The 70,619-nt window shown below is 44.9% G+C and overlaps 3 protein-coding genes across 4 annotated transcripts; 1 reads left to right on the top strand and 2 right to left on the bottom strand.

Annotated features, from left to right (window-relative positions):
• Window positions 1-12,541: 12,541 nt before the first annotated feature.
• RAB4A (RAB4A, member RAS oncogene family) lies at window positions 12,542-35,689 on the top strand. Of its 2 annotated transcripts, none has more exons than XM_058802908.1 (8): window positions 12,542-12,671; window positions 20,516-20,596; window positions 21,750-21,864; window positions 23,017-23,079; window positions 24,331-24,485; window positions 25,370-25,465; window positions 27,031-27,191; window positions 28,967-35,689. In XM_058802908.1, exons 1-7 carry the CDS (start codon window positions 12,641-12,643, stop codon window positions 27,144-27,146), a joined length of 657 nt encoding a protein of 218 aa, XP_058658891.1. In that variant the 5' UTR covers window positions 12,542-12,640; the 3' UTR covers window positions 27,147-27,191; window positions 28,967-35,689. The 2 variants fall into 2 exon arrangements, with proteins under 2 accessions (XP_058658891.1, XP_058658890.1); XM_058802907.1 differs by having other exon boundaries at window positions 28,475-35,689.
• Window positions 31,384-45,133, bottom strand: CCSAP (centriole, cilia and spindle associated protein). Its single transcript, XM_058802906.1, has 3 exons — window positions 44,812-45,133; window positions 37,230-37,513; window positions 31,384-35,438 (listed from the first exon to the last, which is right to left on the bottom strand). The coding sequence occupies exons 1-3, from the start codon at window positions 45,116-45,118 to the stop codon at window positions 35,265-35,267; spliced, it is 765 nt and encodes a 254-aa protein (XP_058658889.1). The 5' UTR covers window positions 45,119-45,133; the 3' UTR covers window positions 31,384-35,264.
• Window positions 45,134-65,805: 20,672 nt separating this feature from the next.
• ACTA1 (actin alpha 1, skeletal muscle) lies at window positions 65,806-68,155 on the bottom strand. Its single transcript, XM_058802738.1, has 7 exons — window positions 68,053-68,155; window positions 67,821-67,963; window positions 67,335-67,659; window positions 67,035-67,196; window positions 66,632-66,823; window positions 66,338-66,519; window positions 65,806-66,222 (listed from the first exon to the last, which is right to left on the bottom strand). The coding sequence occupies exons 2-7, from the start codon at window positions 67,947-67,949 to the stop codon at window positions 66,079-66,081; spliced, it is 1,134 nt and encodes a 377-aa protein (XP_058658721.1). The 5' UTR covers window positions 67,950-67,963; window positions 68,053-68,155; the 3' UTR covers window positions 65,806-66,078.
• Between the last annotated feature and the right edge of the window lie 2,464 nt (window positions 68,156-70,619).

Below are 70,619 nucleotides of genomic sequence, written 5' to 3'. Positions count from 1 at the left end.
CTGCCTTGTTCAGTGGTTGCTGTGAAGATCAAAGTCACCAAGGGGGAAAAAAAGAATCTAGACTTTGGAATGTACATGTTCAGCATGAGCTGGGGCAAGGGAGGGGCTTCCTACATTTTGCCAAATACAAAGAACATGTATTAAGAGCCTATACATTGTGAAATACTTGAAAAAGCCTGAAACAGGAAAAAGATCCTCATTATTGGAAAACCTGAGGGGCAGGTTTTCTTTTAACCCTACAAAAGGTTTGAGGCAAAACCACCAGGACATCCAGTAGGTGCTCTTTGAACAAAACTCTCATTTTAGATTTGTTTTGAGTTATACAATCCAACTATTTTAAAGTATTTTTAGATAGGAGATCCTAAATTTGTTGTATAAATTTCTGTTTAAGAAGAACCTTTCCTGAAAATTATTCAGCAAAGTTTTATGTGTAAAATACTTCAGCCACAAAAGACAAAGTTGTAATGGATTCAGTTTATAATACACCATCTGAATAATGAAAGGGGATTAGAATAATTATTCAGGCAAATATGAATGGACAGGGAAATAAATCACTTACTTAGTTGGTAATAGCTAAGATAATATAATAAAGTCTTACAACTTAAGAATGAAAGATCGTTTTCTAATTTTATTACCTATTTAAATAATATAAAATAAATTGCATTCACACAGTTTTATTATCTACCATCTTGTTGCAACTCATAATTTAAGAATTATTTGCATTTTGGCAGCCCCTTTACTTTATACAAACATGATTCTTGCTGTTGGGACAAGAATGCACTGTCTGTGACATTCTGGAGTTTCTGCCTGTTCATGACATGCTAATATTTTTGCATAATCATCCATTTATGGTCATTTTGAAAACAGCATATTTAAAAACAAGGACTAATTCAATGCCTCTCTTTTAAGTGAATAGCAGGAAGATACAAGCACTGCTCTCCAGCTTGAATTTTAAATAAATGTACTGGGTTTAGAGGGCAACTGGAAGACAAGCTGTGCAAACCAATAATAAGAAATTATAATCAGAAAAGTTCTGGTCAATAGTGTGTGATATACCCCCCAAAAAAAAACTGGCAAAGAAAAAGACCCAAGTAAAGACACCATTGGCATACTTGTTTAAAATACAACAAACCCCAACAGAAAGGTTCAACAAGTACTATAAGTTTTCACCAATTTCTTTTGTGACCTCTAAGGATATTGTGGCTGCAGAAGTTATGATTTAAACTGGAATATTAACCACAGGTTGAATAGAAATACTTTAATAACAGAAATTAACAGTGACATGCCACTAGAAAATCTGATTACTATTACAGGACCGAAGTTGTTACCAACAGTATCAAACACTGAAGATGTACTAAAATTTAATTCCAAAGAAAGGCTGCCTATCAGTGTTTAATCCTAGTATTAGCCCTGCCATGATTCTTCCAACCCTGAAGGAATATTCTAATTTTCCAGAAATACAGGTTGGCAATATTTAGAATTGAGACATTCATCTAATCTCAGTGAATTTTAATGCAAAGTGTGCAGATATGTTACTCAGAAAAGTCAAAATAAACCATTTTCCTGGCTAAGAAGGAAAATAAATATGTGTTGGTCTTGTAAGTTTACTAGAATTCCTTTTGGTTAGTCACAAAGACAAGATAATATGAAAATGTGGTCATGATTTATATTTTGTGGAAACCATTTGTAGAGCAACAAGACATTAATCACCTTGACTGATGATAATTTGAAAGGGGCAGTGTAAAATCTAGAAAGCAGAGCCTAAACAGCATATTTAGCAGCAGTACACTCTCCTCAATGATGACACTTCTGAACTGCTCAGCACTGCCTGGCTGTGTTGGAATAGCCCAGGAAAGCACCACTTTGCTGATAGCAATAAAGAATATGAAGAACTCTACATTTTAATGAATCCTCAAGATTTCTCTAATAATTTTCCAATGATGAATCAGAAATGAAGCTGGCAAAGGCAAGAGATGTTGGTTGGGTTTTTAATCTGAGGAGGATCCAGTGCAATTTTTGCTAATGTCTCCAACAGAGAATGCTTCAGTATCCTGGCTGTGGACTTTTGTCTGATTTGTGTCTGGAATTTTTAAAGTATATACAAATTGTTTATTCAGATGCAGGACCTTCCCCATCACTATGGACCACAAGCATCCTTTGAGTTATCCTATTAGATCACAACTGGAAGTCCAGACTAAGAACTTAAATCTTGTTAGAAGCCTTTCAATATAATTTTAGCATTGACAGGCTATAGGCAAATCTCCCAAAATCTCATTTTACAGTATCAGTGACATTTTAACTACTACTAATGAAAATATTCTGAGCCCTTCTGCAGAGGAAAGGTACCCAATGGTGCACAAGATGCAGAAGATGAAAGAAGAACGTAGTATAAAGCATCCCAGCTGTGGAGTTTTCCCCTATGAGAAATAATTCAGGCTTGTACTATGTACCCTTATCCCATCATGCAGACTATCTTCCTATATGTATGCAGCAGAAACCACCTAGGAGATCTGTAGAAAGCGAAGGGAGATGACCCATCCTTTGATCAGCATCGAACTCCGATTTATTGATCCACCAGGCACATTTTATAACAGTGTTAATTAAGCTCATACATATTGCAAAACCCAAGCTCATCATAGGTTACAGATTAAACATTAATCCCTCCTTTTGTTTTCAATACCTGTGGTTTGTTATTGAAACCAAGATTTGTGTTCTCACTCTGATATGAATGGTTCTCAAGGCCTCCATGTATGTCACTTTTGCTTCCCGTAACAGCCAAGGACAGAATGTTTACCTGTTATGAAAAAACGGCCTGAGAACTCTGCTGTTTATAGAAATGTGCCTGAGAACCTTATTATTTACAGAAACAGGCTTGGGAACTGCTGCTTACAACTGCCTTTTACTTTTCCATCAGCTGTATATTTTCATGGCCTTTTTTCCTTCAAGCCATGTCTGAGCAAAATTCTCCAACAGAAATCATCCTAAATAACTTTGCATTGGTCTTTAAGAGAGGGATTGAAACCAGTCTTCTGTCTTAATCAGTGTGAACCTCCTTGATGACAAGATGTTTAAAGACTGCTGTAAAAGACACATTGCAAAATATCGAGTCAGGTATGCTGGATCAATTGTAGCTTTTGCACAACTAACCCTTGTTACTGCTTCAGGAAATAAATCCACTGGTACATTTATAGGATTTCCTTTAAGTTCTACACTGTTTACATTAGCTTTATATTTAAGGACCTTAGACAGACCTAAATCTGATTTCTGGAACTGAGAGAGGGATTGTAAGTCTCAGCAGCAGTAAAATTTAATCCTGAGCTAAAATGTAATGCAAAGTCAGTGATATGCTGAGCATGGGCACCCCCCCATCAGCAAAGTGATGTCAGAAAATTATCCTCTTTGGTCTCCCAGAAGATGCTGTCCTACCTTGCTTCTGTTACATTGAATTGTTTTAATGGAGTTTGTCCATCTAGACACTTTTGAAATCAACACACAGAGCTTTCATGGCCTAATAGACAGAAGCCTGCAAATAGGTATTTGTGTAGCTTTAAAAGATGATGGTGTTCCTATAGACGATCAATTACAATTGGTATTTTCAGGTATGACTAAAATTTTGCTCCATTCCATTTATTTTTCACTTTACTTTCCAGTACAGAAAACCTCTTCTGTTCATTTGCTTATATACAGAAATATCTATATTCTCAGGCAACAATTCATCCACACAGCAATCAAAGAGTTCCATTTGTGCTTTAAACTCCACAAGATTTTCTCCTTTTATGTTTTAAAATCATTGTTTTCCTGTTGCTATGGACTGACAGTGGCATGACCTTCCTTGGAAAGGCCCAAGAGCTTTACTGCAAATGCTACCTGGCCCTTAAAATGGGAAGGCCTGTGAGAGTTTTCAAGCTGCCTCCTGCAGGGCAATCCATGTATCAGGGGAAAGTGTGGTTAGGAATGGAAAGACATTGTTCATATAGATGTGTGGTAGCTCTTTGAGGAGTCACTTGGTCACCTCTGGTTACAGAGGTCAGGTACCAAACATCACATATGGCACAGCAGCAGTGCCTACGAAGAGGATCCAACTGTTCTGGGCTCACTGCTGTCCTGACAGATGGACACATGTACAAGTATCCAAGTAGAAGTAGGCAGGCGTCTGTTTTGGGATGCCTTAATGGGAATGTGCTCTGAATTTCCTTGCCCCTGACTGAACAAAAGCACTATGCCGGATCCCACATGGTGTACAGCTGCAGGAAAGCTACAAGTTCCATTCTGGACTCTGAGTCTTCCATTTATACCTGCTTCCAGGATAATCAGATTCCCAGAGTGATCCAAAGGGACCTTAATACAAAAGAATCAGTCTTAAACACATGACTTTAAGCAGAAGGAGGGACTGAAGAATATACCTGCCCTCATGGCTGAGAAAGGCATTTGCTCTTGTTGTGGTTTGGTCCCAGCCAAACACCAAGCACCACACAGTCACTCATTCATTCCCCAACCAAACTGGGGAGAGAACAGGAAGGGGAAAAGCTGGAAAACTCATGGGTTGAGACAAAGGCAGTTTAATAGGGAAAGCAAAAAGCACAAAAGCACACAAGCAAAACAAAGCAACAAATTAAGTCCCTGTTTCTCATGGGCAGGCAGGTGTTCAGCCATCCCCAGGAGAGCAGGGCCCCAGCACACATAACAGTTACGTGGGGAGGCAAACGCCATCAATCCAAACATCCTCCCACCTTCCTCTTCTTCCCCCCACTTTATATACTAAGCAGGATGTCATATGGTCTGATTATTTGGGGTCACCTACCCTGGACATGAATCCTCCCAGCCTCTCAGGCACCCCCCAACTCCCTCACCAGTAATGCAGTACAAAAAGTAGAAAACTTGGCCCTGCTCAGCAGTAACAAAAACATCTCGATATTATCAGCCCTGTGTTCAGCACAAATACAAAACACAGCCCCATACCAGCCACTGTGAAAAGAATTAACTGTACCCCAGCAAAAACTAGTACAGCCCTTCTGGGGCACTTGTAACAGCGAGAGTCATTTGTGAGGAGCTGGTGCCTCTGATGTACCCATTTGTAGGCATTGCTGTAGATAAAATGCACTTGAAAGACTACAGGGAACAAAAACATTGAGCTGACTTTGAGAGAGAAACACAGTGAGGGTCAAGTCTCAAGACAGACTTACAAATTCTGTAACATCTGCTGAAAAACATGTCTGCCTCATTTGTCTTCAAACTCTGCTCTAACTGGTGATAGCAGATCTGTGTGGGTTTTGTGTGGCAGTGACAACCTGGAAGCTAAGATCAGAAAACACAATTTATATAAGACATCAATAGCAATATTCAGCCACTAGCACTGTTGGCTAGTGGAAATCCATGCCCATTCATTTCAATCAACATGGTAGAATTTCTTTTTTAAAAAAAAACAAGAAATCAAGGAAGTTTCTTCATAAGCCGCAAGTATTTTCAAGTGTTTCTTTTCATAAAAATGCTGTGGAAAATAATAGCTACAAGGCAAAACTAGCTACAAGGTTATCTACAAGTTAAAGTGAGCCAGGCAGAAGCACAGCTATGAAAAATGGCATTCATTACCAGAGACAGAATTGCGTTTTGGGAATTGAGACTCACTTCCTACACAGATATCATTATATTTAGGCACAAATTTTTCCTCAAGACACTCATGTGTGGTGGTCTTTTTGCAGCACAAGGGAGTTTGTACACCTCATGCACATGGAGCAGCTCAATTACCTCTGTCCTAGCAAATGCATTTATTTTTATGCAAAAATTCTTGTGTACAAAATTCCACTTTAGACCTCTGGCATTCTGAATTTCATGTGTGCCTAAAAAAGAAATAACCCAAAGTCTGATCCAATAAAATGTATCAGTTACTAAGAGATTTTCTTTTGTGGAATGCCTCATAAGCATACTTAGAAAATTCTGATCTTGCAGCTTTTAGAACAGAAACGTTCTGTGGCTTTGGAGAAATTTATCACATATTTAGCAATGAAAGCCTTAACACTGCACTGCAGACTAGTCTTCTCAAACCATCTAGGCACAGATCACATCTCCAGGCTCAGGAAAAACCACAGCAAGATTTTAGCCATAGGGACATCTCCTCACATATGAATGCCTTCTCTTCTCTCTTCTCTTCTCTTCTCTTCTCTTCTCTTCTCTTCTCTTCTCTTCTCTTCTCTTCTCTTCTCTTCTCTTCTCTTCTCTTCTCTTCTCTTCTCTTCTCTTCTCTTCTCTTCTCTTCTCTTCTCTTCTCTTCTCTTCTCTTCTCTTCTCTTCCATCCCTTTTCCAGCAGCTGAGCTCTCCTTACATCCATGACATATGTGCAGTGTGTCACGCTTTGGCCTCTTACATGGGAGTAGGCCTTTCCCAGGATGCATGGCTGCTTTCATGGCTGCACATCACTCCCTTCCAGAGGGAGAGCAGCATCAGGAAAGCATTACATGCAGTTGCAACTTATTTTAACAACACTGAGGCTGAAAAGCACAGAAACTTGTGACCAGAAAACTCTTTTGCTGGTCAGAGGGCTCTCTCCACTGAGCACAGCTTAGTGCTGCCTGTGTGTGTCCCACCAGGTCTCCCTTTAATCACATCTATGCACAGAACAAAACAAATGTATTCCAAGAGTTTCAGTCTGTTTAGGTTGTTTAATGAAAACAGTTTTCACAGGCAAGGATGCCACTACAGGCTGCATGTATCATGAAATGCAACAGATAAGAGAGGAAGACAAGCATATTGAAATTTGGCTTTACTCACCAAACCTGAACAAAAGGTTGTCCATTTTAATTCCAATGGAACAATGAACTGCCAGTAGCAAGCCTAAAACCTGAAAATCATGTAACATCAGCCAAAAGAACACTTTTCCTGGCAGCTGCCAAAACCACGTGCAAGCAGAAGATGCTGAGAGCATGCTGGCAGCAATGGGCCACTGGAGAGACAGAAAGACGGGACAGACAAAGGGCACGGTCTCAGGGAATTCCATGGGTTTTCCCCACCAGTCTGGCGCCCCATCACTGGGCTTTCTCCATCAGCACAAGCAAGGCCTCAAGAAAGGAAGAGGAAACCAAACTCCCTGGGGTAGGGTTTGACAGCTCTACTTTTAGGTGTCTGTGTTAGTTTTTCAAAGCTTGCATCAAAGCATCCCACTTAAAAAGGAGCCAGTGGAGAGAAGGTGATCCACTCTGTCCTCAGACAGACAATGGTGATCCATGGGCTGAAGACCTCTCCAGAGGTGCCTCCCATTCTACACCGATACAGACAGTGCCCAGAAAGCCTTGACTGCTTCCTGGTGCTGCATCCCACGAAACCAAAGAGTCAGAATTGAATCCAGACTGCTACATTGTGTCTTCAAGGATATTCACTTGAGAAAAAGGACCCAAATGAGAGACATTTTCCGTATATATGAGTTCTTCTGAACAGGGAAAGACGATTTGAGCACGAAAGGGAGAACATGAACGTGTTCCTGAGAAACCTGTTAACAAATCTTCTAGCTCAAGTGTATGGTATTAAAAATAACAAAGCCCTCAGCCATTTCCTTTTGCTAAAATTGAACATATGCAGCCAACTACATCATCATTTCACCAACAGAGAAGTTAATTGGTGACACCATAGGGCTAACTTCACAAAACAAGGGTGTCAAATCAATCTGCCTGTATCCTAGACACTGGCAACAATGTATGTACACTAATAACATGTCCCAAATTTCTGTTGTCTTCATTTTCCTGTGCATCCCCTTGACATGCTGAAATAAGTATTTGGGCCCCTTCACTCCATTTCCATGAATCCTGAAAAATTAAATCACTGTTTTTAAAAGCTGTGGCCTATGGTTTGATTTGCTTTATTTATTTTCTTTCCATTCTGTGCATTTCTTTTCTAAATATACCATATCTATGCAGCTTTATGTTAGTAAAATGCCTCCCTGAACACAACACTTAAAGCAGGACTCTGCATGAAAAGGGTAACTTTTCACAATATCAGGCTGCGCAGTGTGCCTCCTACTACCTACACCTACTGGTGGAGAGAGCGTGGTGAAAGAATAAAGCAGATGTTTAGCACACATCATGGCATTCTAGAGCTGTCACCAGCTTTCAGTAGCATAGCTTGTTGTCTTCTTATTTATTCTTGGAAAAGTTCACCATGGGGCAAGATAAAGGAGTTCAATTACAGCTCCAGTGTACCTTTGCAGTCTCCTTCACCAGCTCTCATCACTCTGGCCTAGCAGTGGGGGGATGAGCCCATGATTTTAGAAGCACCCAACCCATAAATTTCCATACATAACTACAATTATATATCATATTTCTCTGGCTGTGATACTTCTAGTGGTGTAACACAGAGTGCATATAAGACTTTATAGGCTGCCCTGGTAACCCCAACAGGGTTACCAGGTATCTGATACACCCCGGTATCAGACTGGTTTGATTGTTCCCTTGTTGTGCCTTGGGACGGCTGTGAGCAGGTGACAGGTTTGGTACAACAGGAGGTCACCCTCTCCCTGGTGAGGGGCTGGAGTAAACACCTTCAGCACTGCTGTGGCAAGTGGGACTGTGTGGTGTTGTGAGGTCCCCAGGATGAGGTGAGAGATGAGAATTTGACTCCAAGTTCTCAGAAGGCTGATTTATTATTTTATCATATCATATCATATCACATCATATACTAAAACTATACTTAAGAAAGAGAAAGGATACATCAGAAGGCTAGAAAGGAATGATAATAGAAGGTCATGACTCCTCAGAGTCCAACATAGTTGGCTGTGACTGGTCATTAAGAAAACACAATTCACATGGAACAAATGAAAGAATCACCTACCACATTCCAAAGAAGCAAAACACAGGAGAAGCAATCAGGTAATTATTTACATTTTTCTCTGAGGCTTCTCAACTTCCCAGAGAAGAAATCCTGGCAAAGGGATTTTTCAGAAAATATCACAGCGACAGGACTGAACCAGTTTACACCTCCTAGGTGCTTGGTCCCTTGAGGATCCTCAGATTCTCCTTGGACCCCTGAGGATCAGGACTTCAGACTACCTACGCACCCTGTGAAGTGTGTTGAGGTCCTTCTAAAAGCAAGGTTCTAATCCAATGAGAAAGACTGCTGCATTTCTTGTCATTTGAAATACATAGATGTCACTTTGTACTTGAAAGAGTGATGCAACATCTGCCTAGTGCTGATTTCAGTGCTAGTAGCTGTTATGTGTGAGCTGGACGTGCTCACATTGACAAAAGTGTTCACAGATCGAGGGCAGTTCCAGTGGGAGCTGAAGATGACGATGTTCAGATGACTCCAGTTGTTTTCAGATGAAGTCAGCAGGCCAAGAGCACTGCGTGCAAGGAGATCATGGCAATCTCAGAGGCTCCTCAGAGTGTCAATCACTCAACTTCAGATTGCATTTGGGCTGCTGGAGTCAGATTCATTGCTGGTTCAGATAGAGCAGCTTCCACATACGCTGGGTTGCTTTCCGTATTCAGCATGCAAGGAACAGGAAAGAGCAGCAGAATACATCATTCCCATTTTACCTGAGCATGCCAGGCTGGACTGCGAGCCACAGCCACAACTGACAGAGACAGCAGCAGCGTCCGGCTGCTGCAGTGCCTTCCACACAGCCTTGCAGTGCCACCTTCAGACCACAGCGAGCCATCCCTGCCACTCCCTCAAGGAAAAGCCCATCCCATCTGCAGCTGTGCTCCCAGACTGCAGCCTGTGGTGACGCTGAGTCAAAAGCACAGCCCAACTTCAGTTACAAACTGAACTTTGCTCCCTCACACAAAAAAGGAAAGGAAAGGCAAAAGAAAACAAAAGGATCTGGCCCCTTGCAGTGCTAGGTCATCAAAAGCTGTGTCCAAACCTGCAAATCCCTGAGTCATTTTATTTTGTTTTGGCAGAGACTTCACAGAATACCCCACCCTGAATCTGGCTCCCATGAGATCTTGTGGGTCCTCTTCCCTTCCTATTTATGGTACACTGGTCAGTAAAAACCAGTAAAAAATGAGATTAGGACTTTTAGGGAAACCTTACATGACCTCCTAAGCAGCAATTTTACAACCACAACCAGTTTTAGGCACAGTAATTGTGGTGAAAGTAATTTGAGGAAGTGTGTGATGTGCGGATCCAATTTGGTATAATAGATCTCTTTTTACATAAGCCAAAATTTTCTAGCAGATGTCGTCAACAGAAATCATGTGAATTAAACATTTGGCTTTGTGGTTTATTTTTTTTTTTTTTCACCTTTGTACTTAAGATAGATACTAACAAGGCCAATTCTAGCTACTTATTGTTTATTACTCAGAAAGAATGGCTTTATTAACATACAGGCCCAACATTCTCAAATTACTGAGGTATCAGCTATATATTTTCGAGCCTAGTGCAGTCTTTATTATTTCTGAATTTTACTATTTGTTCTAATTTATTCTTCAAGACAAAATTTCTAAGCCATCAAATCCTATTCATCTCTCATGTTCTCTTGTCTTTGCTTTAATATTTTCCCAACCTCCACTTTCCTCTTCAATATTAAACTAATAGATTTTATGGAAACCTTTACAATTTTGATGTATTTTATTGATAGATGAATGTAAACTTATCAAGAGTGATTGGAAGCAAAGGAATGTGGTGTTAACACAATGACACATTTATCAAATATAAACTCCATAAAACAAAGTCACCTTGCAAGATACACAGAATAAAAAAACAAGACTAATTTACCCCTTAACCTAAAGTTTATACAGTGCAAGAGGTCTAAATCCCCTTGTTCTTGGATATACCATGATGTATTTTTAGTAATCTAGTAAAATCTGTTTACTTCAGTATCTTTGGGGATTTTTTTGGTTAAGACATTCAGTTTGTTTTTTGGGTTTGGTGGGGGATTTTTTGAGTCATTGGGTTTGCTTTCTAGGGGTGGGGACAGGGGGGTTGAGAAAAATAACCAACATCTATGAGTGATTTGGTGATATTAGACCAAACTTCTTTAAAGTCCAACCTGAGCCTCAGAATGTACCATTTTGGGGGACAGCTTTCAGACACAAAGCTCACATCTGTGACATACTGAGGTCTGTGCAGCTCATGTGAAGGCTCTTCAGCTTTCCACGGCATTTTGGAGAGCAGATGCGCCAGAGAAACATTCACATGTGACATCTTAGGCCTCAATATCCTCTGTGCACCAGGGCTGTGCTGACTTTGGGGACCTGTTTACACAACCTCCAATTACTGTTAATAGTTTGAACTCATTAAGGAGTTGATTCTTCAAAAACTCTGGCTAGTTTCTTTGTCTGTATGTACCCACAACAAGAAGAACAATCAGCAGATTCTCTGAGGGGCTCTTGGTGCTGGCTCAGCACATTTTGTTCTACTGATTGGAGACTGAAACTTCAAAGCTGACCTCTGACCAGCTGAGGACTTGGCAAGGAGGTGGCTGGGATAAGCATAGGCAGTTTTTCCTACAGCTTGGGAGATGAAGGAGAAGTGGAAAGGATGGGAAGCTGTGAGCAAGAAGATAAAAATAGCCAGAAATAACAGAAGAGGAAATAAGAGAAGTGGAATTTTTTAAGGATTGGAAGAAAGGAAAATGTGGAGGATACATTAGTATCCAAGTATTATTTAGGAATGGCATAGATGGAAAGGCTGTTGCGGTGGGAGCTGTATTGCCCTTTGCTGCCAGACTAACCAGGGCTGCCAGGGGAATAAAGACAGTAAAGAGTAATGCAGGCCAGGCACTGCAGGTGCCTAGCCCCTGAAGATTTGAACCAAACTTTGCAACTTTTTGTTGCTGTTATCAGTAGCTAATGCGCAGTTACAATTAAGCAATTGCACTAGGAACATTGTATACTCGGCCAACATTGTATACTTGTCTTCTCTTTTGTTACGAAGAAAAGAGAAGACAATCCCAGGATGAATGGGCTGTCTGTACTCCAGCCAGGAGCGAAGTCAGGACGGAGCAGTGCCTGGGGAAAAGGCAATTCCTGCAGTGGGAGATCGCGACTCACTGACCACCTACCCAAAACCGACCCCAGGCTCGGAAGGAGAGCAGAACTGCGCCTGAGGAATAATTACCGTGAGAAAGGACAGGAATGACGAGCAAATAGGGGTTTGAGAGCTAATTTTTAAAAAAGCTATGTAACTTGTAACCAAGGAACGCTGGTGCCTTTGTTTCTTAAAATGTATAAATAGCGTGACGTTTCGGTGACCGGGGAGCCAGCCTCTCGCGAGTCACCGCCCGGATCCCTGCTTGGCGCCAACTGGAATAAAAGCTGGAGAACGGCGGGAGCAGCGCCTCTCCCTCCGAGGTGTGTGACTCGGTGCTGCGCACGGGTAAGGAGCCCGCGTTGGGGCCGCCGCCATCCCCAGGGCGCTGAGGGAGCGCGTTCCCGACGCCGCCTTCCCCGTGAGGGGAGCGGGCGGGAGCACCCCGGGCACGTGCGCCGTGTTTGGGGGCGGGGCCGCTGCCGCGCCTGCGCGGGGAGGCGAGGTGGGCGCCGGGCACGGGCGCGCCTGCGCGGCGGCGGCAGCGGCGCGAGCGGGGCGGGGCTGGGCGGGGCTGAGCCGGGCCCGGGCGGCGGGGCCTGTTCGGTTCCCTCCGCCGGCAGCGCCGAGCCCGGGCGGGGCGGGCAGCGAGCAGCGGCGGCGGGGGTCACCCCTCCCGGGATGTCGCAGAGTGCCATGTCCGAGACCTACGGTAGGAGCCGGGGGCGGGGTGAGGGGATCCCCCCCTTCTCCGTCTCCCTCTTCCCCTGCGGGGGAGCGGGCCCGGGGCTGGGCAGGCCCCCTGAGGAGCGGGGAAGGAGCCGGTGCGGCGTGAGGGCTCCCCGGGCTCGGGCGGGCCCCTCTGCCCGCCGCTGCCCTGAGCCCCCAGCGCCTGCCCCGCCCGTGGCCGGCCCGGCAGGAGCGCTCGGAGTTTTGCTGCAGGGAGCGGCTTGGGCGCTGCTTGTTGTGGTCCGGGAGTGCAGCGGGAAACTTGCGGTGCCTGTCTGCTGGGAAAAGCTGCCCCTGCTTTACCTGGAGACCGGGGTGCCTCTGCCGTCAAGTTAAGGATTCGGTCCTGCTGTCTTAGACGTGCAGGAGTCAGAAGGAGTTGATTGTGGGAGTGTGTTGGGAGAAGAAGATCAGTGGGTATGCTCGTCTGTCCCTGTGTTGGAATGGGTGTCTGACTGCTGCTGGTAAGAAACATCCGATGGAGTAAGTTGGAGTGCGGGCATTGACAGGGTGTGTCCAGCGCGTCGCTAGGAAGCATCAAAGAGAAGTGGGGAGTCGAAGAGGCAAGCAGAGCTGGTATTGCTGGCTAGGTGGAGGAGATGAGAAGCAACTGAATAGTATTAATTTCTTTTCTTTATAATTTTACTTAAATCTCTGCTTTGAATAGATTTCTTTTCTACCCTTTCCATACCATACAGTTCTGTGATATTTTCCAATATAAAGATGCTGTTGTACAAATAAACATATTTTAAAGCCATGTGGTAGGTTCATATTCCTAGTCCATGAGAGTAGGATCAGAATTGAATCGGAAATAATTGAATAATCAAAGCAAAATTGGACACAATAACTCTGGAAACCGTTTTGGAGGTTGGGGTGTCCATCAGGATTTGGCCAAGTGACCCGATTGTCATTTTATTTTCAATACTGTAGTCATCAGTGCTTGATGTTCTGTCCTACTGGTCAGTGCTTCGGTGTACAGCAAATGCACAGAGCTAAGGGGCAGAAAGAGGCAAGAGTGTGGGGCAGCCCTTGAAGTGCCAACATTAGGATACTCAAACCCTGCTTCTTTTGTCCACCTGTTCTAGAAACAGGTCAAAGTTACATGTAGCAACCAGAGGGCTGTGCTTTGTCCGCCTAGATTTGAGTTTAAACAAGTTCTTCATACTCTGTACTCCTGTGATCTAGAACTGGGATCATTTTGGCCATGCTTTTGGTGGTCTCTACCAAAAGAGTTGGTAGAAAACCAGAGATGACAGCATTTCAGTGGTGCTCCTCCTTTCATGCTGTAATAATGCTAGGTAAGCCACATAGATGATTGGTATCTTAAACCAGAACATTGAAACATTTTTTGCATTATTCCAGTGATCCAGAGTAGGGCACTGGAGCTGTGGATACTTTAATATTATTTTGGTATCTAAGAAAGCAAGCCCTTGAAATGGAAGCTTTGTAGTTGTGGGCTGTTCCTCCTATTTGTTTAATACTTGTTTGATATATTACCTTTTGGAGTTTCTGTGTTTGTCCTGTGCACTCACAGGCTACAAGAAATTCAGAGTTAGAGGGCTTGAGAGCATCAGGCTCTAGAGAACACAGAAGAATAGAAGCTAAGCTATAGCATAAAGTTTAACTAATGGCTCTACAATCTCTGACTGTAACAGTAGTCAGTAACCAATTCTGCAGTGTCCTGCCCACATATGTAGCAGCCCCATTGACAAATCAAAGTTAGCAGTACCATGTGATTAAATTATGGATCTTCTGTGCTTGATGATGTCTCTGGATTTCATGTGCTCACTGTCCTAACAAAGAGTGGTTTGTTGCTGGCCAGCTGTTCCAATGGCCATGGAGGATGGGAGCAGTACAAGGTCAGTTTCCTCCTGGTGGCTGAGGCTGGGGGTCACTGTATCCCCCTCCTGGAATCCCTGTAGCTTCTAAGTCCTTAGCCATTCATTAGATTTTTCTTGTCACCTGAATTAGTATCATTTTACTTATGTAACCTCAAGCTTTTTATCCCATACAGATAGGCTCAGGAAACTAGTTGGTGGTTGGGTTGGTGTTTTGCTTCCCAATGTCATTTTGCTGTCTGCCTTTTATATGACTTTAATTTTGCTGTGAGGTTTGAAAGGGGCCTTATTTTTTAAATATTTTTCTCAATCCATAGGGAATAAAGAGTCTTTCCACTGGCAACTGCTGTTAATTTCATGTCTCCTGGGTTTTTTTCCTCCCTTAGTTTCTTCCTCCATGTCAAATTCTGTCTTCTTTGAAGGTTTTCTGTTCACTCACTTTTCACAACTCATTCTGTCAATTATTGAGTTTCTTGTCTCTTCCTTCTTTTCAAACAAAGTTCTGCAGCTTCTCAGTCTTGACACTAAATTTAGCTTACAATTCATATTTTCACTCCTGCAGATCTATTACATCACTTGGGTATCTTCTGTTCTTAGCTTTCTTATCTGTTCAATAATTTATGTGTTTAATTCTGTGTCTATTCAATTCTTATGTGTTCAATTTATTCCCAAAACCAAACCAAACTTGAATACGAGATATCTCCATGAATTTTGAGATTGGGTTTAGAAAGAACATTTTCCTGCTGCTTTTGAGAGAAAAGGGTCATTCTTTTAGAAGTTTGACATTTAACAGTGGAAACAAATCTCTTATTCATAGGAAAACTCTTAGAACTCAAGTTTTCTGAGATGTAATGGCAGTTGTGTAGATAATTGCAATATAACAACACATGCATGTTTTAGCACACTTCCCAGTGCAAAATATACATATTTTTGTGGTAAAGACAGCCTGACAAAAAGTCACTTATTCTTAATAAATAAATGCAAAGCCACTTTTGGATTTTAAATAGTAGAAGGATGGAAGTTGTACTAGCATTGAATAAATGCAATGTGTAAGATTCAAGTCAAATCTCTTCATTCCTTAGTTCCTTGCATTTTTTCCACCAGCATCTGCAAATCCCAGTCTGGTCACATAAGTTTACCAGTCTTGGTCATATTCAGAGAGTGTATAGTCTTTCCATCCATCTGAAAATAATTCTGTTTGGTCTGGACAATTTGATTTGCCATTTTATCACCATCCCATCCCATGCCATTTACCTGATGGTATTTGCATTTATCACCCTGGTCTTCAGTTTGTTTCAAATCTGATTTTATTCCTTAGAGAACATAGCTCTCACTTGTAAGAAAGCAGAGCTTCCCTCTCTGAAGCATTCTTTTTGCAGATTGGAATAGAGGCAGGTTGATCTGTTCTACCTGTTTATCTGGTTAACTTTCTGCTAGAGAAAGGAGTAAGCAGTGGGAAGAGCTCCTCCTCTCATTTAGAGGCAGCCTGTGCCACTAGGAATGCTTCAGAGCACTCTTTCCTCCTGCCCTGTGCCATGAATGGGAGAGTTTCCAAAGGGTCAGCGTGAGTGAATCAAATCAAAGTTAGCAGTACCATGTGATTCTGCTCTACAGCAAGGAGTTGGGAGGATTTCAACTCTGATTGAGGATACAATATTGGACTCCCCCCTACCCTACTGTATTAGCAGTGTGAAGGAAACAATTTAATCTTCATTGCATGTTGAGGACTGAGCTACAGTATCTCAGAAGCAGTTTGCCTGTTTCTTCTGCGGGAGCAGACCTCAGTCAGAGGAGGAGGTTGGATGTCTGGGGGTGGTTGCCACATCAACCATCTGTTTTTGCTGGTGCTTGAGTCAAAGCCCACAATTGTCTCTCTTCTCCTTTCCCCTCAGCTCACACTGCACCACCACCCCCAAAAGAAAAAAACAAACACAAATGATATTATGTCATTCATGTAGTTTAACAGCTTGTGCTGCTGGTGCATCTTTAGGGTGAAGCCACAATTTTATTCCTTTTTGCCTGTGCTAGAAAATGTTTTATCTCCTGCACGCCCTACCCTGTTTGGGATCAGGTGATGCCTGTAGCTCTTAGTGGGGAGTAAGCTGATTCTTTATAATGCTTTATTTCCTTAAACAGCCATGCTATGCTGCATTTCATCTCCTTATGATTTCTGCGGTGCGTGTTTTGTAACCTTCCTTCCCTTTAGCAGTTCAGTTCAGTTTTGATCCTAAATCTGTTCTGTATAAAGACAATCTTATTTAAAGGCAAAGTGCTTTAACTTTTCTAGACCTTTTCAGTAGCCAGCATGGCAGCAAGCATTTGTAACATCTGAATGATGTTGCTTTTCAGCTTTTCTATGAAGGAGGAACAACAGAACTCAAAAGAAAAGTTTCTCTAGGGTGACAGCGTTGGCAGCTGACTGGAATGCTGGAGCTCTGAGCTGCTTTGTCAATAGGGGAAAAAAAAGGAGATAAAAAAAGGCTATGAAATGAAGTGAACTAACTCCTCTGGGAAGAGGACACCAAAAAGGAAAACACACAGAGCAATTAAGCAGTAATGCAAACACTAGAATGTGAGTTGCATTTGCTGAAATTGCCAAGAATGAATATATAAAGTTTGAGTCCACAGTGATGGTCTAAAAGAAGCTGTCTGCCCAATCTCATTTGATATCTCTGCTTCCAAGCTGTGCTAAATTTTACATACATTTGTACAGCTTAAAGAGAAAACATTTTGTATCCTAAATCATGTGCTAAAATAAGTAATAAAAATGTAGTTGATGTGGTACCAGTTGTCATACAGAATGACATTATAAGAAAGAAGTTGCAGAATAACAAGATTAAAAATGTTCTCCCTGTTCTTACATGATATTACCTTATTTGTTAATAGGCTGGGCTGTGAACTTAAAAGTTTGTTAAATCTTGGTATTTTTAACATTTGGTACTGGCAAAGCCTTTTTCTTGTCCTTCTTTGCAGTTGATTAAATGTGCAGAGTATTCCGTATTTCCTGAACCACGGAAATATGGTTTTTCCAGTGCTCATGGATAAACTGATGACATAAGGCTAAAAGCTTTTTGTTAGTTTGAATAATCTACATAAAATTGGAGTTTAAAAGGGTAAAAGCATGGCTATGTTTGTGAAGGTAGCAGTGTCTTACAGTCTACATGTGTTTGGAAACATTGCTGCCTTTGGTGCAGAAAGGTTTTAAATTTTTTGTTAGGAAGCTGACATTTTCATTTTATGAAGTGGACTAAAACACATTTCTCCTATTTTCATCCTATGGAAAAAGTTAATTGTGACTAGTTTCAAGTTTCATCTTAAAAAGCCCGTTTGCTGTTTTGTCAGATAGAAATTTATTTTTTGTCTACTAAGTAAGCAGGCATTGAACTGGCATCTAAGCAGTTTATTTGTAGGAGAGAGCCTCTTAAATTTGTCTGGCACAGTAGAATCTGGATAGAAATTAGGAGTGCTGCTAAAAGATATTATCAATTTGAAGACATTAATATAAAATCCCCAAATAGCACTGTTGCTTTCAGAACAAAGTATAAAGCACCTCAACTTGAAACACCTGAGGGGAAAATACTCTGCTGTTGTGCTGCTCCTCCAGAGCAGTGACCTGGCTGTCCCAAGGCCTGGGTGGCCTGCAGCCTGTCTGTGCAGAAGGGAGCAGTGTACTCCATTTGCTGCTCACTGTGGGTTTGTGGGCTGCACAAATTCACCTTCCCGAGCCACACCTGACAGCCAGTGCTTGCAGTGACAGTGCAAATTAGTGGGGGAATAGAGTTTTGGTTTTAGCCTTTCCCTGTTTTAGGTTTGCAGTAGCTGTTGTACCACTGTCAATAACATGAGGCTTCTGTTGGAGAAAAAGGAAGATAAACATAAATTTTATAATTGTTTTTAAGGAGAAAATCTGACAAACAGCATTCACCAGATACAAAGTAGAACCAGTTTTGGTAGGATTTCAGATTTATGTTTGGAAAAATGACAGAATCAGAAACAGCTTATTTTAAATGTCTGTGTCTCAGAATATCTTGCATTTTGAGGTACTCTGAAAGTGATAAAACCAGTGAGATTATACACACATAGAATAGTTTAAATATACAAAATGGTGTAAAAGGCAGCTAACCAGTGATATTTGATCCATAAAAATTGAAACTTGGCTTTCTTTGAGATGCATTTTTTCTTAGCCTAACACATTGGGCTATTTATGATACCTACATTTCATGCTAACAGTGAAGACTTGGTAGAGTGAAGGCTTCTCAGCTTCAGTGTGTTTTGCAGTTGAGGTGGCATGAAGGGCCCTTCTTTAAAGGAGTTAACAAAATTTTTGAAGGAAAATCCTTTTTGTAACTTTTTTTTTTAATCCAGAAAGCATGAGCAGCTGGGTGGGGGCGTGACAAATGAAAGGATTTTGGAACAGAAAGTCTTGAGCATGTAAATGGTCATATTTGTGAGCAAGAAACAGCCATCTTCTGAGAAGGGTGAAATTCAGAAACTATTCCGAGCCTGTTACAGCATTTGAAACAAGAGGGACAAAATGTAAAAAAGCACAAATCCTTAGTAAACATTACCTCATTTTAAATATGAATAAAATCCAGAAGACAGGTGAAGACAAAGAACAGTAGACATTTCCAGGACTTACAGCCCTGTCTTTTTAATAGTGGGAATCTTCTTACCCTTTGACAAACTTGCTTGTTCCTTTTACCATTGCTAGGGAGTGTTTGATGTACCATAACAAGTAACTCCTTCATTAAATGGAATGAGCACATAGATCTGTGTGCATCTTGAATTAAATTTTTGAAACTAAGTACTCAAATAAGGTCCTGGTAGAGGATTTTATCAGTTCTTTGAATTACTTAGCATAATTTTTCTTTTTATTCAGCTGTCCCCTGGGCCAATACCCATATAGCCCACTTGAAAGCTTTGAACACTCTTAACAAAATCAATGTTTTTATTTTTGTTGATAATGCAAACTAAGTCATTTTCCTTGCATTCTGTTTCTTAGAGAAACAGTGCAATAAAGAGTAGAAATTCTGCTGCTGGTAGAAAAATAAATAGGGAATCTTGCATGAGCTGTAAAGGTTGCTTGGTGGCAGTATATTAGGGGAAGCAGTTGTAAGCTTTCAAATCAGTTTATCATTTTTGAGAGCTGTAAGACAAGGGAGCTTTCTTCAGTCTTTAGCAAAACTGAAAGCAGATTTGTGGTGGTAGCATTAAAGCATTTTATGTAACTGTTGAAACAATAGAAATGGGCCATAAATCCTGAACATGTGTATTACCAATGAACATTGACATAAATGGCTCATAAATAGGTAACAGAAATACATGTATTTAATTTAACATGTAGAAGAAATGTGAAACTAGGCATCCCAGAATAAAAATTATTTCTTCTCTCTAAATTTTGCAGAGAAATACTGTGGTTGTCTCAGCTGTGCAATGATTAAAATCAAAGTATGAGTATTAAACTGTTAATAGAGAATTCCAAATTAATGTAAATTAAAAACAAAAGAAAACCACACCAAAAAAACCAAAACAAACAAAAAAAACCCACGAAGAAACGCAACAACAACAACAAAAACCAACCACAACCACCCCTCTCTGGAGTTTTATATTTTGAGAAATGATATCATTATATATTTGTGTTGATGATAGTTAATACCTTCCATGCTCTTAAAGCACATTACTGGAATATAAGCCAACCATTTACCTGAACTCAGATTTTAACTGAACTCAGATTCAGCTATTTCTGCTTTGTTTTTGTCTTTCTTGCCTCTCCATAAAGAAGAATTCTTAGTTCTTGCTGTGTAACATCACTACTGCAGACATTGGATAATTCTTCAGATTTATTGCAGTTTTGCTAATTTTGTCATCTATTCCCTTCTCTTTGAAATAACAGCTACAAGAGAATAGCTGGCTGGTGGGTTTGGTCTTGTAACAATAATGTGAGTCCATACTAAAATTTAGTAATTTTTTTTTTTCTTTCAATCTTCAGATTTCCTGTTTAAGTTCTTGGTGATAGGAAATGCTGGAACTGGAAAATCCTGTTTGCTACACCAATTTATTGAAAAAAAATGTAAGTACATATGAAGGACAGTAAGAGTTCTCCACTACCTTGTACCAAAGGTAAAGGCTCTGCCTACCTGAGTACCTGTCATTGGTAGGGAAGCTCCCCTAATTCTCTTATTTGTGTAGGTGAGGATTTTAGTAAAGAATTATGTTCAGAACCATGCTGTAAATCCTTATTGCTCACTGTCTTTAATCTAAAGCCTAATATGGAGCATTACTCTCTGTTATTCTCAAATAAATATAACAAGATGTTGGTGAAAATACAGACTTAGTTTCTGTGAGAGCTGCAAGGTTCCCTGTACATATAGTCGAGACTTGGATCTTTTAGAAAAAATAATGAAAGGAAAACTGAATTGTTTAAGTAGATTTAGAAAGCCTGTAGCATCTTTTGAGATAAATAGTAACTTTGGTTTTTTTGTTAAGGACTGTGGTCTATGACAAATGCTGATAGAGATTCAATAGGGAATGTTATTCAGAGATGAACATAAAAGAAAAATTTCTGTTGGACTGTACGTTTGGTATCAAGATTAAACAAAAATAATATGCATTTAGAAACCTTTGTAAATAAGGTGACTTTGTCTTTTTGAAACAAACAGTAATTCACCTTATCTCTTGAGGAATACTTAAGGATAATGATGTGTAAGCACTAAGGAACATGGCTTGATTCTGAGTGAACTTGAAACAAGCCCTTGCTGCTAGTAAGGGCAGCTGTAAATTGTTGAGATTCTGTGATATCAAGAGCATACATAGAGCAAGTATCTTAACTTTGTGCATTAGAGAAGAATTGACTCTTGCATAGTCATGGTCAAGACTGTGTGCATTCTCATTAATTGTATTTATAAATGGCATCAATGTATTAGAAAACACAGCTGGAAAAAAGTGTACAAAAAGTATCTTGCTACCTATTAAAGTGAACTGGAAATTATTTAAAGCAGGCCTTTTTAGTACTAAGTTTGAATTGACTAAACGGTCAAAAATTGTAAGAACATTCATTTCTGTGTGATGGCAGTGAGCTTATGAGCTGCACTGAATTGGATGGTTCAGGAAGTTTGTAATTTGAAGACTGAGGAGTTTTTGATAACATCTAAATTGTTTTTTGTAAAAACTATTCACTCTAAATATTCTTCAAATAAGTTTTGTTTTCTTTCTTTTTTTCGTAGTCAAAGATGACTCAAATCATACTATAGGAGTGGAATTCGGTTCAAAGATCATAAATGTTGGTGGTAAATATGTCAAATTGCAGATTTGGGATACAGCAGGACAAGAACGGTTCAGGTATGACTTTCAGCCATCATATAAAGTGTTAGTACAATTGCTGCTCTGAGTGGTGGATATTATTTATCTCTGCTTGTAAGCAGAAAAAGTGGAATTGTTTGTCTGCTTTCATATTCACCTTCCAACCTGGACACAGTGACACAGATCCATGGATTTAGGTAGAGCAATGCTGGCCTTGGAGGGTCTGAGTTTCTGCCCTGTCTTTCATTGGGTATTTTCTGTTGAGGTGTATGAGTGGAATAGGTACCTAAAATCTTGCTCACCAGCCAAATTCATAATTAACTGTTTTAACTAAGAGTATGCACTTAACTCCATGTTTAGGAGACCTTCTATTGGTTGGAATAAATAAATGTCAGGAAGCTGTAAGCTGTTCAAAATCTGCATGAAAGCAATTGCACAGTATAATTATATACAGTTTTATTAAAGAAGAAAAAATCAGTCAAATCCATTGGGGTAAATACATTTCTAGAAAGACTGAGATATCTAAAGTTTCTTAGAGAAAAAACAATCAATTTATCAGCTTATAACAATCAGTGTACTTTTAATGCTGTATTTTAAGTGTTCTACATCTGAGGCATAGATAAAACTCAGTAAAAATCTAATGGATTCCTGGGTACATTCACCATCAAATAGGACATCAGTTTTTAAATATATTTTGGGGGAAGGGAGTGTGTGTCTGAAGTCTCTGTTTTGGGAGAGGGGTTGATTAACAAAGGTGAGAATGATGGTAGAAGTGTGAGTTTTGGGCAGCAGTCCAGGTAAATGTGTTCTATCAGACAAGTCCTTTGGATATAGTTGTGACTAAATAAAGCTGGGCTGTGATATATAGTCTTCATTAACAAGGTCTCTTCAGTGTGTTGGCCAGATATCAGCCTCCAGTTCTGTATTATGATGATTTGTGATACTTTCAGCACCACATGGATCATAATGGACTCTGAGAATCCTCATACAGCTATATTTAATCAAAGTGCTTCATCAAAATCCTGGTTGTAATTAGTTTGCTGCTGCACAGCTGATAACATTGTCTAAAAACATGTTTTGTTTTAAATATGTAAATAAGAATTCTATTTCATAATACAGATTGTGTTATATTAACCCAGATTTTAAACAGTGAAGGCACTACAAAAATGTGTATTTGTGATTCTATTTCAGGTCTGTAACGAGGAGTTACTACAGAGGGGCTGCAGGTGCTTTGCTTGTCTATGATATAACCAGGTAAGAAAGCCAGCATCTCCTTTGCTCATAGACTGCCAGATCCAGTTAGTGTACAGTGGTTCCTCCCCAAGTACCTAATGCTCTAAACAAATTGGGCAGGAAGAAAAGAAAGTGTAAGTACTTCTGTTTCAGTGCATATTTCAGTTTTGGAACTTGCTTACAGGAGATACTGTGAATGTCAGATGTGAGCAATCCTAAAGGGTTGCACAAATTTGTGGAGATTGGCCCCCTGGTTGCTGATCTAATGGTGGACCCACATGCAGCCACTGGCTCAGCAAGCCTTGCCACAGGAACAAGAGCAGACTTCAGCCACCCTTAACCAAGGTGGTTCACCCTGTCTTGTGGAAGCTGCTGATCAGTGTGCTGGGATAGAAGGTCATCCTCTGGAGAATCTAGCTCTGCCTACACATTCTTTAACTGTAGGCCAAAAGTCTGTTCATCTCTGCATCTTTCAATGTTTTTATATTATAGGCAGCCAATAAAACTCCTTACCATTACATGTGTTCACATTCTTCCTGCCACCATTGACTGATATTTGTCAGATAAGTTTTGGGTGGTTCACTGGGTTGTTGCTTGTTGTTCTGTGAGTGAAGGGTTCTCTCAGCAGGCTTTGAAATCTGTGTTCTGTGCTTAAGGGCAGCTGGAATCATCTGTCAGTGTTAGTGCTTGAAAGCTTTCTCCCTGACCACTGCTACAATGGCAAGTGGTGTGTGCAGGGTGGCTGCCTGCAGTGTAGGTCCTGACACCAGTGTGAAAGTTCAGGCAAGCACATTACACAAGCCTCGTAAATTCTTACAATCCCACTGGTAATTTAAATATCAGTTGGATTCCAAGTGGAACAGTATCTCATTCTGTTATCCCAAAATGTCATGCACAAAAGGTTAAAACTAGATAAGAGCTTAAAATTTTAGCTTTTCACATTAACACATTTTTACAATTTATAATTGTGTGTTTATAATTGTGGTTATTTTATTATTGCTTGTTTATATATTGTGATTAATTTTACTTTGATTTCTAAAAACTCGAGCTTTTAAGTAGTTTCATGAAGGAATTTGATGTTCTTCCCAGTTCATCACTAGCACACTGATGTTCTTCCCAGTTCATCACTGGCACACTGAGATGTGTAGGTGCCTCGCCTGACTACCAGCATTTTGTTTGCCACAAACACAGATTTGCTGTCTGAGTTTTGGTTTGGTGATCTGTTCACGAGAAGTGAGTGTGTCCTAATAAAGGATTCCATTTCCTGCACAGCCGGGAAACCTACAATGCGCTTACTAATTGGTTGACGGATGCAAGAATGTTAGCAAGTCAAAATATTGTGATAATATTGTGTGGAAACAAAAAGGATCTTGATGCAGATCGTGAAGTCACTTTTTTAGAAGCATCCCGGTTTGCACAGGAAAATGGTAAGTACAGAACCTTCATGTAGCATTCAAAGATGCATAATCCTTCAGATCATTTACATTTTTGTGCAGTTAGGCTGTACTTTGTACCCTGTCTACAGAAAAGACTTCTGTCAGTACCTGAGGCCCAGAGAGGTGGTGCCTGCAGTGAAAACTACATGTACTACATAAGTCTCATTAGCAGTGGTTCTTCAATCACAGCTGCTCCTTTAAGAATACCCTCTATGTGGAGATAAATTCTGTAGGAAATGTCATACAACTTCAGGTGTTGCCTTGTCTCCAAATAGCTGCGGAGAAAATGAAGGACATGAATTCCCATTTTTCAGCATCTTAAAGACTCTGTAGATAACAAAGTTGTATGGGATGTGCTGCAGTTTGAAGCAATGAGTTTTATTAATTGAAAACTGAGTTTAGTGCAGGGCATGGATTCAGAAAATTCTTACCTGGTCTGTAGTATTCAGAATTTCCAGTCTGAGGACATGATTCTGTGTCAGCTACAGCCGGTCTTGGTCTGAGTTTCTGTGCTGCAGTCCTCCCATCAGCAAAATCTGGTTTTGCTTTTATCAATCAAAGTCTTTCCTACCAACTCTGGTTACTGGCTATGCTTTTGCATGTAACTTCCGTTTATGGGAAACTATGAAGTTTGGTTTCAAGTGCAGTTTTGCATGCACAGCCCAGGTTATCTTTGGATTCCAGCTTTCTAGGGTGCCTGAAATTTTAGAGGATGTTTTTTGTGGTTTTGCCATCAAAAGTTAGTTTTCTGGACCATGCTTTTTGACTGTAGATCTCTGTAAAAATATTTTTATTGCTCCTGGCTTTCATGCTTTGAATTACTATACCTGTTATTCCAGACTTGTTTTGAGGATTTTTTTTTGTGTCAAATGCAGAGCTGATGTTCTTGGAAACAAGTGCTCTAACAGGGGAGAATGTTGAAGAGGCCTTTGTACAGTGTGCAAGGAAAATACTCAATAAAATTGAATCAGGTAAATTAAGTTTTATATTTATAAAATATTTTATCTGAAAATGAATAAAAGTGCACATGGAAATATCATCATTCAAAGTCCTCTAAGAGAATTAAACCAAAAAAACCCCAAAATTTCATTTTGGTAAAATAACCTACTTGTTTTCTAGCTGCTTCTCATATGCTTTTATAGGAATGGATGTCTAAGTGAGATCTGTATATCCAAAAAGGGGTGGTGGTGTGAATTGTGGGTGATGTTTACCTTAAAATCAGGTCTGAGTGTAGGTTAGACCTCTTTATCTTAAGTCAGCTCTGAGTGTTGGTTCTGTGTTCTGTGGGTTGATGCATCCCTATAAATACCAAGCCTGACATTAGACAGTTTTTGTAGTCCAGAATAAAAACCTAATATCAGGGCAGTCATAACTTAAATTCTGCTTCTCATATGTAACAGGAAATACAGTCAAGAGAGTATGAACGGTAATACTAAAAATTTCAGGGATGTTTCCTAGCAACTGTTTCTCTGAAGTGACCTCTCTGCCTCTCAGCTGAAATCATTTTTACTTTTGCAGATCTAGAAATATACCAGAAGCTTCTCAACACAAGTGGGCAGGTTTCTGCTAGAGACAGGCTCCTGTGTGCTAGATATCATTACAGCTAATTTGCATTCCAGTTTTTCTTTTTTCTAGCTGCTTGATATCTTTAAAGTTTTAAGTATTGGCCATATCGAAAAGTCTGTCTTGGATTCTAATTACACGTTTCCAATGCCAAACACAAATTTTTAGATTAAAATAATATGATATTATACGTTCAAATGAATTTTCTGAATACTGCATCAAATCAGTGCCAGACAGCAGCTTTCATTTTAAACAAACGAACAAAAAGAACCTAAACAAACTCAAAACCCAAATGAAAACAGAAAGTATAGCTAGTTTTTCACAATACTGTAGTTTGATGACTGCTTTAAAGAGGCACTGCCACCACAGAATTAAATCTTATTTTCTGTGAACTGCTCCTGGCTTTTTTTGTGCCAGCACACATCCATTGAAACATGCAAAAATGGAGACTATAAGGATCTCTCTTGGCCAGACCACCTTACAGCCATAAGAACAGTTCTGAGACAGAGGGTATGAAGTAGGCAGAAGTGGATACCAGAAGCTGGAAAGGTTGATCATTTTCCCTGGGGAGCAGTTCTTTTCGGAATCCTTTTATCAGATTGATCCATTTTTGTTTGGCTTGGTAGCTACAGCACTATTTTCTTTGCCTATGAGCCTCTGAAAGCAGGAAGTTTTTAACTGTATTCACAGAAAACATTTTAGACCTTTCTTTTGCTCAAGGTAGTGCAAATGCATTTCTTGTTTGCAGCCTAACTCTGAGATTGCTTTGTCATCATGATCAAGGGCATATGGTTAAATTAAAGGAGAAAATGATTCAGGTTTGAAATTGCCTAAAAGCAGATAGAACTGAGATAATCTCTCCATAAATAGATCAGAATATAATTATGCTTTTTTTCTTTAATGTTAATGGTTAATTTAGAATGTATTATTTGCACATAATCTATATTCTTGTGACCATTTTGTTTCTCATCAGGAGAATTGGATCCAGAAAGAATGGGCTCAGGTATTCAGTATGGAGATGCTGCCTTGAGACAGCTGAGATCACCACGCAGAGCACAAGCACAAAGTGCTCAAGAATGTGGATGTTAGAGAAACAAAACAAAAAATCCCAAATACTTACTTTAGATACAGAAGGTAAGGCTACAAAAATCTTGGGGTGGTGGGCAAATCACTATATTTCATAAATGTTCTGTATTGGGTGCTAGTCTTTTTCACAGTTAGCCTGTAAGTTACAGAGAATCTATTGAAATAATGCACAGTGGAATGGATTGGTGTTTTTATACTTTGATTTTTCATCTTTCATCTGCTGGGAAGACTAGAGCTCTTACTGAAGTGTTTATAAATCTTAGTTTAATCTGAGTAATGCTGAGGAAAACATGTTAAAATTCTCTATTCCTGAAATGCATTATAGGCCTAATAGCTGCCTAATGCACTGTAGAGAAAGTGATTCCATTCTCTTGCATTGGGAACCAACAAGTAAGCATTTACAAAATGTATGGCACAGTATCTTGTCCTAAGGTATTATAAAGTCTTCTCTGAAAATGAAGCTTAAATACTGAGACTCAAAAATTAAAGATAACACTGAATTTCAAACTTCCACTTTTCTGCCCCTACCTAAAAGCAGCCTAAAGTTATTATGACTCCTGTCTGCTATAAGCAGAAATGTAAACAAGACAATAGTAGTTATTTGCTGCTTAAGCACTGTTGTCATCTAAAGTAGTTCTTCTGGGGCTGTTGCAGCCTAGGAAACAGGTGTGCAGTGTTCTAAAGTTCTTCCAAAGATGTTGTTCAGAGAAAGTGAGGAAAGAATTTTTCCTTTTAGCAGTTGTAGGAGAAGAGACATGAGTCACAAACTCCTAAGAACAGCTCTGTGGTTAAGTCTTGCTTATGTTTGAAAGACAGTTGTCCTTGAGACACTTCTCAATAGTCACTGGATTTTACATAACTCCTTGCAGTATGCAGTGGCTCTGAGGACAGTCCTTTCTCCCTGTGTAGTTAATTATTCTCCTATAATTAATAATTATTTCTCTAGTACAAGGACAGTGATATCAAATAAGTACTGTTGGCATAGTTCCTGCATCACTTTTACTGTATTCATTCATCAGCTTGAGCAGTGCACACAGCAGCTTTATGGAACATTAAATAAGGCAGCACATAATTCTACATTCTCATATTTTTTTCTTGTGTTCTGAGAGCTTAGCTCCCAATTAAACCCAGAATTTTAAAAAATGTATCCTTGAGCTGCTTTCCTCTTATACAATTCCATTCTTGAAATAAGAGACTGCTAGAAAAGGGCTTTAAAGTTCAGCTTTGGTATGGCCCTACAGAAATGAAAACTTATTGATCTTATTTCAAGAGGTCAGCTTTCAGATTGATCAGATATGGTTAATTAATAAGAGTTCTTATGTATTTTATAGCTGTCCTTGCAAATGGTGTTTGAAGAAACAGAAAAGCTTGAAGGCTATGCAGTTTTTAAAAACATCTTTCCACTATCTACAAACAGAGCAGACCACTGACAGAAAGGTGTCCTGTAGTAGGGGGCAAGAATGTGCACAACACAAAAATCTGCAAAGTGAACTGGATAGTTTGGTGGACAATGTAAAGGCTCATACCTGTATATAAATGTTTTCCATTACCTGTTTTTGTTCTTTCACCTCTAGTTTAAAGCATTGCAATGTACTGTAAATAATGTAACAGTAAATTTACAAAGCATGGTATACTTATGTATGCTATTAGAATGTTGCACTATAAGCAGTTTAATATTTTATTTTTTTATCATATAAACAAATTTAACAGAGGTAGGCTTTGTCACGTTTGTTTGTTGCACAATAGTTTGTATTTACAACCTGAATTATAAAACCACTGGCAACTGTCAGTGAGAGGTTGTTGGTTTATTTTTTCCTACTCAGTTTGCCACATTCTAACAAGCTGTTGACAGGATCAATTCTTCATGTGTGGCTATGACCCATGCTTCTGTATCCTGATAGTCAAGTTGGAAAAGGCAAGTTAAAGCACAAGAGCAGAGCAAGAATGCTACACTGAGCTATACCATCTTTCATGAAATTAGAGTTCTGTTTATTCCCTTTGTCCTGACATGTTTGGTTCAAATAGATGCTTATCTGAAAAGTGTGCACCTTGAGTTGTTTCTGAATTAAATGGAGTTAAGCATGCTTTGTACTTGAAAAGCCTGGGTTTAGGTTTAAAAAGGCTGTTGGGTCCAAAAACCTTCATGTTGTGTCACTCCTCTGATTGTTGTATTTAGGATTGGATTTGTTACAGAACTGGTAATTATTCCTGATGGTATTCTCTTCCTGGTAAGAGTGTGAAGTATTTTTTGAAGCAGCATAACTGTATTTTCAAGAACATCAGAGAACTCCAAAGAAGCTTACCTGTCTTAATCCTTGCTCAGTTCAGTTTGGCTTTCAGAACTGCAAATACTTACCAAAAGCAAGTCCTCTGGAGCAGGAAGTTGGATGGAGCTGTCTCCTCCACCAGTCCAAATAGCCAATATTAATTGGGATGTGTTGTCCACTAGAGTTGAGGAGGGTGTTGGTTCCAAAACCCCAAACAGTTCTGGAACACTGGGGCAAGATGAGGTACTGGGTGGTCCAAGCCACCACACACCATCCCACAACCCAATCAGGTTTCTTGCACACTGACTAAAGCTAGGCACTGACACAGCACAAGCAGAGCTGGAGGTTGTTCTCCTGTCACCCTTAGAGTGGCAGAAGGGCTGTTGGCTACTCATCAAAACCTCTTTCCCTTACTACAGTAGCAGTTGAAAGGAGCAGAGGACTGTTGCTTATAAATAGAAATTTCAGGGGTTTCACAGGGATTTTCTTCTACTTCCTTCTGTCCCTTTTACATACAAAGCCTCTTTTATACTTGGTTCTTAGGATCATTTTGGTCAAGTGTCTCTGGTTTAAAAAGCAGTTTTATTCTTTCAGTAACTGTCTTAAAGCTGTGCCCTTCCTCCCTGGAAGGAAACACTAGTGTCATTATAATGAGTTTGGACATGTTTTTACCATTTTTAATGCATACTCTTACAGTATACACATTAACCTGGTTAATGTGCATGTTTTGTAGTATCTCAGCCTTTTATGCTGCATATCTTGCTGACATTCTAAAAAGAAATTTTCTAAAATTGCAACTCCTTACAGAAATACTGTTGGAAGCAATAGCTCTCAGCAGTGCAAACTCTATTGTTTACTATTGCTCCTCTGAGAGTCTTTTATTTCTAAAAATAAACATCATGCCAATATCAGCCCTGGAATACATTTCAAGCTTTAGCATTATAGTTGACACCTTGCTCACCTGAACAGTAAGTCATAAATAGGCTACATATGTTTTCACAGTAGAATTCTTACAAAGAAAGATGGGTGGGAGTTTTACATGAAATACCACCAGGTACCTGTATCTGAGGTTTCATTGGATGTGGAGCTTTAGCTGTTCAGCCCATTAAGAGATTTAAATGTCTTATTAAAGCCTGTGTCTTGCCTTTTAATGAGTCTGTTGGCCTACACTATTTCATTTCATGCTTGTATCTAGCACCAAATAAAGAATCTTCCTTGATTTTCTTCCAGCAAATCCTGTGTACTTGTACACGCTTTATCTGTTAAGTCAATAACATGACTGTTGAACAACTCACATAGAACTCACAGTTGCTTCATCTTCTCCTTTTTTGTATTCAAATAGGTATTGCAGTTTGGCTCATGAGTTCCTTTAAGACCTATAAAAAGCCAATGCCATAGAAAAGCCTGATCAGTCTGTGCACCTCATTTTTATATGCTGGAAGAATTGACACTATTAAAATCTCAAGAAATACATTGTAAATCCTCAGTAAAAATAGTCTCATTCATTTACTGAACAACCCATGGCATAGAGAACTTCAGTGTAGCCAGCTTTTAAAAGCTTAATTTTTCCTGTTGGCATGAGTATACCTGTCCATAGGATAACAGAGAGAAAACAGGAAGCTGTATTTTTCCTCCAAACCTTTACATTTATATTCTCAAAGACATAGCATTTAAGATAGCTAGTACAGCTGGGTTTTTTTCTTATCATAGTAAGGGGAAAACAGTGATTCAGGTTGGGAAAGGATGTTAAGAATATCTGGGAGAGTTACAGGAGGAAGATAAGAGGCTGGAATGGTAACTGTAATGTAACTTCATAGTCAACCTTAGTTGTTACAGAAGGCTGTCGCTTACATTCCAGGAGAGAATATCTGGGACAAGCAGAAGCTACAGTTTGCATGCAGGGACTAAAGTCTCCTGTAAGGGGGAAAAAAAAAAATGAGATCCCAAAAAACACAGTACAAGCAGTCCAGTCATTTTGTGTCACTGATTTTATTCACATGTACAAGTTGAGACTACACTATTAAAATAGACAATACAGAAGCATTAAAAACAAATACTGTTAAAAAACTTTAAAAAACACATATTGCTTCAAGCTTAGATGGTATTTCCCTATTGTTTTTAAAGTGAATTCAGTGCTAACAATAGCTGAGGCAGCTTCCCAGTCATTTGTATCCCTAATTTCATGGGGTTACTTGTCAAGGTGTTGAGTCAGGCTCCATTTATGGCTTTGCTGCTGAGTGCACTAACTGAGCTGGAAAAGAAACTGGAACATCCAGGTTACCATACATTAGGCCCTCAGATTGCTAGCATTTGGTCCCTATCACAGTAAAAACAAAAAATCAGAGAGGCCTTTATAGTTCAGTGGCACTACATTATACCATAAAAAATGAGAACAGATACACTTCCCTATGTGTTAAAAATTCAATTTAAATTTGCATGTGCTACCTGGATAAAATTCATACCAGAAACTGTTCCTCAGTTTAGTTAAGGTTGGCTCTCTAAGTTTAGCTATCACCTTGACTACTATCTCAGCTTCCTGTGAAAAAGTCTGTATTTCATAGTTGCAAAGATGTGACAGCAGTGACTGAACAGGCATGCTACTGTATTTTACAGGACATTCTTATGCAGTTTTCATGGTAACATTTTACACTGTAAACACTATCTTCACAACACTATAGTTAAACTGCAGCATTACACATTGTAAAACTCTTGCTTCACTTAGCTAAGTACTTCCAGAAACAAAGGAATAAACAGTCATTTAAATGAAAACTTTGGACAATTGAGTATTTACTGTGTTCATACCAAAAAGTTTTACTTCTAAAACAGGAGTGAGAAGTGTTCACCACTTTGCTAAATTCAAGAGTCCATGCAAGACAATGTTTAGAAATTCCTTAATTGATAGGGAGACATTCACTACGTTTTCTACCTTCCAGTGAATCCAATTTGAAGCAAATGGCCACCTCCTATAGGAATCTATGGAATACATTTAAATCTTTTACATCTGGAAAGTTCTGCTTTACAATGCAATTGGCTTTTCATTTGTTAACATCAAAGCACCAGCAGTTTTCCAGACCAAATACTTCACACAGAGCTTGCAGTGTGATCAGAACTACACTATTTCATATAGTCTAAGCAAAATAGTAGCTTTATAGTCAATTAATACCCAAATGCAGGAAGGCTACCTGATTTGCAGAATGATTTACCCCTCACTTCAGGTATTGTGTTACTTGAACCGAGATAGTACTAACATAGCACCCAGGATAGTTTTGGCTACAGACCATTTGAAAAAGCACAACAACTCACAACACCTTATCTGCTGTCTTTTAGTAAGTCATCTTTGTGAGGAACAGTTCTTGACCAGACAAGGATTTTAGGACTAGACAATTTCCTTAGTATACAGCAGCCCTGATGTTGTTGAAAATTCTGATTTGAAGACCTGAACAGGCCTTTTGGAGATGTTTTTAGTTCCCAGTATCCAAGGCAGAAGACACTCAGGCCTCCTATAATTACTGAAAACACCAATACCTAATGGGAGATACATCTTATCCAAACACAAGTACTTAAGGCAGGCACAGAGTCATCCTGGCTCTTCCATTCCCTGTGGGAGGAGAGAACTGTAGAAGCTATCTTCAAAAGCATGGCAAGATGAGTCCTGCCCTACACAGTCAAGGAAACTGTTGAATGTGACAAAATGCACTGAGGGCACAATCCATCTGCTGTGGTTACATAAAGCCTACAAAGTGTGTGGGCAACAGGAACAGGCAAGTTTTTATTGAATAAGGCTGTTAAACACTACTGAGTTGGTGCTTTGACACTGTTGTGTAAAGCTGGGGTGGCTTCTGGAACTGCAACAGCATCAGAAACAAGCTAAGCATATTTACAGCAGTTACTTAAAGAGGAAAACAGAGCATGAAAGGAAATGAAAAGAATCTCATATGGAATAAAGGCATTCTCTGGAGTAGTTTTCCCCAGTTTTGGGCACTGTTCTAAAGTTTCAGGAAATTCTAGACTATCAAAATCCCCAACAGGGATTTTGCTGCCTATAAAACATTCTTAATCATGCTGTGCTTTCCCAGACTTAAAAGCTGTAAGATCTTAAATAGGTAGCCTTCAACAAGAGTGGTCTGTATTTTTATAGCTCTGTGCTTAAAAGGCAGGTTAAACAAAAAACAGTTTATAGTTTCATGGATTCTAGGATTTAATTTAACAAAATCAAAATTGTGAGTAATGAAACCTTTAGTGATGTAAGACACTAGGAGGCAGCAGTGCTTGGACCCTTTGCACAATTGCTTTCTTCAAGAACACAATCAGACTTCTCACTAAGCATGCTCTGTTGCAATAGTAATTCCAGAGTCCTCCTTAATCACTGAGATTGTGGAATGAAGCTAAAACTAGTGCAGGTTTCTGCTCTAGAAGTGCAAGTATGCTTCCTGTGGGAATGTATCCAGCCTGTAAAACACAAGCCTCAAAATAATTAAACTGAGATAACCAACATAAGTAACTAACACACAACACATCTGAACAAAACTTCAAAGCTCACAACTACAGCAATCATCTGCCTAAAGCATAGGTAGCAAACTGAAAAAAAAGATAATTTACAGCCACCTGAGGGAAACAATACCACCAAGGAAATCACAATGACTGTCTTACTATGTAGAAGTAGGACCTACAAAACAAAAATGTTCAAACTTCATTATATGTTCTTGTTTACTAAAGGATACACGCCTCCTTTCCCTAGCCCTTACCCCCTTCCCCATCCCCCCATAAAGTGAGGGGTTCTGCACCAATTTCAAGAGGCAGCAAGTTTCTCAGGACATCATCTACAAGTTTTATCAGTACAATTTTCAAGTTTAAACCCTTTTACAATAGACCTGTACAATACCTCCAAGAAGAATGCATATTGCACTCTGGCCCTCACTGAGCATAATAGATACTCTGAAGTGTTAAAAATATACCTCACCAGAAAGGAGCCAGCCCTCTCCTTCAATAAATGCATTTACATGATTAAGTACAGACTAAGTGTGATCACAAGGTTAGTACAGTGGTACAGCTCTATATTTGTAGAACAAGTAACTGCTTATTGAGTGGCAGCTATCAGATAATGATTGTCTACATTAGTTATTTGGTACAACAGGAACAGCTACAGCAAAATGATCCTGTAGCTGTTTCTTGCCCTGAAAATGAGTGGTTTATTCTAATGACCTTAGAAACAGTGATAAAAGTTAGCATCAGCTGATTCATTAATCAAACAAGGTTGGTTTTGTTTGGGGTTTTTTGTTGTTGTCTTTAAAGTTTCTGTGTACAGACAATACTTGGTATTTGCCTGCCTAAAGCATCTACATTTATTAGTGCTAGTTACCAGACACACTGGCTTCCTTCTGCCAATCTTCATATGCTTATTGTCATAAAACTGTTAAATAGTTTTATAAATACAAAGGCACCTCCATCACTCCTTTAAAGTCTTTCCCCAATACCATCTCCCCATGACTTGAACTTTAAATAAGGGAAAACAGATTATTTGTAACCATGATCATCAAAAAAGTGACTTTGTTTTGACTCCCTGTATGTTAAGGTTTCCCCTCCCACCCTCAAAACAAACCAACTGAAGCATTAGAAAAATTCCCAAAAGGGGAATTGTTTGAAAGTTTGGGTAGTTATATCTAAAAGCCTCTTCAAATGTTATGGCTCCAAGGATACACCCCACTGTGAGGTAGGTAGCCAAGATAAAAACATTGTAACAAATACTTTAACAGCTGGAAACTCCCTATAAAAACCTTGCATAAGTGGTTTGGTTCCTTGCACCAGTGTCCTGATATGCGTGACTTCTTCTGAGGATGCCTAAGGGAATCCAGGTTCAGAGAGCTCTTGCTGAGTAGCATCTCATGTACTCTGTCATCCAGGGGTTGTCTGCTGGGGAGGGCTTTGCTCGCCAGGTGTTTTCTGCCTCTGCTGACCGCACTCGCCTCTGAGAAAGCTTCCTTTTCTCCACTTGCCTCCTGTTCTTTGCTCGCAGGGCAGACTCGTGAATCTAAAAGACCAGAGTTAGTATTATGGAAGGGGAACAGCCTAGGAAGCCCTCAGGAATGACAAGGATCACTTTTTATTTGTCCCAGACCCCATCCAGAAGGAACAGGGATTGTGAGCAAGGTTATATTTTTTTCTCTAATTTGTACCATTAACTGAACATAGATTTCTTTTTTTTCCATGAGAAGTGCTTTAATTTCTGTTCTGCATTATCTTTCATGCTTCCAACTATTAAATGATTGTAAAAATCTTGAATGTTTCATAGTCTTAATCAGATAAATTCTAAAAACTTCAATTCTCTGTTTGTATCATTTAAAAACAGTCCTCAATATGCCTAAGCATCCCTTAACCCTAATATCCCTAAGCCATATAAGTAAGACCAAACCCTAGGGATCCCTTAGAGACTAAAGATCTTAATTTTGAACAATGTGCTGAACACAATTACATACATTTTTATATTAATAAATTATCATATTTCCCCCAAAATTTAATATGAAAAGCCACTTTCTATGTTTGCATGCATCTATATCCATATTGAAAACCCTGTCAACCATCTCAATAAGGGGTAACAAACACCTTTCAAACATGCAAGAAAAAGTAACCTCAGCAGGCAATAAGTAGTTGGTTCCTACATAAAGAAACATCCTCAGTGACAAAACACTGCATAACTGGGAGTGTTTCAGAAATGTTCTGCCTGTTCAGTCCAAGCTCAAGACCCAAGCTGAGGTGTTCCATTGCTGTTTCTAGTGTAAAAAAATATTAGATGTCTAAGACAAAATATAAATAATTCTGCTCATGTCAGGCTTAGGCCTCTTCTAGGCTTCAACATAATAAAGCACCAGTCAACTATTTTGAGCACTGACCAAAGTTTATCAATTTAGCATTAGTGTCCATTATCAGCAAAGGCAGCTTCTTTCCAAAGCTGTAAGGCCCAAGTTCCTCCTTTTGCCCAAAGGTTTGAGCTGTCCAGGAAGAAAAAGCTTGGGCTTCAAATCCCTTCCAAAACAGCCCATCAAAGGCCAGCTCCATCTGGATATGGGTAAGACACTGGCAGGGATGCATTAATGATTTGTGTTTTACAGCCTAGGAGAGTCATAGAGAAGAAAGAAATGGATCAGTTAAAACACTCCCTTGCTGTTTCTAAGCTAGGAAACAGAGCCCCAGTACAGCAGAATGCTGGTGCTGTCCATGCCACATGAATTTAATTGGTGCTATTTTGGTAATATTTACACCAGTCCTGTAATCCATCAGCCATCTGATAGACCATTCTGCTGCAAGCAACATTTCCTACTGGCAAGCCACCAAACCAGGCTGCTAGACAAGACATCTTAGCAGAAAAGCACTTGTACCATCTCAGTGAGGCTCCTAGTCTAGGAAGTGCCCCAGCAAAAGTCTCTCTTTCACAGCTCAAGCACTTCCCCAGTGTTTATTTGCCTGCCTGCTGTGGGGTGCCTGGTGCTAACTGCCTGCTCTTCTCCTGTTCTCATGAAGTTCAGCATGCAGAAATACTTTTAGAACAGCAATTTTTGCTGGTAACACTATAACAGCCACAAACAGGACAGGCAGTTTTAATTAGAAATTGCAAATGTTAGTCAAACCTGGGAAGCTTCCAAACCAACAGTAAAGAGCTCTTATTTGGACATCTCAAGACTCTTCAGGTTCATTGCTAGAACCTGCTGCTGGAATCTCCATATATTCAAATAAAGGGACCCCTGAGAAGTTTTACCCAGCTATTAAGACATCTGTAGGCACTAAGGAGTCACTGCCTTTTCATACAACAGAAGCTCTTACTTACTTCATTCACTGAAGCAGAAGCACAGACATTGTGAGTTTTCTGGCTCCCAGTATCTGTTTGTCTTTCTCCCCACCCATACAGAGCAAATGGATGTTTATTCTCCTTTGGTGCATCTGTCCTTTGGGGACTTTTGGCTGATTTTCGATCGTTCCGACTGGACAAGGCACTTCGACTTGGACGTCGTCCTGTACGGCTGGTTTTGTCTGCTTCCTTTACAGAACTATGTTCTACAGTTTTCTCTTGCTCTTCCTTCTCTTGCTTTTCTTGATCTTCTTTTTCTTTTTCTGGAGAAGAAAAAACAGTTATGCTTTAAGCTCCCAAAGACAACATATTGATGTCTGATTTGCACAGCCTCTCAATACATCACTGAAGCTGTGCTTTTTTTAGAAATTCGAAAAGTCATTGCTCCCTTAGCGACAGACATATACCTTGCTTAAATGTCTTCATTCTTTCTTTAGTGACTACAATACAGCTTTCCCATACTTAAAAATGCCTTTCACTGGTGAGGTTATGGATAACCAAGAGCCCCAAGAAGAACTTAAAGACAGTTTCCAGTGATCTTCTGTCTTCACTATTTCATCCTTGCATCTCTCAGACAGCAAACAGATGGAGTGCTGAATGCCACATAGATGCTAGTCAGAGATGAAGACTGTGTGCAATATTAAATCCTTCCTATTATCAACTTCCTCTGAAAAAAGTGATTCATTTTCAAGCTCTGTTTATACATCTATCTCTGTTATGGTTTTCTGCTTAGGAAGGAGAGGAGAGTATGAAGCAAGACCCCACAAAGTAGTAGACGTCACCTTTGCTACCTGATCTGTGAATTATGTGGTACGTTTAAAGTGCCACACTCTGCAGGCATTACTCCCCAAGGCTCATTTGTCCCACACATTTAAGCCTTCCATAGCAAGGGGCCAGCAATAGTCCTCCAGACACTGGGTATGGAAAGTAGGGCTTGTGAGAAAGAATTTAAAGGCTGAATCACTGCAGTTTTAGATCATCACTGAAGATTGAATCAGCATTATATAAAATATTAATTAATAAAATCACAGAGGAACAACTGTTCCATAAGAGCCAATCTTCTTGCCCCATAGTGTGTGATCACCTACAAGACACATCCTTTTATTCACCTAAGAGTATTGGAGTCCACTAGTAACCAATTCCTTTCAAGTCTGATCGTTAGGTGCTGTCTTCTGCTAGACTCACACAGTAATCACTAAACTCTGCTGACATAAACACACCAAACTTGCTGGTTTATTTCTGCTACTAGTGGGGACCAGCTCCACACCACCTCTGTTCCAAGTCTCAGCACATTCAGCCATCACCAGCATACTCTGGTGTGGACAGAAGGAATTCCCTCAGTCATAGGGAGTTCTTCTGGTTTAGGGCTTGCTCACATAGTGACATGTTGACCACAGACAAGTAGTGCAGTTTTTACCCAAGTGCTTTCATCATTAAAAGCAGGAGGGCTTGTCAATCCTATGACATAATAGCAACCACTCCTGATAATTGCTGGGATTTCAAGCAGGTGCATGCCCAATCTGACGCTGCTTTAATGTCAGTTCTGTATCCATCCAGTTCTGATGAAATAGAAGTTACCTGCCTGGCACACTGATTAAGCATCCATTTACTCTAGCACTCACTTCACATTTGCAGGGTAAAGATACCAAGGCTTGTTCCATGCCCCAGAATTCCCCCAAGGCAAGCCTTATGCTCCCTTGCTAGCTGTTAGCCTGGCCAGCACAGTTTCTGTGCTGCCAAGCAGCACTGAGGCCCTGGTGCTGGGCCCTGTTCAGGATTGCCTATAACCGTCTTCCAAGATGTGCAGGTGTAGCATTCATCCACAGCTGATACTGCAGTGCTGCTGAGTATTTGATAAAGAGTGGCCAGCATTGTTAAAGTATTTACAGCTGTATTTATTGAGAGCTCAGTTAAATGACATCACAAAACAACCAAAAATAAATAAATCAAGGCCAAAGTAGTGCCACATTGAGAGTAATGGCTAGATGAATTTTACATACCTAAATATTGGCTGGGTGTAGTTTCAGTTACTATAGACAAGGCTGGTAAAAGACAGCAGCAATGAGCTCAGTGTAGTATTAGACTTGCTATGCTTGTTTTCCCTGTGCTCTGGGACACACAGCTTCACTCTGAAACAAGGCAGCTCATTCATCATGGCTGCAAACAGGCAGCACAAAGTTATCCCCTTACAAAATATTATCTGAGCATCTCCCTGCACAGCCACTCCAAAGGAGGGACTGCCTAGGTCCATTATCAGAAGGAAGTACTCTTTTGAGAAAATTAAACTCTGAAAGGGAACATATTGCTGTCAATTCTGCAACACGACTGCTTTTCCTTTCAGAAAGCTGTTTCATCCTCCATTCAAGGGAAAATGTCATCTTCCTTCTCTGCAAAGGGGGATGGAGCAACACTGACTTCATAAACAGCAGAAGTGGCATTTAGAGACTTAAAAATACAGGAAAGTGGGGGCACTGCAATTACATGGATAGTTCAGCTTTAAAAAACAAGGCAACAGCCATGCCTGGGTATGCTACTCACCAGGATACAGCTCCAGCTGGTCCAGAAATGATTGAGCCAGCTTGTCCCAAAATAGCAATAAAAGCATATGGGTAAATGGCACACAGAGTCCTGTGCGTAGCCTTACAGTCAATGCTATATGCCAGAGCCCACTGTAGCACTTATGAGCACCTGCTATTAGAGCAGGGCTTTCCATGAACCCACTGCTACAGTGCCATTTACAGAGAACTCAGCTGGTGAAGGCACAAGATGTCTAACAGTTATTATTTAAGCCTTTTATTTTAAACTACAGTTTATATCCAGGCTATTATCTTAGCCATCACTTTTCACATGAAGTCAAAAGAGCAGCAGTTGAAGCAGGACTTAGACCCAGCTGTTCAGGAGGAAGTGCAGGCGCCAGCAGCTCCTACCCATCTCCTTCCCATACAGAGCATCAACTCCAGCAGACACAGGAAACTCAGAACTGCTTGCAGCATGACAGGGATTAGACAGGAGAGGGGAAAAGCTAGAAACGTTTGAAACTGCATCATGGACGCTAAGCAGAGCACACTGGATGGACAGCAGGAGGGGATTAAGTGCTTAACAGGCAGAGCAGGCCCACCCAACACGGCAGCTGGAAGTTCCTGCCCAGAAGAGGTCACTTAAACCCTGCTGCATCCCCCGCTTGTGTAACAGCTCTGCTCCTGGATCAGGCGGGAAGAGCCCAGGGAGCTGCTGTCTCGCACAGCTCTGCCACACAGGACCCCCATTGCAAAGGCCCTGATGACTTACTGCAGATACCAACAGCCTTCTGATCAGACCCACGGGCCAGGTCACAGGCTCAGCAGTGTTATCTCTGCATTGAGATGCTGGCTCCTTACAGCAATACCTCAGCACCAGGAGAGGCACTTGCTGCTTGCACTGCTGCAGGCAGAACTGCAATTCTCCTGCTTTTGTACCGACACCTGCCCAGTGGGGCAGGTCTCCTACACCTCTTGACAGAGCCATATAACCCTGGGGGTTTGTTGTGGGTATCAACAAACTACAGCTGAGTAGAAAGTAAGTTACTACAGATGAAACAGATTGCAACATGATTTCTTCAAGGCAGCTCTTGCGTGAGGCAATAATGGAGCTAGCAGCCACACAGCAGCTCAGAGCTGATTAGATTCATGCAAGCTTCATTTGCAGCAGTTTGGAAAGTAATTACTGGATTGTCTTGATAGCAAAGCTTGTTTCCAAAGGAAAAAAATTGGGAGCAACTTTAAACAACAGTACTGTAAACCTCTGAATTGATGCCCTTGCCTTCTTCCCCCACCACAAATTGCTTCTTCCCACATACATGGGCCAGCAAATGCCCCTGCAACATGATGACAGACAAGATCAGGAAACAAGTTTGAAACTGGATCTTCTGTTTAGTTCCACTAATCCACATCAGTCACTTTCCAAATACTTTTGAGGCAACTCTTTCAATGGCAGCTTGTCACTGCTGTCACTTAAGACCACTGCACAAAAATGCTGAAGGCAAAATGGCAATGAGGATTGAAAGATGCCTTCATCCTGCATGTGTGTGCAGCAGTGTCATTTCACAAGCAACAGGTCTGACAGCAGGACTGCTGCCAAGAGCTTCTGTCTTCTACTTACCAGCCCACTGGGTTCTGTTGACAGCTTTGAGGACGTGTCTACACCACAACTACACCAGTTCATTTAGGTCAAGATTTTGTGGGATTATGTTTAAAGCACATCTGTGCCTGGGCATATTCCACAGAACAATCCCACAAACAGCTGCCACAAGTGGAGGGTCAGAAGGAATTAACCCAAAGTTGCCTCTGAGCACACCTTGGTATCACTCAGCCATGGCTTCAGTGCAAAAGGGAAAAAGCACCTTTGTGCCACGTGCTGCCCCAGGGGTTCACACTGGCAGTGCTTTGGACCAACACCACTGAACATTAAAGCCAGGCTGCCTGCATCCACTTCCTCTTCACACACCAGGAGCGTTCACGACCTTTACAAACACACATAGGCTCATTTCAATGAGAGGAAAGAGGAAACCAGGGCAGCACATGCCATTATGAATTGTGTTTACCTCAGATATTAAACAACATTAGTGCTGACCAGCTTGTTGCCGTATGGGCAACAAGCACTGTCAATAGCACTCAGGCAGAAATCAGATTCCCCACAAAACAGCAGGAAGCAGCAGTAGCCAGGTAACAGCTAGGATGTTCCAGCATGTGGGTGGATGTCAGATTCAGAAGACAAAAGATGTCATCAACATGAGCACACTCAGCTACCCCCACAGCACTTCAGTGTAATTAAGTTCTTTCAGAGTAAAGGAAAAAAAAAAAAGGCAGTTTAATAGTAGAAGCTTCAGAGTGGTAGTTTCTATGTGATCTCTTCCACATGCCTTAATTAGCCAGCCACTAAGCAGAAGAAAAATGTATCCTTATGATTGTCCAATACTAAATGGGTCACCTCCTTATATGTGCATTAGGATACAATAAATATCCACTAAATCCAGCTGCCTCACCAGAGTTGTCTTCAGTCCTTCTGCTAGCAAAGCTCTTAAATACTCACAGAAGTTGAGAAATGTTTATTCTAAGCCATTTGGCAAAAAAAAGTGAATGTGAAGTACAGATTTTTCTCCACTATAAAATAGCAAGGACCTGGCAAAACCTTAGGCATTCCCTTACAGCATCCATGGCAAAGGTGTACCAGTTACAGCAGCACAGTTGCCCAGAACCCTGCAGCCTGGCAGGCCACTGGAGCTCCACAGTCCCTTTGCCACTGCTGCAGGACTGGGGACATAACTGGATGCACTGGAGAGTCACTGCACTGTCACTGACCACAGACACAGCTACCCAGCTGCTGTTCCCTGCCCAATCCCAACCAGAATCAGGCTACCAAGTAACTCCAGCTGGACCTTTCCCTAGGGAGGAGTCAGGGAAGGAATCAGGGAGCAAGCTAATGAGTGAGCAGAGCACCCTGGCCAGCAGTCTCTAGCCTTGGCAATGCCAGTGCTATTAGATTGTAGCATGTTTATGTGCTCTACCCTAGGCTCATCAAGAATGAAAATAAATTCAGGTCCCTACAACAACTGCCCCAGGCTTGTATGTATTCAAAGTGCATCAGAAAAGCTGGGAATGCCAGGTTCTGAGTGCAGCATCAACAGCTTCCACCTCCTCTCACTAAAAGCCAAGCCTTTAAAGAGCATTGCCTTTTCCCATGCAACCACTCCCTAATCTATTGCAATTCCTTAGTTCTTCTCACTGACATACTGTAGAGTTCTTCCACACACGCTCCCAGTCTAGCTTCCTCAAGGCCTGATTGAGGAAAGCAAAACTAGGCCCACTAATACTCTGTTTCATACTGGTGAGCTGGGGTGCTTCCATCACTGCACAGCTCTTGTAGTTCAACCTCAGCCAGAAGTGAAGTATCACATAGTCACACACTCCCTCCTTCTACAGGGGGATGGAAAAAGAATCAGAAAAACTCATGGGTTGAGATAAGAAAAGCTCAGTAATTGATATAAAGTGAAATATAATAATAGTAATGAAAAGGGAAGAATAAAACCCAAGAGAAACCAGTGATGCACAGTCAGTGGCTCCTGGGCAACTCCACCCAGTTTATGCACTGGGCAGGACTTTCTGGCTATGGAGTACTCCTTTGGCCATTTGGGTCAGCTGTCCTGGCTGTGCTTCCTCACAGCTTCTGGTGCACCTGCTGGCTGGCAGAGCATGGGAAACTGAGAAATCTTTGATTTAGGGTAAGCACTGCTGAGCAACTACTAAAAACATCAGCTGTGTTATCAGTGTTATTCTCATACTGAATCCAACACACAACACTGTACCAGCTACCAGGCACAAAATTATCCCAGCTGAAATGAGGACAACAGCTTTGGGGAGGTGGAATGCATTACCCCAGCATCTGTGTGCCCCCCATGTGAGACCAGGGTACCACAGGCCCACCCAGCTGACTGCAGGACTCACATCGCTAGTATGCCCTGAAACACCAAGCCTTTGGAACAGAAGCTAAAGCTTTTGTATAATGTGGAATTCTTAAGGTCAATGAATGCAGTTTAGTCTTGAATCTCAGAACACAGATCATTCTGGAAAGCTCAGGTCCCAAAGGGCATTGGATCAGGTTTGTTTCCCCATTCCAGACAAGCACATCTAACTCCAGGGAGAGAAGGAAAAAAAAAAAAAAAAAACACACACCACAACAACAACCAGGCAGCATGAGGCTTAACTGAAGAGTTCTCAAGGATTTTCCCTGCTGCTGTGCAACAGGGAGACAGCTGATTCAAAAGGCATTTCAAACCACCAATCAATGGCTGCCAGATACAGTATTCTTTCACTAAAGGTAAGAAACTGTATCTAATGGTTAAAAAAAATACCAGATTGAGAAGCTTGACCATGTTAATATCTGCCTAACCACTTAGGCCGTGAGACCGCAGACGGGAATTACTCTGCGCTGGAAGAGAATAAACTGTTACCAGCTCAGCACCTGCTCAGGCTACTTAGTTGACCCCACTCAGCTGCGCACCCAAGATCAAACCTCAGGGGGCATTAAGAACCAGGCGTTCAGCCGAGACAGCTTGCGTGTGCAGGTCCAGGAAAGCAATTGCGTTACGAGCCAGCCACTGGCACACAGTCCAACCTGCCGCTGCTTTTGCCGGAGAACCCGCTTATATAATTGCAGAGATGCTTGGCTCCCATGGCAACAGTTTACATAAGTGGCTGTGACTCAGGATGAGAGTTGCCACCACTCGGCTCTTTAAAGCGACACCTCTGACGCCGCAGCCGCGGCTTCTCCGCAGGCCCAGCCAGGACCCGGCTGGAGGCGGCTGACGGGCCCTGCCACCCCCGGGCCGTGTCCTGGGGGCGGGTTAGACGGGCTAAATGCTCCCGCACGGTCACCCCGGGATAGGGGATCGGCCCCAAGCCGCGGCGGGGCGGCCCGGGCAGAGCCATCCGTGCCGAGCCCCCCGGAGAAGGGCAGGGCAGCACGGGGAGGGGGCTGGGGCCGCCCCGGGCACACGTGTCCCCCCCGCCACCGCCGCGCTCCTTACCGGGGCTGGCCCGTCCCGCCTCGCTCGGCGCCGCCGCTCCCGCTCCCACTGCCGCCTCCTCCTCCTCCTTTGCGTTCGCGGGGCTGCCGGCGCCCGGCGGCGAGGGGGAGCCGGCGGTGCTGCCGCCGCCGCTGCCGCTGTCCTGCTCCCAGCCGTCCCAGAGCCAGGGCCGGTGCGCCTGCTCCAGGAGCCGGCGGCTGAGGCGGTAGTGCAGCAGCTCCAGGTAGCAGGCGCCGCACGATTCCCACTTGGGCTCCTTGAAGCGCTTCATGTACTCCGTCTTAACGCGCCGCGCCGGCACCACCATGGCGGAGCCGGAGCCGCAGCCGGGAGCCGGGAAGCACCGGCCGAGCCCGCCCCCTCCCGCTGCTACGTTTAAATCCAAACAGCGGCGTCCGGCCCCGCCCCGAGCGGGGAGGGATGCCTGGAGGGGGGGACGGGGCCGTGAGGCGCAGAGAACGGGATGACACAGAGTGAAAATTAGATCAAATATAAAATAGATCATAAACACACCAAAGCACCGCAGCCCTGGGCCCAGCAGTAGGCGTGCTGGGGCCCGGGTGAGGCTCCGGGACAGCCCCCCGCCGCACGGCTGTGGGGCAGCTCGGCGCCTCTCGGGGCCCATTGGAACCCAGCGGGTCCGTGCAGTGCGTCAGAAGTGATGCTGTAGCACCAGCAGCACCAACACCAGCATCACCACCAGCACCAGCAGTGCCTTGTGCGTGCAGCACCCCGGGCGGTGGGCTGCTGCTGCCTCCGGTGCTGCCGCTGCGGGAGCAAAGGATGCGCAGCAGCCGGGGCCGGCCGGAGGGAGGCGAACGCCTCTGCAACAACACGCAGCTCTCTCCATTTTCCACTAATCTGCTTTAAAAACCCGTGGCCAGAGCAGGATTCTCGTAATCCAGCCCTGCGCAGGGCGGCCGCCGTCTCTGGGGATACGAAACGCTTTGGAGACAAATGCAGAAACCGGGGCGGCCTCTGCAGCCGCCCTCGCCCTCCTGCCTGCCCGCACACTGACCCTCGGCTCTTCAGCGATTTCTGGATATTGCCCTCTCTCACACACCGTATTTGGGGCATCGCGGCGAATCTGCCCCTGTGGGACACGATTGTCCCTGAAAATGTTTTGCCGCAGAGCTTTTGCCACGGCTCGCTCGCTTCACAGCCCCGTCTGGGAGGGGACAGCGCGATCCCCCGGCCCGCCCCACCCGCTGTCCTGCTTTGGACGCCTGCACACCGGCCTGCCCCTGCCATGCGCGGGCTGCGCACAGAGCCCTCCTCGGCAGCCCCGCTCCGACACACGGGGGCACTGACGGATTTCCAGAAACAGTTCTGGGAAACTGTTCCTTTTTTTTCCCTTCTGTTTTGTTTTTTTTTCTTTTTTTTGGGGGGGGGGGGGTGGCGGGGTTGGTTTGTTGTTTTTTTTTTGTTTTTGTTTTTGTTTTTTTTTGTTTTGTTTTTTTGTTTTTTCCTTTTTTTGACTAATAAGGAAGCAAACAGTATTTTTCCTTGCCTCGCCCTGTGCGTCTCTTGACTGACACAAATAAAAAAAAGACAAACCACAAGCTGGCACGGATTCCCGGGATGGTAAATGATGGCCCAGTTCTTCCAGTGAAATTAAAGTGTTGGTGGCTTTAAGGTGAGGGGGCGGGTGTTACACGCAGCACCTCTGGCTGCGCGGCGCTGATGCAATCACCGATGCAGCTAACATAACCAAATTGACTTATTTTAATCGATGCTCAGATCGAGAGTATTTAGTCCTGGTTTTGCGTGTGCAGATTCAGGCTTTCCAACCCCTGGTGACCAAGCAGGAGTGAGAGGGACAGAGATGTTGCCTGACCTTTGCAGAAGCACCTGGATATCTCCTCCAGCCCCCAGCCCTTGCAGTTATGTTCACAGCCCCTTGACAGCAGGATGTTGGAGAAATCCGGTGGGTCCAGCTGCAATTCAGGAAAATGCTGTCAGGAGAGGCCAATTGCAGTGACACCCAGTGCCTGGTGCTGCAGGCACACACATTGCAGATCTGCATCCATAAACCTGTTAAGTTCCATTTTAAAATCTGTCCTAACTTCCCCAGTTCCCTTCAGCTCTGCCTGCTGCTCGTGGGGGTGGGTGGTGATAGGGCTGCCAGGGAGGAGAGTCTGGGCCCTGTATTTACTGGGAATAGAGGCACAGAAATAGCAGGGCACCTACCCCTGCCCAACAGCCTCAAAAACGAGAGAGGAGCTCCTTCAGAGAGCTCTTCTCTCCGTGCTGGGACACCCACGGTGCCCTGCCCAAGGCAGACATGCAGGAGCCTTGCCTGCATACTTCCCTGGAATAAAACCAGGCAGATGCAGCAGATTTCTCCCCCCACCCAGTGCTGTCCTGAGGATTATATTTGGGAGCTGCCTCGCTCATTTATTTTCCCCACTGAGGGCTCCAGTGGCATCTGGGTTGTCCCTGGTGCCTTCTCCTTTTGCCCTCAGAAGTCCCACTGGGATCCAGCCATGCCCTCAGCACCACCTGCTGTAACAGAAGGTATTTCTTGGAAAACAACAGGGAACAACAGGTTTATAAACACCTGTAACTGGAGACAGCACTAGAGAAAGCAGCTGTGGCAGTGCTGTCTAGAGAGGAGAGCAGATTGCTCCCCAGTTAACCTGGACTCTGGTTTCTTACTCTGATACTGTGCTCAGTCTACATGAGCAGATGACATAAGTGGATTCACATAAACAGGCGAGGTCTGGGGGTTGCAGGTTTTCCTTTCCTTTTATAAAATATTATTTTGTACAAAATGTCATTTTGAACGAACCTGCACAGTTTCATCTGGTCACTTGTGGTTATGAAAATACTGCTGTTCTTTCCACATATTTTATAGTATCAATCTTCCATTTCCCAAAGGACTTCTGTTCCCTGTTGTCCTGGTTTCAGTGGAGATAATTTTTTTCTTAGTAACTGGTACAGTGCTGTGTGTTGGATTCAGTAAGACAATAATGTTGGTAATCACTGATTACTCTCAATCAAGGACTTTTCAGTTTCCCATGCTCTGCCAGGGAGCAGGAGCACCAGAAGCTGGGAGGCAGCATGGCCAGGACAGCTGACCCAAACTGGCCAAAGGGATATTCCACACCATCAAACATTATGTCCAGCGTATGAGCTGGGGGAGTTGCCCAGGAGCCGCTGGTCACTGCTCATGGGTAGGCTGAGCATCAGTCAGTGGATGGTGAGCAATTGTACTGTGCAGCACTGGTTTCTCTTGGGTTCTAGCTCTCTCTTCCACTCATTTTTATTGCTATCATTATATGTTATTATTATAATTGGCATTATTATATTTCACTTTATTTCAGTCATTGAGCTGTTCTTATCTCAACCCACAAGTTTTACCTGTTCTTTTCTCCTGTTTCTCCTCCCATCCTCCCAAGGAGTGAGAGGATTGAGCAAGGACTGCAAGGTACTGAGTTGCCAGCTGGGGTTGAACCATGACACACAGTTTAAAGAGACTTTAAAAGACTTTTAAACAGACTGATTTATATCAGAGGTGTATGGATGCTCTTTGATGGCTTCTCTGTCAGGAAGGAATTGCCTTTTGCAGAACCAAACTTCTCCTGGGGTGCTCATGAACCTACTGCTCAGTCATTAATCCATGCCTCATCCATCACACAGGAAATGCCGGTGTGACAGCTTCCAGATCCTGGCACACAGTCTGTGAGTTCCAGTTTCTGCAGTTTTTTCCCCTAAGCTCTGCACTCTTCAGAGGAGGCACCTAATCTTCAAAACAACGGGCAAGGTGTCAATGTTTCACGACTAACACGTGAAGATGGGTGTTGTTAGCAGCGGCCTCCACCCATCCTCTCCATTGTACTGCACAGGCACGATGTTAGCACTCTTGCTGACATGACAATGAGCACCCAGCCCCTGTGGTATGGGGAAAGCTGCACCTTCATGCTCCTGCCCAGGTTTCTCCTTCACAGTGCAACCCTCCCAATCCAAGTTTGCCTGTGCATCCCCCAGTGCCTGGGGAAGGGGCAGCTGCAGGGCTTGGAAACCCACTGGGGACCACTTGTGCGAGAAGATTTGTGACAGAAGTGTGCAGAGACCCCCAGCAGAGCTGATATTGTACTTCACACGTTACCTGAGGCTGATGCAAGCAAAAGCCTGGGTGTGGCCGCCAGGCACCTTCCCCATTGTTGCCACAATTTAATCTTGACACGTACAGTGCAGCAACCGCCAGGCTGGGCCCTGGAATGGAATATGGATATGGGCCTTTATGGAATATGGAAAAAAGAACCCCAACCCCGGGCCCAGCACCACAAACCAGCTCCAGAGACATTCTGCAGCTGCAGGGCAGGATGCTGAGACCATCCTGGGCAAAGAGCAGCTCCTCCCTCACCCCTCCAGCTGCAGCCAAGCAGCTCAGTATGTGCCAGACAAGAATCATTTCCCATCCTCGACACTGCAGCTCTGGATATTCTCAGTGTAGCTGTATAAACATTATTATTAATTTAATCCTAATGAGTTTTGGCTTCAATACCTCATGGCAGAGACTTCCACGTACTGAGAAAAGCCAGTTATTAAATGATTCCTAAATGAGGAAGTACAACATTTATGAGGCTGATACTAACATCAGAATTTCTTCCCTTGCATACTTTGCTGCATTTTTGCCTTCATTAAAAAATGAAATAAAGGCACCATTTGAATCATAACACTGAAATTCTAAACTCGCTTTTTTTTCCTTTAAAGGCACTTTTTCCCTGAGGATCTTATTCATGCCTCTTAATCCCTATTATTGTTTTTCCACACGTAGCAAACCAGGTGGCCAAGAGTTTCTGACCAGATCCATGACACATGACTGACTGATGCCAAACCCCAGGAGTCCCAGTTTCCTCCACTACCCCCATTTGAATGGGGGCACCATTCCCACCAAGGAGGGCAGCAGCCAGGGCTGGGAAACAGCTTTATTTCTGTCTGAAATAACCACAGCAAAGTCCAGAGCAAAGAGCTTTATGCAAAAAGTATCAGGTAATGAAAAATGAGCATGGATCTTATTTTGTGGAGTGTGGTCCAGAAAAACACTGGGTAACCACAGGGGTCATTTCCACATGGTTTTGGCTTGCAGTCTTTTGCTGTGTCACCTCTCCTAGCTCCAGGCAATAAGGGGAATAGTGGACAGTTCACATGCAGTAGGAGTGGGAAAATTACATGTCAACACATCTTTCAGATCCACAGACTGGCCCCCAGCCAAATCAGCAGCTGTCAGAGTCTGAAACTGGGCTGCTGAGTTTGCTTGGGTAAAGTCTGGAGGAGAAGAAAACCAGGGAAAACAAATAAGTTGCTTCTTAAAAAGAAATGCATTTTAAAATATTTATTTACATTATTTAACAGCATAAATATTTATTTACAGTATTTAACAGCATAAACTCCAAATCAGTGAGAAAATTTTGCCAGATAGGGAAAAACACAATCTTTTTAGACACGTAAACTCTGCTTTCACCTAGATCAGTGTATCTTTGCCAAATACTGGTGGTAGCTGTCCCAGTCACTTCACAAAACAAACCATCACATTGCTCATAGTAGCCTGGCTAATCCTGCAGATGCATGTGCTTTGGTTTCATGGGCTTTTAATCTTTTTAGGCCTACACCAGCTGCCCATAGGTTAATGCTGTCAGGGGAGAAGGCTCAGAAGAGTTGGTTCAGATGCTCTTAGGGACAGGTAGGTCAGCAGAAGTGCACACGACTGCAGAAGTCTCCCAGAGCTGCCTGATCCTGGTATCCAGAGTTCTGGGAGATTTGACCACAGCTGTTGTGAGTTGCAGCCTGCTGGGGAAGCCCTGCAACCCCTCTCTGGCAGCTCTGATCACAAATCCTGTTATCTGTGCAAGTCTCACATTGTTTCTTGGAGCAGCTTGACACTTTTTGCTGTTACACCTCAGTGGCTGTGCCTCCAAGCACCCACAGCAGCAGAGCTCACAGCAACCTTAGCAACCCCTCTGAGCCTTTTCAAAGGTCCACCTTGCTAAAAGACGAAAAGAGAGATGCAGCTTCTTGGGTTGTGTGCTAGGAATGTGGCCAGGAGCAGGGAGAGGCTTTTCCCACCCCTGAGTGCCTTCTGGCTTCTGCAGTCCTGAATCTTGGACTGGGCACCCAGTGAGGCTGGCTGCTCGCACAGCTCAGCTCCCAGTTTTAAATTGTCACAGTGGCAAACTCCAAACTGCTATCAGCTCTGTTTTTCCCCTTTTTTTTCCCCTGGCCCCTGAAGTTTGCAAGGTTGCACACCAGTGTTGGCTGGTCAAGTGAGCAGTTCCTAGCAAGGGAGCAGATCTCACAGCCTGCACTAATGGGGTGCGCTGCCCCCAGCAACACATTTGCAGGCTGCCCACTGAGTCTGAGAAAAACCCGAGTTTACATGCCAGCTGAGTAAGAGGCAGGAGAGTTGGGAGACATTTCCCACCTGTCCCTTTGTATGTCCTGCCTGAGCAGCCCCAGTGAGCAGCAGGCCCGCTGCTGACCCCTGGGTCCCTGCTCAGCAGCTGCCTGTCCCTTGGCCAAGGCAGGAGCTGGCTCCCAGGTGTGCAGCCCCAGGGCAGTGCAGGACACCCCACTCTCAGCTACAGCCTGAGTGCTCTTCATGAGGGTTTCCCACAGGTCCTTAAAAACAGTGGGGTGTGGGCACCTGTGGAGGTGACTGCTCACCACATCTCTTTTTCCCTAGTGAATGGGGAGTAAATCCAGAGTTGGCTGCTGTCTAAAAACCCACATGTATTCCTTCCAAACTAAAGGCTCTGCTACAGGCTTGGGGCCACTGTGGACATCTGCATTCACCTCTTCTTCACCATGCTTAAAGGGGTGGTTCGAAACAAACCCAATCTGAGAATGCCTGGGTTTTGAATGTCTGTCAAGAATAACTCATGTCATTTATGAAGTTCCCCTGAAAGAAAAGGTGAACAGGGATTGAGGCAGTTCACCCTGTGGTGGGATCTTGTTCCCAAGAAAGTCATCAAGGCAGACATGCACCATGCTCCAAGTGGCAGAGTCCAGCACAGTCACGTGCAGTGTGTGAGACATTGCAGAGTTCGTGGTCTCAGCAGCACCTGCAGGACGCCACCTCCAGGAGTCAGGGCAGGAGGCAGCCCAAGTGCAGCCACCCAGGCAGAGACAGGTGATGGAGAGGGATCTGTGCCCACACACTTTCCTTCAGTCTCATCTCAAGCTCACACGGCTGCCCAAAGCTGCTCTTGGCTCACACTCCCTTCCCTCTGGAGCTCTGGGGCAGCCATCTGGCCACTGGACAGGATCACTCTGGTTGTTGTTTCTGTTCATATTCCTTTTTCAATCCCAGCACATCTTCCTCTCCTTTTGGGATGACACCCAAGAGGCTGGTACAGCATTTGTCACAAGCAAGGGATTCAAAATCTGCACCATTTAAAGGCTGTGTCTGAGAGCCCATCTGTCACTGAGAGAACATAAATTTTGGGGGCAAAACAGAGACACCTGTGCTGCAACCTGCTCTCAGTCTCACAGCAGCAAGGGAGTGCTGCTGAAATGATGAGTTCTGAAAGATCTGCCCTTCAGACCATCTCTGCTGGGCTAGAGGCAGCCTCTGGCTGGTGGGACAGAAGCTGTTCCCATGGCTTTGGAAGGTTTCTTCCAGCATGGGAACCCATGCCTCACAATTCCCCATATGGTGGCTCAGTGCCAGTCCTGCAGCCAACAGCAGCCTGCACAGTGATGGATCAGTTTCCAAGCAGTAAATTGATGGGTAATAACAAATGATCTATAGAGAATAATTAAATACTTGAAAAAGCTTCACAGAATTTGCAATGAGGAGGCTTGGGAACAAGGCTGGCTCAAGTTCACATTACCAAACCTACTTCTAAACACCAGAAATTATGGGCAGCTCAGTGCTGGCTCTGGGCTGATTTCACTGTCAGTTTATGAAATCTCTGCAACCTAATCTCATTGTTCCTCCCCCTGGAAACAAGTGGGTCTTCAACACAAAAAACCTTCATTTGGATATAAACTCCTTTAATGGATCTCAGTGCCATGACCATGAGCTTTGAGATTGGTCACTGAAGATTGCCACAGCTACCTCATTTTTGCTGAAGCACCTCCAGCACCAGTTCAGAAAAACTAATGTTTTTGAAGTTCTTTCCCAGATCGCCTAGAGAAGCAGTCCCAAGGGATGCCCCAGCTCCTGATGAGCACATGGGGTGGAGGAGGATACCCCAATGGGGACGAGAGGAAAACTGTGCAGGGAGCTCCTGAGAGGGGTGTAGCTGTCCTCAGCAGCACCCTGCAGATGAGCAGGAGTGCCAGCCTCTTGGTGCAAAACTTCATCCCAAATAAAGCCAGTCACATCGAGGGTTCAGCTCTGAACAGGGGTAAGGCTCAGCTGCTGAGCTGAGTTTCCAAATTGCTTCCAAAATTGCGCAGGGGCAGCAGAAATAAAAAGGGAAATGGTGGTGAGGAAGGCAAAGGCGAGCTGGAAAGTCAAAGCAGTAGGCTGGGCTGACAGCTCCCCCTTCTCTCCCTGCTGGCACCTTGGCTTGTCCTCACTTTTACCCATTTGGGACAAGTGCTGGGTTGGAGGACGAGCAGTGGGGTCCATTTTTCCCTGCCTCACCCCAAAGATGCTGCCCTCATTGCCTCTTTAAGACAGTGCAGGGGGAACCTTGCAGGGAGCCTTCCTGGGGGGAACCTGGTGGAAACAAGGAGCTCAGGCTGGGGAGAGGCATCCCTAATATGGCCTCAGCCATGCTGACTGGCTGGGGGCTCCTGGGGGAGGAATGGAGCCCCTTATAAAAGTACCCAGGTCCTCCCACAAAGGCAAACCTCTCTGGACTTCAGCAGAGCTACAGTGAAGCTTGCTTGATATGGGAATTTCATCCACCCTTTGGAGATTATCCAAGCTTTCTTGTGTTTCACATGGCATGAGGTCGTGGCCTGGTCTGTGCGTGAGCTGGCGGATGCCAGCAGAGAAATCCCCTTTTCAAGCAGCACACGGCTCCTGCCAGCATCACTCTGGGAAGGAAACCTGCTGGTACCCCCCTGCCTTGCTCCCTGCTCCCTTTTCCCTGCCAAAGCAGCAGCAGCACATGCCTCAGAGGGTGCAGACCAGTGCCACCACATCAGTGCCAGCCCCACTCACTGCTCTTCTCCACAGCAGAACCGCCAGCAGCTCCTCTTTGCTTTTGCTTCTTCCAAATGTGCTCAGGTGCCCGGCTGTGTGCTGTAATCACCCCATGCACACCCTCAGCAGCCTCCCTGGCCCCAGGAGCCGTGTGTGGGGAATTCCCTGACCTGCAACCCAGAACACCTGGGGCCAGACCGTGCCACCCGTGGGGAGGGGGCACTGCAGGAACCCACCCCTGCAGCTCCAAAGGGGCCGGGCAGGGCTGGGCTCACTGGAGCACAGAGGTGCAGCCCCAGATGTTTCCTACAGCACACCTGGAGGACGCTTGGAGCACCACGTGTGCCAGAGGAACGCTGCTGGGATGTGCACCCCGAACGGCAGCACAACCATCCCAACACGGCCAGCACCAACGAGTAGCAGAAAGGATGGTGCTTTTCTAACAGCCATTCTCTGGCTAGTTAAAAAAAATTAAGAACACTTTACTCCTTTAGAGAGCAGCTCCCTGACTTGCTCAGAAACACAAGCCCATGATCTGCTGGCTGTGTGTCGGGGCAGCAGCACCACAGCCATGCCAGGGTCACAGTGCAGCTGCTGTTCAGAGCAGGGCAGCCGGGGGCACAGGCAGCCCCCCGAAATAGCGCTCAGAGAGGGGAGCCAGCCCGGGCAGCCGCGGGCTTAGCAACGAGAAAGAGCCTTGAACAAAATGCCAGCACCATGAAGGCATCTGCTCAGGTCTCAGGGAGGATGGAAATGCATGGCACACCTTTAAATGGACATGAAATGTGCCATCGGCGGGGTGGGACCTATTTTTAACCCCTGGGAGCCTGCAGATGTGCAAACCCCCCGAGAGCTGTAGGGATCAGCCTTTTGGCTACCGGGCTGGGAAATGCCGTGCAGCCAGGGTTGGTTTATCCCGCAGTGAGGAGGGAGATTAAAGTCTTATCGTGCCCCTTCCTTTGCCTCGGCAGCAGCCCCGGCCAGCAGCCCGAGCACACACATACCTGCTAAGCACTGCCGACCGCTCACCAGCTTTGCAGTTTTCCTTTTGGAAAAGAACCTTCTGGGCCTGGCTGGATAAGCTCGGCTGCAGGAAGCGCTGCTGCAAGGCCAGGAGCAGCAGGACACTCCGGGGACGGTGAGGCGCACGCCGGGGACCCGCTGGTGGCGGCCCTGTCAGCACCGCTATGAGGCCACCAGAGCTGCGTGCCAGCCATCCTGGCCTGTGTGGCATTGTCCTGCACCCCCAACACCCGCCAGCCCAGGCCTCCCCCAGCCACGTAGGTAAAGCCTCCCTTGGTGGGCAGCAGGGCGTGTGTCTGCAGCCCCTCACATCGCACTGCGTTCTGTAAAATCGCCCATCGTGTCCTAAGGGTTTCCTCATCATTTAGTGGGAGGTAATCCAGCTGTTCAGCAAACCCAGTACTGAACTACATAAAAGCAAACACTCTAGCCATTTCCCCAGATTAAAATTTTAATACATTTGTCTCCGGGCACCTGTTTGTCCTCTCTAGTGCTCTCCATCCTCCAGCAGAGCAGCCTCCTCTCAAGGGCAGTCACCAAAAAGTCCTGCTGCAATCAAAAAGCAGCTGTGGATCCTGCAGCATCCCTGCAAGAAGGGTACCTCAGTTCTGCTGTCACATGGCTTGGCGCTCAGATTTCAGTTCTCAGAGGACGGGGAGCAAGCAAAACCTGTGCCCGGTGGAAAAAGCCCCACTTAAAACCCAGCACCCCTCTGAGGCACCAGAAATTATCTTGAGAATGGTTTTGACAAATGGATGCTCTTGAGGAGAACCTGTGCACCACTTGTGAGCTGCTCCTCCAGAGAGTGCTGACATCTGCATGTATTATTTATAATGAATTATCCACTCAGCACGGGGATCCTGCTGGCTCTGGAGAGCAGTGTTAGGCTGGCTTTCATCTCCCCAGCCTGAGCCTCCTGTGAACCAGACTCCTCCCTGCAAAAATCCACCCTGGAGCCCTGAGCCCCTTGTCCCCCCACCCCACATCAAGTGAGCCATCCATGTCCAGGAGCATCACTGTAAGCATCAGCCAGGCTCCCTCTGGAAAGTTCTGTGCTGATTTTGCCACTGAAGGGGGCCAAGGGTGGTGTAGGGAAGGAGCTGGTTGTGGAGCCAGTCACATCCTGCCCCAGCAACAACACTCACCTGCTGCCCCACCTGCCCTGGGTCAGAGATGATGGACACTGTGAGAAGCTTGGGGGATACAGAACTAGAAAAGCTTCACTGAGACAAGCTCATAGGAGAAGTTACTGAGCAGGGCATTTTGCTAGCAGGGGCTGCTGAGGTGGCTGGCTTTACCCCTGAGAGAGGAGAATGGGAGTTTGAGGCTCTCCTGGCACTCCCACAGCTGTGTGGGCACCCTTGTCAACCCCACAGTCCTGCTCCCCATGCCCTGAAAGACCAGAGAAACATTGCTCTGGCTCAAATGGATGAAACACTCATTCATTTGTAGGTGTAGAGCCCTGTGTGACTGCTTCAGATGCTGTCCCCGTGGTGCTCAGCCCCATGGTCTGCTCCAAAACCTCTTTGGAGGAGGGCACTCAGGATAGGTGAATGAACACTGTGGCAGTGCTGCCCTGCTGAGCTGGACAGAAAGAAACTGGCTTTCTGTGAACTCCCGCAGAGCCAAACCACATCCAGCAGAATGCAGTTAGCTCCTGCACACAGAAAGGTGGAGCAGGAATAAATGCAGTTCCTTCAGTCACTGAAGTCTCAGAAACAGGGGATGCTGTAACCCCACTGATCTGCTTCCCAAGGTGCTGGTTTGGCTGAGGTGGAGGTAATTTTGTTCACAGTGGGCTGTGTTTTGGATGTGTGCAGAACACAGGGTTGATAATGTGGAGATGTCTTTGTTATTGCTGAGCAGGGCTTACACAGAGCCAAAGCCTTTTCTGCTGTTTCTATTGCCACCCTGGTGAGGAAGCTGGGAGAGTGGGAGTCTGGGAGGGGACACAGCCGGGATGGGTGACCCCAGCTGACCAAAGGGATGGTCCAGACCATATGGCATCATGTCAGTATAGAAAATGGGAGGAAGAAGGAGGAAGGGGGGATATTTGGAGTGATGGTGTTTGTCTCCCCAGGTAACCCTTCCATGTGATGGGGTCCCACTTCTGCAAAGGCAGGCTCAGGATGTACATATGTCCCACATTCAGTCCTCTTCTCTCATTTACCAGTCATTTGCAGATGATCACTATGGAAAAAGGACTGGCAGGGAAAAAATAAAATTATGCATTCATCCAAACCACTCTTTAAAAGCAATTTTCATGTGTTTGTCCCTCCTTGCCTGTTGTCTGTGAAGAGGAGATAGATGAAGCAGGCCAGGACTCTTCCTTCTACCTTTATTGGCACCCCTGCTGTGCTTCCCAGTACAATTTCCATGCATTCCTCATGTGCTTTTGCCTCATCTCCCCCATCCTGCACCCACTTGATAACCACTAAGTTGTCAGCATTTGGAAACAGGCTTTATTGCACTCCAGCCAGCTGGGGAGGAGGATGCAGCTCTGGAGATGAGTCCCTCCTGTCGTGCACATCTCAGCCCTGTCAGCACCGAGGCGCCCCGCAGCCGTAGCCAGCTGGGGGCAGTGACCTGGAAAGGGCCCCCGTGTGTGCAGGGCCAGGGCAGATGCCAGCAGGGACCCCCTGAGGCTGCATCCACTCCATGGCTGGGCAGGCAGCAGCTCCAGCAGCTCCCCAGCCTCCCTCCAGGCACGGTGCGCAGGGAGAAAAGCACTGCCTGTTGGGATGGCTGGCATGCTTTCCTGCAGTGATCTCCACACATCCTGCAACACCTGCAGGGGCTGGGTTCAGACAAACCTTCACTCTGCTCTTCTTCCTCCCCCTTGTGCCCAGCAGACTGAAGCCACCCACCCCTGCCCCCTGGACTTTTTCATGGTGAGAAAGGCCAGCAGCCCATTTGATCTGGCCTTCAGAGGGCAGTCAGCATATAGTGACTTGTGGTGTCCTTTCCAACTTCCCTTACCCCTTCAAACTGTTCCCTGGTTCCCACACTGTGCCATTAGAATCTCCCCCACAACTTGAAGGCTTATTTAGAGAGTCAGATATAGCAAGGCATGGCTTTATAAATAGAGAGGGGCATGGCTGGGGACTGTACAACATGACTCACAAGTCAAACTCCCAGTGAAGAACTTGTCAGACACTTGCTTTAAATATTCATTTAGCAACACCAAACCCTCCTTACAGTTACACCTCCCATATAAAAACCCCCTTCCCATGTGCACTCAGTGTATTCATGCTGCTTTCTCCAAAACTATTCCAAAGCCACTCACCATTGTGCTGGTCAGAGATAAACCAGGGTCAGAAAGGAAACCTCTCCTTGGAGCTTGAGCCTGCCATTGCTTCCAGCACTGCAGCTCAGCATCTTTCCCAGCACAAAGTCAATGGCACAACGATTATGTCATAAAATATTTTCTCTCTTAATGCTTTTTTTTCCACCCATGTATCTTATTTGTCAAAACTACAACTCCTACAGAACACCTGTGGTCCAGACTTGGGTCTTGCTGCTCTTCAGTTTTCTTCTATACCCTCATTTGCTCAACTGATCCTTAATTCAGACAGATTCTTCCGCAGAAAATGAAAAAAAAAATAGATGGGAATTATGAAATGAGCAATAAAATCTCTACAGAACAGGCAAGTGATTCAATGCATACATCTTACATATTCCATGCCTCAAGCCATGCCCGGTTCTGGACCTACAGCAGCAAAATTAATTATTCCTTCTTTCTCCTTTCTGCTTCCTCTTGTGATTGCTTTTATTACTATGGCTTTTTTACTTGATCTGGGACCTGATCATTCAAGCACTTAAAAATTACTCAAATCTGCAGGTCCCCCTCAGATTCGGGGGGACTGAATCAGCTCCAGCACGTTTACATGGCAGCAGGGGGTGCCTGAGACTGGCTACACGGGCTGAAACTTTGCTGCCATGCTGAAACGGAGCCAACCCAACACACACAAACAGAAATGAATACTGAGTGTAATGCCACTGCAGCGCCCAGAGCCTTCTCCATTACTTCTGTGCTGCAGAACATCCCAGACACCTCCCCTTTACGTGGCTATGCCTCCATCCCAGGATTTGTCCTGTCCTTGCCCAAACTCCCCTGCCCAGGCATGAGCCCTTCCCCTGCCATCTGCTGACCTTGCAATATTTTCCATGTTATTCTTTTCTCTCCCCTTTTTATTTTTAAACAGTGATGCACATTCAGCAGGTGCACTCCCCGGGCTGCCCATGCCCTGCTGCAGCCTTTGCCATGGGAGGCTGCAACTGGGGAAGAAACCAAGAACCTCCAGTTTGGGCAGAGCCACACCTGGCTTCTGGATTCTGATCAAGGTTTTGTGACAGGGGTTGCATCAACTTTCTGTCAAACAATTGCTCCTCCATTCAGGCACTTGTGCAGCAGGCACTAAAAAAGATAAAGCAACGTGTCAGCAGAAGATAAGTAGCTCAAGGATTAAATTACACCCCTTTAAAATTGACTTTGGAATTTAGCTCCAAGTTCCACTTAATACCATATTTTGCTGTCTAAGCAGAACCAATCTTCTTCATTAACCTGTGTGGCATTTAACCCATCAAATGTGAACAGAGGAATCATAACACCTTGGCCATGCAGTCTTGGCCAGGACGGGCTGTCTTCAGTGGCCTAACAAAAATTAAGGAAAGAAGGAAGGAATATATCTCAAAGCAGAAGATCTAAAATCAATCACCATGTTTCTCCTAAAAGATTTATCCCAAGAAAGATTTTGTATATAGTCCCTGAGCAGACTGGTTTGAACACTGTAATTCTCCTAAATTTGTCACTTCTATTAGATTTGAAAAATAATCTTATCACAAAGGACTGTTGGAGGCCCAATATAGAGGCACCACACCCAGAACAAGAACAGAAACTGCTGGAGTTCTGGTGCTGGTGGGAGCAGCTTGGGAGGGAGGTCAGGGCTCTCAGCAAGGCAAGGGACCTGCAGGAGGCACAGCCTGAGGTTCCAGAGCCACCTGTGGCTACTGCAGCCTCCAGCTTGTGGCTGCAATTGGAAAACGTTCAGATTTCAAGACTTTCTCTGGTATTTGTGCCAGGAAACTGGTGTGTATGACTTTCAGAGCTAAATTTAGGATCACAAGTATTTCACGTTCCCCAAACACCTTCTATGACAACATCTCAAAACCCTTTATGGGCATTAGCTATTCTTCTTTATCTTCCTTTGAGATGGAAAATAGGAAAGTCACTTTGCTGGCAACAAACAGAGCTGTGAATGTTGACTTGCTCATGGTCACAGAGGAGAACTGATGGAGGCTTGGTAGGGGAAAGGAGAAAGGAGGGAGAAAATCAACTTTCCAGTGTGAACTGCTTGGTTCCTGCAGTCACAGAAACATGGCCTGCCACCTGCTGCAGTGCTGCTGGGATTAAGTAGGAATAACACCATCACAATTTCAAAATGATTGGGATATGGAATTTCTGGTAGCTCTTAGTAGAATTTTTTTTTGTTTTAAAATTTTTCTAGTGTTGAGGATAAGGGCTTCCAGGACAAGAAATCCCTGTAGAGAAAATACCTCATCTTTGGAAAAGTGCCTCAGTCCCCCAGACCACTCTGAAAAAGTTGTGGTGAGAAAGTGGGCAGCTTTAGCACCTGCACCTCCCAATTTTCAGCACAGAAGGTAGTGCAGGGCAGGCAGAGCTCCCCACAGTGCCCTTAGGTGGTGCTCTGCAGGCACAGTGGCAGCATTGTTCAATGCTAGCAAACTCAAACCCTTTTAGACTCTTATGCCTCTGTTATTGTAACTCTTTGTTGTGATTATTCCTGCTAAAGGGAATTTAAAAGTCTTATAGAAGCAGGTACAGTTGCCCTGGGAAACCTTGAGGGCTTCTTTTGTGTAATGTCACTGCAGCACATCTGCTTCAGATCTCCTTCCTTCCCTCTGTAGGCAGGCCCAGGGAGGTTTGGGAAGAGCAGGGCTCTTGTCTGTCTGTCTGTCTGTCCCCCTCAGCACGGCTGGCAGTGCTGTAGTTCTTGCATTGCCCTTCCCCTCCCCAGCTCTGCCCTCCCCAGTGCAGCACCAGCAGCTCAGCGCTGGCCACCCCAAGCAGCAGTGCAAGCTCCCTTTAGTCAGTACTCCCTTTGAGCAGCAAACTGCCTTTATTCTGCACTCAAATAGATGAGATAGTGCCTGTGTCTGGGGTTTGAGAAGCAGTGGTGTGAGGGGAAGGGTGACCCTCCTGTGACCACCACCTCTCTGCCCATGGGAGCACCCTTGTCCCTGCCTGCCTGCTCCAGGGCAGCTCTTCCCCTGGGAAAAGAGCAGAGCTGCACCCACACAGGGATCTTCTCACACACCTGAAGTCTTACAGCTGCTCTGGTGAGGGGACAGCCCAGCAGGAGGGTGACAGGGAGTGAGCTCCAGTGCAAGCACAGCCCAGCTCCCCATGCCTGTGAGCCGGGCTCCAGGGCTGGTGCTGACTCCAGGCTGCTCAGCATCCGAGAGTCTTCTTACAAGGCCATCTTCCCCCTTTGCCCTCCTCCCTCCAGCAGCAGATTTCTCAGCTTGAAAGCCTTGTTTACCCTGGAGGAGAGAGAAGCTGCTGGAAGCCAAGCAGTGAGGGCACAGGGGAGTGTTTGTTTGGAGTGAATTATGGGTGGGAGTGATGTGCCAAGGAAGAAAACTGCTTCCAGGGATCTATATATATGCAGCTCCCTGCGGTGGGGTTACAGAGAGGCTCATTCCCGGGCTGCCTGTGGCACTCCCTGAACACCAGCAGCCAGAGCTGCCTCCAAGCTGCAGGTTTATTTTCAGAGCGTGGCCTTGAGCAGCCGAGACACGACGGGGCTTGGCCGTGGGCCCTGCAAGCACACAGGGTGAGCTGCCAGAGCCACCACAGCCAGCAAGGGGGTTTGAGCACTGCTGGCCCCACATCTGCACTGGGCAGGGTAGTTTAGGGCTGACAGGGTGTCCTGGAGGGGGAAATTAAAGATTTCCCCAACATCTGTTCATCCCCATCACACACACCCCGCAGACCGAGTGGGAGCCAGCGACGCTCCAGCTTCCCCTGCCACAGAGCAATCAGCAACGGCTTAATTTTCAGATCCTGGACAAATGAAAAACAGAGTCTTAGCGAGCTGCAAATACAGATACTTCCCCAAGCCTGCAGCCAGAACATTTTGGTCCCTCCAAAATATGTTCTACCCATGAGGGTCTGAAGAGGATCCCCAAAGCCACCAGCAATTCCCAGGGAAGCACTCAAGGCTGGGGGACATTTCCAATGGTCCTGTTGCTAAAGCAGCCCACACTGAGTGGCATCTGCCCCACATGGGAGCCCTGCACACCAGCACTGCCTGCAGTTATCCACTGCCTCATCAATAGGTTACAGTCACCCTTGTGCACTCCATTTTCCAGCCCCAGGAGATCAGCCATGAAAATCCATACAATTGCATAGGTCTTTTTTTTTTTTTTTTTTTTTTTTTTTAAGAAAAAATGCCTATTTGGTTCAAAATAAATAAATAAACAAGTAAACCCTAACAAGAAATGTTCAATTATTTTTCCCTGTGGATTAATGAAATAGAAACAGCACAAAATTTTCCTATAAAATAAAATTGTTTGAATTTTTGAAGGTCTTCATTGAATGCCTCACTTTAGGAGTTTCCTGTGAAAAGTGATGCTAATCTTCAAGTGACCTCTATTTTGTCCCTTTGGTAAAATTCTTTTAATAAATATTACTGGCCAAACCTCCATGGGAGGCACACAGCCAGCAGAGTACACAGTGGGGCTGCACTGATGCCAGGTCTGAGGGGGTGTTTGGGTCCCCCCAGCAAAGCCCAGCCCAGCAGATGCTGTGGGTCAGAGCGCTTTTTGTTTCTGCAGTTTTGGAAGCCAAGGGGAGAAGTGTGTTGGGGTGCTAGCTCCCTTTGCACAAAGCCATCACCATGGTGGGAGGGTAGCCCATCCTGGGCCACATCTGCTCTCTGTGCAAATGCAGATTTCCACTTCAGCAAAATCTGTACCAAAATAAAATTAGGAAACCCCTCCAGTGTGCTCATCTTCTCCAGGATTTCCTGTGCTCTTTCGTTCAGAGGCTCCCTTGAGACTTTCCCTCAGAACCCAGGTTTTCCCTCAGCTCCTGATATAATTGAGGTAATGGCCCAGGCATCTGCAGATCTGGGGAAAGCTTGCATCAAAACCCAGTCAGGACTGTGCCTCCCAAGCTCATGTAAACAGCCCCACATCATTTTTGTCCTTTCAAGGACTCTTCCTCTCTTGAGATTTTCCATCTCTTGGTGATATTTGGACCGAGGGCAGCTTCTTACCTTGCCCACTGGATGTAGACTGAGGTTATGGACCAACACTGGTCCAGCCCTGGATGCAGATGGCTCTGGAGCCAGCAGTGAGCTGCAGAGGATGTTTTTGGTGCAGGGAAGAGCCATTCTCCTTTGTTACCCTCCCTTCCACAGTGTGTGAGTGTCCTGCATCCTTCCTTGATCCCCTTTTTCTCCTCTGATGCCCCATTTATCCCTTTGCCTGTCTCAAAACAGAGGATGCTGGTCTAGGGGATCCTTTCGGTCCTGGGGATCCTTGCCTGCTGCCAACAGCGCTGTCAGAGGCACAGGGAGGGCAATGAAATACCTGAGAACTGCACAATAAACACCAAACCCAGGCCACTGCACACAAGCAAAATCCTCCAAACCACCTTCCCAGCAATGGGGCTTGTGAGCCATATGAAAACCCAACTCACCTGTTTCCAAACAATCTGTGTCTTCAATTGCTAAAAATATTAATGAAAACCCCAAGGCCAAATAAAGACTGGTTTCAGGATAAAGAGAGTGTTTCAGTTTGAAATTAAAACCTGAACAGGGTGATTTCATAGGCTGAAGACTCATGGCATCCCTGTTCACTGATTAAGCAACAAAAACAACAAACCAGTCATTTCTTTTCAGCTGTAAGAATGTACTTTAGGTCATTTATCTTCAACAGGAGGAAACTGGCACAGGGGCTGAGGAGAATACCTGATGCTGTGTGTTAGAGTGAGACCAAAACTCCTGTTAGAGGCAGCAGACAATGACATGGCAGTGGCAGCATCAGCCTCTCAGTGCAAGGCAGTTTCAGTGCAAAGCAGAAGGACTCACCCCTGTCCACAGCTGTGCTAAACCCAAGTTTGGCACTGCAAAATATAGGTCTTCATTTAGAAGGAGTAAGTACTTCCCGATGCCTTTGATTTTGATCAGGTTGGAGATGAGTGGCTGGCTCAGAAATACTTGCCCTTTCAAAAATCAGCCTGTTCCATTGTGGGTTTAAGGCCATAAATTAATATTATAGGTGAAAAGTGGAGTCTGAGAATGCTGTCTAACTCACGAGGTTACTGTTCTAAGCTAACTTTTATCTGTGTTTTTAAACTAATCTTTTAGTTAAATAGCAGAAGCAGGTCCTAAAATCCATCTCACAACACCACCTAAGGCACAACTGAACCTGAGATCAGGGGCCAGGTACTGAGGACTTAATGCTGAGCACCCCCCAAAATCCCAACAGGGAGCTGACAGATAGAGTATGTGCTGCTACATAAATGGCAACAAAAGTTCGTGTTTGCCTTTTTAGAAGCAACTGTTTTCTGAAAAGCAGCTGATTTCCAGTCCCTCCCCAGGCACTGAGAGCCCTTAGGGCTGCCCTGTGGCCCTCCCTGCTCTCGGGTGCCAGGGAAGGACCAGGACAGCTCCTCCCACAGGCTTTTGCTTTGGGATAGTGCTAAACAAAAAAGTGAGCTCGTGTATCGGTCTCATTTAATGCAACTAAAACCAGCCAAAATGCAAAACAAATGCACCCTTAGCATAGCCACAGCAGAGCAAAAAACCTTCCTGGGCTGGAAGTTCATCTGAAAATCATCTCTTCTTTCCTGAGTACTGCTGTGTCCCACAGCAAAAGAACACCCCAAAGCTCAGGCACTGCTTAATGACAGGGTCCTGTGCTCCACCCCTTCAAAGGCTGGTGGCTCCTGCACGTGTGTCCTGACCTGGGAACATGTGCCAAGCCTGGCAGGGCTTTAGGATGGCTCCCAGAGGGAGGGAAGCTCCCAGAGGGAACACCTGGTGTGTGTGTGTGTGTGTGTGTGTATGTGTGTGTGTGAATGCTGGAAATAAAGGGGTCCCGGAGCCCCCTTGCCTGTAAGAGAGAAATGAGACAGGCCAGGAGCATCTTTCCCTCCTCCCAGTCGGCTCTGCCTCCTCACTGGCAAACAGGGCAGGCAAATGTCCGCAGTGAGGGGAAGCCCCTTGGATTTTCCTTCGGGCTCCTGGGGAGTTCCTGAGCACAGGACGTGATCCCAGGAAGGGCAGGGGTGGTTCGAGGGGGCAGAGGAGGGGGTGGTTCCTCAGCAGGCAGCTCCCCGTGCGTGACCACAGGCAAGGGCAAGCGTGTCAGGCAGGGTGAGGAAGTGGCCCTGGCTGCCCCCGGCCCCCCGGGACAGCACCGCGGCAGGTGGGCTCCCATAAGTGGAGTGGAAAGCTCTTTATTTAACCTGCACCCGCCACCTGCCCTCAGCACAAGCCTTGCCTTCCTCGGGAGCATGCCAGGGCTACTTTTTTGGCAGGCTGAGCCAAAAGAAATGTTTTGCAAGCGAAGGCTCCAGGTAACCCTTTCCCGCCTGGGACCGGCACACTGCAGAGTGTCAGGGCACCCCCCTTGCAGCAGCGTGATGATGCTGCACTGCCCTCAGTGCCACCGAGCAGCCTGCAGCCCAAGGAGTCACAGAGCTGGCTCCTCTGGCTGGGGTCCTGCCCCCTCCCCAGCCCCCCTCCTATCTGGGGACTTCAGCCCCGCCATCCCCACGCCAAACCCACAAGCGATGGAAGAACCCGAGCAAAAGATGACAAATGACAGCATTAAGAGTGTGACAGAATGACTGATGATTTAATGCTTCTTGAAGTTTTTTTTTCCTTCCACAGGGCATTGGTTTTAAAAACAAACAAAACAAGATAAAATAAATTAATTTATGTACACTTTACATACACTGTGTCACATGGAGCTTTGCAGCAACAGTAACCAGAAATTGTTACAAAATAGAAAGTTACATGGCTGTTGCAGGCCCTCAGCAGCCTGCAACCTTGAAGGTTGTCATCCTGAGCGTGGTTGGCAAAGTGATCATGTAAACATGTTTAGAAGCATTTACGGTGGACAATGGATGGGCCAGCTTCATCATATTCCTGCTTTGTGATCCACATCTGCTGGAAGGTGGACAGGGAGGCCAGGATGGAGCCGCCGATCCAGACGGAGTACTTACGCTCAGGCGGGGCAATGATCTGGAAAACACCGAGAGAGCTGGGATCAGTACACAGGACTCTGCCATGGGGGTGGGAACGGGGCTGGGCACAGCCCCATCCAGCTGCTCCCAGGAGCTGCATGCTCCTGCCTTACCTTGATCTTCATCGTGCTGGGGGCCAGGGCTGTGATCTCCTTCTGCATGCGGTCAGCAATACCTGGGTACATGGTGGTACCCCCAGACATGACGTTGTTGGCGTACAGGTCCTTCCTGATGTCAATGTCACACTTCATGATGCTGTTGTAGGTGGTCTCATGGATACCTGCAGACTCCATACCTGGGAGAAACAGGCAGGCACAGGTTAAGCACAAAGCGAGAGCTCTGCAGGGTGACTCTGGAGAGAGGAGAGGAGAGCTGCCAAGGGAAGAGAGAGGGAGGGGGGCACGCACCAATGAAGGAAGGCTGGAAGAGGGTTTCTGGGCAGCGGAAACGCTCATTGCCGATGGTGATGACCTGCCCATCAGGTAGCTCGTAACTCTTCTCCAGGGAGGAGGAAGAGGCAGCGGTGGCCATCTCGTTCTCAAAGTCCAGAGCCACATAGCACAGCTTCTCCTTGATGTCACGGACAATCTCACGTTCAGCTGTCAGGGGGGAGCAAAGGCATCAGTGTTTGCAGAGGAGGAACAGGGAGCACTTGCACTGCCTCCATAGCTCTGCTGGCACTCAGACCCCCAAGCACACATAAGCTCCCCCCAAGAACTGTTTTCGGGGCTTGCAACGGGGCGAGAGCATCTCTAGAAGTGCAAGGGCTGGAAGCGAGAGGGAACTTTTTGGAGGAGGAATGGTGCTTACCTGTGGTGACAAAGGAATAGCCACGCTCAGTCAGGATCTTCATCAGGTAATCCGTGAGGTCCCGGCCAGCCAGATCCAAGCGCATGATGGCATGGGGCAGGGCGTACCCTTCATAGATGGGGACATTGTGTGTCACACCATCACCAGAGTCCAGCACGATACCTGCGGAGACAAGAAACAGCCGTGTAAGAGATGTGGCCGCAGAGGGTCCTGCCCTGGGGGCAGTGCTTGTCAGAGGTAGGGGACCAGTCCTGGGCGTCCCTGCTCGGGGAAGAGGAGCCAGCAGCACTTTGCACTCACCAGTGGTACGGCCAGAGGCGTACAGGGACAGCACAGCCTGGATGGCCACATACATGGCAGGGACGTTGAAGGTCTCAAACATGATTTGGGTCATCTTTTCACGGTTGGCTTTGGGGTTAAGGGGGGCCTCAGTGAGCAGAGTGGGGTGCTCCTCTGGGGCGACACGCAGCTCATTGTAGAAGGTGTGGTGCCAGATCTTCTCCATGTCGTCCCAGTTTGTGATGATGCCGTGCTCAATGGGGTACTTCAGGGTCAGGATACCTCTCTTGCTCTGGGCTTCGTCTCCTACGTAGGAGTCCTTCTGACCCATACCCACCATGACGCCCTGCAGGGGAGGAAAGCAGGGGCTCAGCCACCTCTCCACGGGCAGCAGCTCGGGGCTCCCCAGCAGGACGGGAGGATGCCGAGGGCTGGAAGGCAGCAGGGATCCGCAGCCACGGCCGTGGCAGGGCGTGCGGAGAGGCTCGGAGGGGGAGCGCGCCGTACCTGGTGGCGGGGGCGGCCAACGATGGAGGGGAACACGGCCCTGGGGGCATCGTCCCCGGCGAAGCCAGCCTTCACCAGGCCGGAGCCGTTGTCGCACACGAGCGCGGTGGTCTCGTCCTCGTCACACATGGTCTCGGCTGTGTCTGCGGGGCACAGGCAGCGGGGCTGAGCCTCACGGCGCTCGGCAGCCGCGGGCGGTGGCGGTGGCGGCGGCGGCGGGGCCGGGGCTTACCTGGGCTGGCTGCGGGCTGCGCGCGTCGGGCAGAGAGAGGCTCCGCTCCTCGCCGGGTCACTCGTGGCCGCCGCGGCCGCCGCCGAGCCTTTTATCACGGCGGGCGGCGGCAGCGACCGGCCCCCAGGAATGCGGCCCCGGCCGTCCCCATATTTGGTGCCGGGCCCGGCGCGGCCCCGGCCCGGCGGTGCCCAAAGAAGGCGCTCCTGGCCCCGGCCCAGGTGAGCCGGGCCCGGCCGTATAAGGCGCGTCTGCCGAGCCCCCCCCGCCACCGCCCGCGGCCCGGGCCGAAATAATCCCCCGGCAGCACCGGCCCCGTTAAGGGCAAAGCAGGTGGGGGCGGCCGGGAGCGCCGCGGGGCTCGGGGAGAGCGGGCATCGGCTCCGCGGCCACCACGTGCCCAGGCTCGGGGCTGCGAAGGGAAACGCGCCCCTCCCGGGCCTTCCCACGGCTGTAGGTGAGCCCAGGGGGAGAAAGGGAACTGGGAGAGAAGTGAAGTGACAAGGTGGATCCCTGGCTTGCAGGGCACACGGCGACAGCCCATGCAAAACACACAACTTTACACATGAAGTTAAAGCCGTGCATGGTTTCCTTGCTGTGATTTAAAAATGGAAAATAAATGCACGGGATAACATCTGTCAGACAAATGCCTGAAGAGAAGCCCGGTAAAGGATTAATCCTGGTCTGATCCCAGAAGCCTGACGTAGTGGTGAATGCTGGTGCCATTACAAGTGCCCATTGCTGGCCGCTGAGCTTGGCCAGGCAACACGGGAACCCTTCAGCCATCCCTGTGGCTCACCCTTTCCAAAAGGAGTGTGGTCTCACAGGCAAGTCATCTCTGACGAGCTGAAGGTACTATGCAAGTGAAAAAGAACAGTTCATCTCCTTCAGCTATGGGTATTTAGGCAGAGGTTCCACGTGGGACACTTGGAAGATTTTACAGATACTTGGTTTCCAACGGAGAGAAGAAACAGTAATGCAAGCAGATTTGCAACCCTGACACCATGTTGATGCAAATCAACCTTCATGATCCTCCCTGAGGACACAGTCAAGTGTAAATCCTTTGAAAATTTGAGGAGTCAGGCAAGAAGGAAGAGGAACAGTAGGCTAGAAGCACTGTGCTCTGAGGAGTCTCCTGCGAGTGAAGGTGCTTCTGCAGGTGATTTCCTCCACTGTAAGGCAGAGCAGACAGCTCAACAGAGAAGCAGACAACTTTTCTTCTCCTCTGTTTAACTTCTGCATCCTCCGGGTTGACAGCATTCTTCTTTACCTCTGGCAGCCACTTAATTCCTTCTGCTATAGATTTTGAATTCGCATCAAGTTGTTATTAAAATGTGCTCTTCTCTCGCCCTGTTCCTCAACTTGTATTATTCTTCAGTTCTGTCATCAACAACTGGCAGTACAAAAATCGGAAGCCCCGAGAGCACTTAAAGGCATCACAACCACCAAATCTATTTACAGAACTGTAGTGCTTCATCGTGGTTTCCAAAATATGGCTGGTTGTGTTGAATCAGAAATCAAGTAACCGAAACTTGAACACCACTGAAAGATAAACATCCTTAATCCTGCAATGAAACATGATGCAAGCATAAACCCACTCTATCCCTTCTGTTCCCTTTTATTTTCTCTCTACCCCAATCTAATTTACAGCACAGTACCCAAATGGCAATGTCAAATTCTCCCACTTCTAAGTAATATATAATTTTCTGCAGGTAGATCTGATGTTTATCTGGATTCACTAAATGAATGTGGGTTTTGTCTCAGTTGGAGTTAGTTTCCAGTACAGGGCACAAAGAACTCACTATCCACCATGCATAGCTTCTGAAACTGAGCACAAATAAGAACTGAAAAACTTTCCTGCTGCTCTGGTGACAACAAAGGATGCAAATGTGTATCTCCCGTACCTTGTGTGCTCTCCATTACTGAGAAAATAACTATTTAAGAAGCAACCTATATCCTTATTCAAGAGGAGTTATCCATCCCCCTCAGGCAGTTTTAACCCTCATCTTTTTGTCACAAGTTTGTTTTTGTTACACTTAGAAACAAGCTAGAGCTGTGGCATTTGCCACCTTCCATATGCAGTGGTAAATGAAGGCATCCTCCTGGAGCAGTAATCTGAGACAAGAGTTCTGCACCAGCACAGTTTATTACATAATGAAGCAGAGGACAGAGAGGAGGAATAACCCTGAGTCCCAGACTCTTCAAACTTTCCAACAGAATAGAGAACCAGTTCAACATTACTAGTACAAGAACATTAAACATCTGTTTAGACATGGAAGTTATTTTAATGAGGCTTTGTTTAAGTAAACTCATTGTAAGTAGCCTTCTGTTTTGGCAATAGTCAGATGGAAAGCTGCTGTATAAACGCCAAGTGCCTCCCAACCCAGCAGGAGAGTAGAACAGTTGAAAACCCTACACAGCTCATCCTTTCCCAAAAACCTGGATAGTACTTTTACACCAGCCATGATAAACATGATCCAGCAGGGAACCCAGGCACTTTGAAACAATGGATAAGGGTGATCAGAACTGCTTGCCCTGCCACTCCTGACAGAACACAGAGAACTGGC

The sequence above is a fragment of the Ammospiza caudacuta genome, chromosome 3 (genome assembly GCF_027887145.1).
Source record: "Ammospiza caudacuta isolate bAmmCau1 chromosome 3, bAmmCau1.pri, whole genome shotgun sequence".
Classification (NCBI taxonomy): Eukaryota; Metazoa; Chordata; class Aves; order Passeriformes; family Passerellidae; genus Ammospiza; species Ammospiza caudacuta.
The sequence above is the reverse complement of the archived record's forward strand: the minus strand, read 5'-3'. Positions and strand labels throughout refer to the sequence as shown.

Bases quoted from the DNA above. Each gene is read 5' to 3' on its own strand.
- RAB4A (XM_058802908.1), top strand. From the start codon at position 12,641: ATGTCGCAGAGTGCCATGTCCGAGACCTACG. The intron at 20,597-21,749 runs GTAAGTACATAT...TTTTTTTCGTAG, and splicing joins CCAATTTATTGAAAAAAAAT to TCAAAGATGACTCAAATCAT. The intron at 25,466-27,030 runs GTAAATTAAGTT...GTTTCTCATCAG, and splicing joins ACTCAATAAAATTGAATCAG to GAGAATTGGATCCAGAAAGA.
- CCSAP (XM_058802906.1), bottom strand. From the start codon at position 45,118: ATGGTGGTGCCGGCGCGGCGCGTTAAGACGGAGTACATGAAGCGCTTC. The intron at 37,514-44,811 runs GTAAGGAGCGCG...TTTCTTCTCCAG, and splicing joins GGCGGGACGGGCCAGCCCCG to AAAAAGAAAAAGAAGATCAA. The intron at 35,439-37,229 runs GTAAGTAAGAGC...CTGGTCTTTTAG, and splicing joins CTTCTGCTTCAGTGAATGAA to ATTCACGAGTCTGCCCTGCG.
- ACTA1 (XM_058802738.1), bottom strand. From the start codon at position 67,949: ATGTGTGACGAGGACGAGACCACCGCGCTCGTGTGCGACAACGGCTCC. The intron at 67,660-67,820 runs GTACGGCGCGCT...CCTCCCCTGCAG, and splicing joins TTGGCCGCCCCCGCCACCAG to GGCGTCATGGTGGGTATGGG. The intron at 66,223-66,337 runs GTAAGGCAGGAG...GGTGTTTTCCAG, and splicing joins CCAGCACGATGAAGATCAAG to ATCATTGCCCCGCCTGAGCG.